At 32.8% G+C, this 72089-nt stretch overlaps 4 protein-coding genes and 1 pseudogene across 4 annotated transcripts; 2 read left to right on the forward strand and 3 right to left on the reverse strand.

Annotated features, from left to right (window-relative positions):
* Positions 1-1486: 1486 nt before the first annotated feature.
* Positions 1487-2440, forward strand: LOC133290691 (uncharacterized). Its single transcript, XM_061488819.1, has 4 exons — positions 1487-1565; positions 1657-1883; positions 1996-2221; positions 2322-2440. Exons 1-4 carry the CDS (start codon positions 1487-1489, stop codon positions 2438-2440), a joined length of 651 nt encoding a protein of 216 aa, XP_061344803.1.
* A 6650-nt stretch (positions 2441-9090) lies between these two features.
* Positions 9091-18835, reverse strand: LOC133290692 (serine/threonine-protein kinase PEPKR2-like; annotated as a pseudogene).
* A 5733-nt stretch (positions 18836-24568) lies between these two features.
* LOC133290711 (transcription factor MYB111-like) lies at positions 24569-29154 on the forward strand. The gene is made up of 3 exons (XM_061488846.1): positions 24569-24701; positions 24830-24959; positions 28383-29154. The coding sequence occupies exons 1-3, from the start codon at positions 24569-24571 to the stop codon at positions 29152-29154; spliced, it is 1035 nt and encodes a 344-aa protein (XP_061344830.1).
* A 920-nt stretch (positions 29155-30074) lies between these two features.
* LOC133290693 (uncharacterized) lies at positions 30075-33670 on the reverse strand. The gene is made up of 5 exons (XM_061488821.1): positions 33484-33670; positions 33290-33348; positions 31370-33196; positions 30833-30956; positions 30075-30739 (listed from the first exon to the last, which is right to left on the reverse strand). Exons 1-5 carry the CDS (start codon positions 33668-33670, stop codon positions 30075-30077), a joined length of 2862 nt encoding a protein of 953 aa, XP_061344805.1.
* A 15472-nt stretch (positions 33671-49142) lies between these two features.
* Positions 49143-49757, reverse strand: LOC133290694 (zinc finger protein 6-like). The gene has a single exon (XM_061488822.1). The coding sequence runs from the start codon at positions 49755-49757 to the stop codon at positions 49143-49145; it is 615 nt and encodes a 204-aa protein (XP_061344806.1).
* Positions 49758-72089: the final 22332 nt, after the last annotated feature.

Genomic DNA, 72089 nt, shown 5'->3' on the forward strand with positions numbered 1-72089 from the left:
CATTAAGACTCTCATAAGTTAATGTTAAATCTTTAGGATTACACTTAAAAAAATTCAAATAAAACTATAAAATGCAGAACATGAATAGAGTAAGATACTTTAAGAGCGTGTATGATTTCTCCATAATAGCAAGTGATTGCCGCATCGTCGTACATCCTTATCATGTGTGAGAAATAAGTATTCCTTTACTAAATTAGGAAAAAATTGGGACTCATGTAACATTAATTATAAAGGAGTGAGTAAAATAAATATAATCAGTTTGTACCAAACAGATAAATATAATTAATGATTTTTTTTCAACTTTAGCAAGTTATGAATGACTGAGTCTACAATTTATATTAACTAAAAGTAGGTAAAATAGGGCTTTTTTTTTTTTTGGTGGATAGGTAAAATAGAGATTTAACTATAAAGGAATTGACAAAATAAATATAATTAGTGGATTTTTTTTTTCCAACTCTAACAAGTGATGTACTGCGTCTTCAGCATTTCGGATACTTAAATATTTGTCAAGTATTAGATGCCAAGTCAATAAGACTTAGCAGACCTCAGAGTATTAGCATTTAAGAACTTAATTATAGAATTTCAAAACTATATGAATTTGGTTAAATGCTTTTAAATTATAAAGACAAAACTCAAAATTTAAACTATACTGATGAACCTAGTAATTTAACCATTTTTTATACATTTAGACGGAGAGACAAGAAAATGAATTAAATATTTGATTCCTATGAACACATTATTAACTGTGTGTTATTTACTTGCATTCATTTGTTACGCCGGAAACTTTGAGGAACTACTCTGTATAGTTAGTGCATTATATATTTTTTTGATAATTTACAATTCGCTAATTCAATATATTCAAAAGTTTTGCAATATGTTGAAACCGCAAATGAAAAACGTGTGGTTAATAAATGAATAAATGCATGTGTTTTTCCACTTCAACAAATGTTAACCTAGCTAGCTTGTAAAGAAAGTATTGCAAAGCAAGTGAAACTAATTTAGGTTTGATTTATTGGACTGAAAAGAGAGAGAAGTTGGTGGCTTGCACTTCAACTGCTACCTGTCCTTATTTTCTAGCTCATTAAATTTTAACCGAGACTTGCGTCAAATCCTTTGACAGGTTTCCCTTTCTAATTAAATTCACCCAACTTATACACCCATTATTGGGTGCCACCTTCAAAACTCATTTATTTCAATTAATTATTTTGAACCTTTTAGCTTGTGGGGGGTTAAGCTTGATTAGAAAAACATGCAAGGATCAGGAATATTCATAAGCATGCTCACTTTGTTAACTTGATTAAGAAAACTGATTAGTAGTTGTGGGTAATGTTGGTCGCTTGAATTGGAAATTTAGCATGGAATTTAGCAACTAACTACTTCTAGTAGTGTAGTGCAAACGTGGGTAACATTAATTGCATTGCTATATAATGTGTTACATTTCAACTCTTTTTTAATATGTAGTTGAAATCATCCACAAGCTTCGATAATGGCATTCCGAGACAGTGTCAAACGTTGGATTTTAGCCTTTGCTTTCCTTTACGTTTGTCTATTCTGGAAAAACTTTGGTATGTAAATAACCAGAATATAGATTAGTTCAATTTTTTGTGTGTACAAATTGCATGTTTTTGCTCATCCCATTAAGCATTAATTTGTCAGGAAATGCTGATGGTGATGTGCCAGAGACACAGACAGGTGCAGGGTTTGGTGGTGCTGGTGCTGGTGCTGGGGCTGGGGCTGGGGCTGGATTTGGTGGTGGTAATAGGGCTGGTGGTGGTGGTGGTGGTGGTAATGGGGCTGGAGGTGGTGGAGGTGCTGGTGGTGCTGTGTTTGGTGACCCTGCTCAAATTGTCTCCAAAGCCTTGCTTTGTTTCAATGATAAATATGTGAGTACCATATCCACAAACTGATTTTTCTTTTTTCCTTTCAAGGTGAGGCTTGAAGTGTTTTCAAGTGGGAATGTTCTTTATGGTGTTTATTATTTTGGCCAAGTCTCAGATTTATAGCAGCTGTGAAGAGTCGTGTAGATTGAACCAGAATGGAAACCTGAACGTGCCTGCACAGAAAACTGATGAATTCTGTGAAGGACCTTGTCTGTCAGAGACAAATTTGGTCCTCAGCTGCATTGATAACATTTTCAGCAACTTCATATTTTATAACAAGGCAACCATACAGGATATCAAAGAAACAATTCAAGCTGGATGTGGTTATGGCCCTGAAAGAGGTAATATGGCTTAATTTTAATTGCACATAGTGATTGGGGATTAATGCATGTTTTATTGATTCCTTTTTTCTTTTGATAAATGGGGATTGCATTCATGCAGGGAATTTCAATGTGGCTGAGCACCTCCAGGCTGAAGAAAGCAAAGCAGCTATGAAGGCTACCAGTAATGTTCCAATGGGGCTTGCTTTGATCTTAATGGGGGGCGCTCTATTGTTCTAATTATTACACAATATTACATTGATAAGAATAATTTGTGCTTATTAGTTTGATGTGTACTAAAATTGCTGATATGATTGTTTATATAAGTGAACAGATTTTAAGTTATGGAGTTGTAGTGTGTCTCTGGATCACATTTATGATATATAACTTTCTAGTATGCTAACGCCTAATGGCATAATAAACTGAGAGAGAACTGCGTCAATTTTTGTTTAATTACACCAAGTTGTTTACATTTTGCAAGCTGCCCCATTTTGATCTCTTGGTTTCAATTGCTTCAATGTCACAGTTATAGTTTTTAAAGTATTACAATTCAAATCCATACATCAGGTCAAAATCATGCATTTAGAAATATAGGAGACTAAAATTGTAAATAAACTATGAAATTTTTTGTGTTAGCCAAATGATCTCAGAGGGCGTTTGGTATGCAGATTTTGCGTGGATTTTCCCGAAAATTAGGAGTGGGGAAAAAAATTGCCAATGTTTGGTATGCAAATTCTTTAAATATTTTCAGCTATTTTTTTCTCATCATTTATTTTAACACCAACACTTTACCAAAGAAAAATACCATCTGACTCATGATATATATTTTTTTTCCACCCATTGGGAAATGATAAAGCAAATTGTTGGACGAAATTGTCATGCCTTGGGAAAAGATTAAACAGATGATATATTCAAACAAATGGGTATTTTTGTAATTTCATTCAACATTCCCAGCAATATTTTATAATCAACTAAACATAGCATCAGAAAAATAACTCAATATTCTCGAAAAAATTTGGCCATACCAAACAACCTTTTGATAAAATTTCCGAAAAAAAAAAAATTCTCTCATATTCCTGTAAATCTTTTTTTTCCTGTAAAAAAAATATTTTCTCTATGAAACACTCCCTTATAATCTAATGATATAATGCTTTCTTAAATAAGCATATAGTTTAATTCCATTTAATCTTAGAGAAATTATACTCTTATGTCACATGAGATTCATCTCTCATGTTACACTCACATAATAAGATGTGCTTTTTTTTTTTAAATTGATGGGCCTCATTTCATTTATCTCTCATACTATATGAGAGAAGTAAAGCCCTTAATCTTAACGGTCATACACAGCACAACCTTTACTCGAGAGCAACTCAATTGACAAAAAATGAAATATTATTGTGGTTGAGGTCTGAGGGATTATTCAAGTTCGATATTAAAAGTAAAATTAGTGCATAGAGGTGAAAAATACTGCAACGGATTCCATGAAATCTAGTTCAAATTTTCAGTGGAATCCAAATAAATAAGAACGGGCTATGATACTTGATCAAAAATGAAACGGGGACAGGGCAACAATCATAAAATCAAAGAGCCGAAACTATACAAAACTTTTGGCTACGAATACACGTTTGTTTCATCACTTTGTGCCAGTCAAATTAGAAACAACATTCACAATCAGAGTTGTTACTTCAAGTGGTTTGGGTCTACTATTTTTTGTTAGGCTAATGGGTAAATGAACTGAGCCAGTTTGCAGAAAAATGATAAGTGTACTTGGACAAAACCTTCAAGACGCCTAGAGATATATTTGCTTTCTTCCGTGAACATGGAAAATTTCATTAAAAGGGGCATTTCGAGACCTCTCGCACCCAAAGCGAGAATCATACCACTAGACCAAATGCCCACTTGTTACATATGTTAATTGCACTGAAGATTACTTTTGTAGCACAAATTAATGTTGTTTTGCATAAGTTTTTGTATTTGAATTTGAAGTACTTCTCAATAAAAATAAAAAAAACTACAATGGATAGTAATTCAATTCACTGTTTTCAAATTACCAAATGATATAAGCAAAATCAAACACCGAGTGCGATCAGTAGAATATTTCCTTCTTGGAGCATAAATTACTTTTAAGAAGGTAGTTAAGTCTATCACAGAAAGAAGCGACCGATACACCATCATAAGCACTGAGACATGGGTTATTCAGGTCTTAATTTTTTAATTCACCTGATTTTTTTTTTTAATAAAACCCCAACATGTTGTGTAGTTCCCTTTTATGCAATACTAGCCCATAGATGCATCTCGATTTCGGTTCATGTAAATTAGATTTGTATAACTTGATGTATCCTTGTAAATTGCCATGTCATTTCTTAACAGTTGCAGCATATTATCAAAATTTTATTCAACTAATGCATGATCCTTTGTTCATTGCAAGAAAAATGAGACGTATTTAGTATTCACAAAAAGAAGAAGAAGAAATTGTTGACACCACCAACCTTGAATGAATAAGAAAACCATCCCACGTTAATAAGACTAACGTCTCATAAAATTGGTAGGACAAGTATGAAATGGAAGATTAAGAATTCTAAAATTTTTAATTAAAAACGACTTATATGCCCAATTCGTTGGATTAATAAAATAAAAAATAATTGTATAGATTTGTAAAATTCGAATCCCTTTTTCCAATGCACCAAGTCAAGTGGTTGTAGTCCCCTAAACATGACAAGTTTTTTCGAGTTTATCTAAACAACCATTGAATTTGTTTTGAAAAGGTAGCATTTTCCTTTGGATACACGACCACTATAATCACATCTAACGTTTTGAATCTTTTGATTAACCTTTCACTCTCAGACTCTTTTATTACTATTATTATTATGTTAGGTGAAAGACATTGTACATGGAAGGTAGCAGTGTGATTGACTATATCATGCTTAGGCATTTGTTGATTTCGTGAACACCTGAGCAACAGTGTTGGTCACCAGCAATAGATAACACGAACCTTCATGATATAATTCGATTGGGAGCTCTCAGAAACTTCAAACAAGTTCTTCTTTCTGAATATTATTTTCTAGCTGACATGATGAAGTCCTCAAAATGGTAATATCAATTAATTGATTTTCTCCTCAACGCAATTCTCCTTGATAATTATGTTCATCAATGAACTTCAGATTTTTCATTTTTCCTATCAAAAAAAAAAAGAGGGCATTTCAAATTTCATCTGTTTTCTAAGAAATGCTATCTTTTTTCACTCTCCCCATAAACTAATTTTTGAAAAGCATGAGAAGGTTGCAGATTTGTATCATTGTATATCACACTTCTTAAATATTCAAGGTGAGGAAAGGAAAAGCTCTGCAGCTAAGTACCAGTGATATAATGTTTCCTTAAAACTGCCATAAACTTTTGTCCCTAACAACTCTAGATTGTGGGGTGAGATTATATCGTATAATAAAGATTACAAAGCCGACCCTTATGAACAAGAATTTATATATCCACCCCCTATTAATTTGATTAATGTAGTCAACTTTTAGTTATATTGTATGATTTTTTGGTATATGTTGTATGATGCATTGATTGCTTCTTTTTTTCCTTACTATAGAAGATGATGTTATCAATAGGCCAGCTTTTTTCATTAGATTCCCCAATGAAATGTAGAGGAATCGTTTTAAGAAGAGCCTATGAAGACGTATTAGCGTTTTTTAAGTTGAAGAGAAAGGACCAAGTGCAAACTGTCTTCAATGATTTTGATCCTCAGCATACTGAGCACAATGGTTATTTTGATCATATGAGTCTCCTTCCACTGGTTCCTTTTGAGGATCCCTCTGCTCCTCCAATTCCAGATTCTCCAGTAGCAGATTCTGCTACTATTGGAATTAAAGCTAATATGTTAGTTAATTTTGAAGTTAATGGAGAACAAGTGGATTACAAAGAGATGGGATTAGTAGATATGGTGTATGTTCCTTGGCTAGAAGAAGTTTTCCATATTCATCCTACATTAATAGAGTACCAAAGGAACAAGACCCCCATGTATGCAGGTTGGGCTTTTACAGCACTTGGCAGGGTTTTGCACTTCCTTGAGATCACAAAGGTGGCAGAAATGAATAAGGAGGCATGTGAATGCCTTCAACAATTGTGGGATGAAGTTGAGGTCTTTGGGTTTGACTTGTCTTGGCTTGCACCCCAGGTTGAGTTTGCACTGAACATGAAAGGCTATGTGGAGAAAATGAACAAAGTTAACAAGCTTGAGGAGGAAAAGAGGAGCCTAGAGCTGAGTGTTCAAGAATTAAGCATCAAATTGGTTGAGACAGAGAAAGAGATTGAAAGCTCCAAAGGTGATTTGGCAAAATTGTGTGTGGACTTGGGTGTGCAGGTACACTCAGAAAGGGTGTTAGGATATCAACATCATCAAGCACCTGCTGTAGTGTTATTGTCTGGAAATCTGTGACTATGTTTAATTATGGAAGTCTAGATTGTTTTACTATAATGAAAGAAATGGACTCTTTCATTTTCTTGAGAAATTGGTACTTCGATTTTCTTCCTCATGTTTGTTTGGTTCAAGTTTAAATAGTCATCACTGCTGCTAATTATTGAAGATTTTGACATTAATAGTTAAGAATTTGTATCTAGATTATCACAAAGACAAGTTTTTTTATTAGTATGAAAAAATTAATTTTATATAGAATGGAAACAAAATAAACTCTTAATTGTGAACAATTATGGCCCCATTTTGTGCACGACTGCACGTAACGGTAGAGATATGATAGGATAAATTATTATATCCTTTTCTTATTCAATATTCGGTGAGTCAATATGATATGACAAGCTTGTCTTCTTGGCTTATTTCATCTACGGATTGTAGCTTAAGTAATTTATTTAGTGGTTAGAACTTAGAAATAGTTATTAACCATGTTAAATGCGAGAGGATATTTAGAGCTCGCGGTCGAATGTACTGGGAGGAGAAAAGAATGTGAGGAAAGAGGGGAGAGAAGAGAAGAGAGAGGGCGAAATAGAGAGTGAACTACTGAATATTTTTCCATCAATCACATGGGGTACAATATTTAGATGAAATTAGATATTGTTTCTTGATAAAAGTCAATAAAATTTTATTTTCAAACGTGCAAATCACCATGACACAGATACCATCCAAAGAGGCCCTAATAATTTTTTAATGACATGGAAGAAAATGAGAGAAAAGATTAAAAAAAAAAGATGACGCTAATTTTTTTAATTTTTATTTCTATTATTTTAGTTCCTTTATTTTTTTTTCTCTTCAGTCAATTGATAAAAGATTTGAAACTTTAAAAACTTTCTTCCCTTTTCTCCCCTCAATCCAAAGATAAGGTTAAATTATAGAGAATCATCCCATTCTTCTAATAAAAACAAAAAGAGAATTATCTCGTATTTTAATTAAAATATATCATTTGTCCTCTCTTTATTGACAAAACTATTTATGTCTAAAAGGACATAATTTACGTCCTTTAAAAGGACACACTAAATCCCTCTCTCTTTTCCTGATTTGATCGGAATACTTTGAGCCATGAGAGTAAAAATGAGGGCAAAAATTCATGAATCAATTTTATTAGTAAATTATGTTTAAGATATATCCATGAAATTTTTATTCTTATTTTACCATAATACATAGTTGACTCAAAGCGAAAGGAGGGTAAACACTTATACCTCGATACCGGAGTTGTTAAATTGAGTCATGACTTATCAATTAATCTGATTTAAGTTACCAAAATTCAATCCATATTAATTTACTTATCTCTTAACTTCTAATGAGCTAACCAGAAACTTTGGGTTTAAACTTTTTTAAATTCACAATTTTCATGAATTACTAATTGTTTTGATTATATTTATAAAAATTATGAATTCAGTTTGGTGATTGGTTATGTTTTGATGATCTTTACTACAATCTAGAATTAATTTATTATGATTACATATTTTTCTATTCTTTTAACTAATAATAAACAAATTTGTTTAACATTAATATCAATCTAGCATTTTATGAGCCAATCCTAATCATCATAACTCATGAGAGATCTAAATAATAAATTACCCTCTTCGTTAAAAAAATATTCCAAAGCATATGCACCTTTTCTTTCTTTTTCCGAGCATATGATTCACTAGGGGTGTTCGCGGTATGGATTGGATCGATTTTGGAAGCAAAATTCATGCGATCCAATCCCTTCGGTTTGATCATATAATCATCCATTCGGTTTTGATTTGTTTTCAAATCCGATCCGATCCAATCCAATTTTTTTCGGTTTGGATTGAATTATTATTATCTAGATTACCCCTTAACCTCACCTTAACAGATAAAGAATCTCAAATTTTATAGCCTTTCAAAATCTATCCCCCGGTAGTTAAGATTCGCCTCTTCTAAACACAAGTAGCTGTACTTTTTTTTCCTTTTTTTTTTTCCAGTGAAAATAAGCAAGCAGCTGTCAACTCCATTTTCAAAGTAAACGCCATTGCTATATATAATTGACTCAAGGTCAAACTCCTCGCTACCATCTGTACAAAAAAGTATGTCTTGAAATACAAATTGCCAACACTAAATAAGTACACATGCAGCGTTATGGGAGGGATAACATACGCTTATGCACTCATGGTTTCGGATTAAAATCTTCCAAAAAAACATATGAGTAGGTCAAGTTTTCACTGAAGTGAAATCATAGCATTCTATTTATCATGCTCCAGCAAGAGCAAAAACATGCAGTGACACACTAATATCATATTCACAGGTTCTGTACAACTAGCTGAGTTTTCTCAGTAATCATTATTTAGAGGAAAAAAATGTAATCCACTTTTGCCAACTGTAGAATGTGTTGGGCAAAGTATACTATAAAACCCCAGCTAAAGCAGCAGAGATGGTGGGGTGTCAACCTGTCAGTAGGTCAAAATGCTTTACAGAGGTTAGCCCTCATGTTAGATAAACCTTGCTGATGAATTGGAACTGCCCACAACTTGCTCCTCTTTGGTTCAGATATCCTTACATGTGAAATTGCATTGGCAAGTGCATCAATCCACACACAAACATCATGATATTATGAATTGCAACTTTCAGATGATGAAGAAAGGCTTGAAACCTCATTAAGGAACCCATCATCCATCCTGTTTCTTCCTAACCTAGGTTCAGGTGCAGCAACAAAGTTGTGGCAAGCAGCTCCATTTTGGTGCTTCAACTTTGATTCAACGGGCAGGATCTTCAATGTACGTTATGTGTAGAAAGATATCCATGGATGTCCTGAAATTGAACCACATAATATTAATTTAACATGCAAACAATCGAACAGTTCTTAAAACTTAAAAGTACTGTCATTTTATTTCCTGTTTAAAAACATTAGGGAGAAAAAGAGAGCCTCAACCACATAGAAGAACACATAATAAAAACTAACAAAAGTAAGTGAGAATTAACAGATTCCCACTGTTATCCCAACCAAAACAAGGCAATCCTTCTAATTATTAAGAATTCATGTGAAAGGCAAAGATACTTTTCAACAAAACTTGGAAATTTCTAATTTTAATTATTTCAAGATTAAAAAACAAAAAATCAGACCAAATACAACTAGTCTTTGGTGTATTCATCATTGAGGAAGAGAGATAAAGCACGCTACAAAACATTAATAATCTATCATAAACTTACTAAGTACTTCATCAGCTGTTATCCTTGCTGAAATATCCCTTGTCAGCATTCTCCCAACAAGATCTCGTGCAGGTTTAGATATTGATTCCCACATCCCGGTTTGGAAATCTAGCTTGGAATTCTTAATAGCCTCAAAAACTGCTTCTTGTGAATCCCCTTTAAATGGAAGAACACCAACCAACAGAGCATGCAGGAGCACTCCAGCACTCCATATATCCGCCTTTTCTGAGTATCTACCCAACAACACTTCTGGTGCAACATATGCAGGGCTCCCAGCCAAACCCGTCAAGTTCTGACCTGCAATGCAAATTTCTAGACAATGAGGCTATGCATAAACAACATAAATGACTCATGTATGTATGTATGTATGTATCTTTTACTTATGTGTGTGTATTTATATATATGTCAATTGAATTACTGATATTTTTAAATGCTTAAAAATTAAACAAAGTGACCTTAGAGTAGGAATGGTTAGCTTCAAACTATTATAAGCATTTTCTCTAGGACCTCTTATTCTTAGACCGCTAGCAAATTTAATTGAATACTGAACATAGTAATTACTCCTATGTACAGGGTAACATTAGTAAAGTACAATTCAGTTGAAAGCTCATCATGATGAACTTCTTCAAACTTGCCTAGACATTTTTTATTAACAGAATGAATTTTACACAACAGGTTGTGTAAGGATTCTATTCATAGAAGTTAGCACATATATATACCATAGGATAACAAAAAAAGAAGATCATCCAAACAGGTTTAACATATTACCCTTAGAAATTCTCATGGCCAGGCCAAAATCAGCAAGCTTTATTTCCCCCGAAGCAGTAAGCAGAATATTCTCAGGCTTGATATCTCTGTGCACAACTCCCATATCATGACAATACTTGATGACCAACATCACTTCCTTAAGTATATTAGCAGCCCGCTATTCAGAACAAGGGCCCTCCCTAAACATCTGGTCGACAAGTCTTCCCCCAGAGCACAATTCCATCACCAGATCAGAGCAATCAGCTTCCTCATACACTGCCAGCAGAGTCACAACCCCAGGATGCCCAGACAAGTGCTGCATTATCTCCACCTCCCTGTAAACAGTCTCATCCCCCTTCTTCAGAGTCTTACACGCATACTCCGCGCCGCCAACAAGAGACCTACACAACGAAACAGATCCATACTTTCCTTGCCCGATCCTCACCCCAGTAACATAATCATCTTCAATCCATCTGGGTAGCCACGTCAATGCAACCTATCTTCCTCTTTAGGCCTCTTCCCGCGGTCATCAGAGACAATGTCCCACAAGGAGGAGCAGTGGCAAAACCCGCCACCCTACTCTTGTAGGAACCAGCTGAGTCTATCTTAGTATTTTCTCTACACCTCTTCTTCAACCTCGAACAATCTTCCATCGAATAATGGGTCTCAAAATTGGACGACGGAGACCCATGATTGGATCTCAAAATGTCAGTCAATTTCGAGGACTCGTCACACTCACTTCCTTTCCTTTTCATCCTTATAGCATCTATCAGTAAAGTACCAACGCAACACCAATCTTTGTGTTGATCACGTACCCAGTGTGCAAAATTCGATTTTTGCCGCAAGACACAATTCTGCAGTCAAAATAGAGAAAGATCAGTCAACGAATTCTAGTCAGATTGATCATGAATGAACGCAAAACCACAAGGAAAGCATCCAAACACAAATATTAAACTTCAAGAAAGTAAATCGAACCCCGAAGCTTTCTCGCAACGTAATGGCGCCAAAAAGCGCCATCACATCACGAGACCCCTGCAAGACAAGACAAGAAGATGCCAGAACATAGAAAGAAAAAGAAACAAACCTTCGCAATCCCAACCAATGATCCTGTAATGCGTTGCGGAGAGTATAAGCAATGAGAAAAAAGTCGCAAATTGGGAAACTATTACGACGTAATTTCTCAATCAGGGACTGAAACCCTAAAAATCTGCTATCAAAGTTTTAGGGGAATGCGCGAACGACAAGCATAGAAAAAAGAAAGAAAGAAGACGGGTACTCTCTGAGAGTCACACTCTTTTTGCTTAGCTAACGTTGTTTCCTTTAATATAGGATGTTCCAGTTCATTGTTTTATGTTCTCGTGCGTGCGTCACTATTTCAAGGGGTGTATTTGATTACGATTTTAAAAAATTTCCTCAATCAGTGGAATAAAAAAATCAACAGGGTCAAATTAGGTAAGAAAAATAATGAACTAGTAAGAAAAAAAAAATGAATATCGTCAAATTATATAAGAAAAAGCATTGAACGTGTATAAAGTAGGAACTGTTTTAAAAAACTAATGAATAACTTTAATTTGGATTTTGAAATGGTAATCCAAATATTGAATTCTGGAAATTATTGGTATTTATTCCCTTCTTTATATTGTTCAATACCAGATTAATTACCATTTAATAGTCATCATATTAACGAAATTGGACTTTTTTCCTTACACACGTTTCTCATTTTCATCATATTAATTACCATTCAATAGTCAACAAATTTCACATAAATGTTTGACTTTTTTGCAATTTATGCTTTTTTTTTAAATAGAAATCGCAACTAACGTATAGTGAAAAATATTTTTTTCCTTAAAAATGCAGTTTTTGAAAAAAAAAATTCAAACAAGTCCTTAATTTTCACCTCTGCTATTTTTTAAATTGTTGAAAAGTTAAAAAAAAAAAAAAAAAAAAGATAAAAAGCTTTTTTTGTAATATTGCTCTTAACTTTGATCCAATCTGATACGCCAATCCCATGGGAATAACAAAATTGGATTTTTTCCTTACACACATTTCTCATTTTCATCATATTAATTACCGTTCAATATTGTCATCATATTAACATTGAACATGCATAAAATAGGAGTTGTTATAAAATACTAATGAATAACTTTAACTTGGATTTTGAAATGGTAATTCAAATTTGAATTCTGAAAATCATTGGTATTTATTCTCCCTTTATGATTGGTCAATACCAGGTTAATTACCATTCAATATTGTCATCATATTAACGAAACTGGACTTTTTTCCTTACATAATTTTCTGATATTCTTCTTGACTTTCTCCCTAATTTGTTCCTTAATTTCTATTTAATTTCTATCTTAGGAATTTCCTTCATCCAATACCTCACTTTGTTTTTCTTGAATTTCCTTTATTTGATTTATCTTAATTCATATCAGGAATTTTTTTAAAATAAAATAATATATACTTGATAATGGGTGTTTCCATTCCTTCACAAGATTTTTAAAAAATATTTAATTTTTGAAAAAATATTTGACTTATGTTATTTTTAGAAGTTAAAATTTTCAGTTTAAAAAAATAAATAGATTTTTGACTTTTTTTATGACTTTGTCCTTTTTTAAAAAGCAGGCGTCCAAACATATTTTTTCATACATGCTTTTTTTTTTCTGAAGAAAGACAACTTTTTGAGAGAGAAAAATCCATCCAAACGGCCCTAATAAATTTTTAATGACATGGAAGAAAATGAGAGAAAAGATTAAGAAAGAGATGACGCTAATTTTTTTAATTTTTGATTTCTATTATTTTAGTTGCTTTATTTTTCTTCTCTTCACTCAATTGAGAAAAGATTTGAAACTTTAAAAACTTTTTTCCATTTTCTCCTCTCAATCCAAAGATGAGGTTAAGGCATGACAACTATATATTAGCATATGATATTAAAAAATAAAATGGTCAAGGGAATGAGAAAAAAAAATGTGAATTTTGAAGACGATTGAAAAATAATAGTTAAAACTATATATTAGCAATTGTCGTAAAAAAAACTATATAATAAAATATTATAAATTTTTATATAATTTTTTAAATATAAAATTTGGTATTTCGGTTAAAATCTATTGTCATTTGCAATTTTATACAGTTGATGAAATCTATAAACAAAAGTAAAGAAATAGATTTTTATTGTGTTATCAAACGTAATTTTGATTATCGGAATAAAAAAAAATGTGTTATCAAACGTAATTCTGATTCTCGGAATAAAAATAAAATATGTTAACAAACGTAATTCTGATTCTCAGAATTGTTCCAAGGCACAGAAATAGAAAAGAATCATTCCTTTTCAGAAACAGTGCCAGGAATCAGAATGATTGTCATGCGCAGCCTAATTGTCGTTGATTATATATCAAAGCAAACATATAAAAATGCACTAACTTTTTCGATAAACATTTCAAACATAAAATTTCACTTTCCTCCCACAACATAATAAGTAATGAACCAAACATTATTCTAATTGATCTCAGAATATGTTTTTAAATGAATAATATAAATCATCATATATTATATTATTAAAAAATAAAAGGTATGTGTAATTATGATAAATGTTTGACATGTCAAATTTTTTGCCCCAACTAAAGTTAAATTCTGGCTCCGCCATTGTGTGGAGCCATTCTTTTGGACGTTAGATGATTTTTTTTTTTTGCTTTCTTGCCCATCAGTGGCGGAGCCACATTATGCTTAGATAGGGTCGGAGCCCCAGTTACATTTCAGTAAATTTTATTTATTATATATAATTATATAAGTAACTGTAATTTTTGTTTTTTTTTAAATAGAAATCTAAAATAACTTATAGTGAAAAATATATCTTTTTACTTATAAAATGCAATTTTTGAAAAAAAAAATTCATTCAAACGGGTCGTTAATCTTCACCTCTGCTATTTTTAAAAATTTTGAAAAGTTAAAAAATAAAGAAAGAAAGATAAAAAGTTTTTTTTTAATATTGCTCTTAACTTTGATCAATCTGATACCGCCAATCCCATGGGAATAACAAATTACATGTTATGGAATAAAAAAATCAACAGGGTCAAATTAGGTAAGAAAAATAATGAACTAGTAAGAAAAAAAAATGAATATCGTCAAATTATATAAGAAAAAGCATTGAACGTGTATAAAGTAGGAACTGTTTTAAAAAACTAATGAATAACTTTAATTTGGATTTTGAAATGGTAATCCAAATATTGAATTCTGGAAATTATTGGTATTTATTCCCTTCTTTATATTGTTCAATACCAGATTAATTACCATTTAATAGTCATCATATTAACGAAATTGGACTTTTTTCCTTACACACGTTTCTGATATTCTTCTTGACTTTCTCCCTAATTTGTTCCCTAATTTCTATTTAATTTCTATCTTAGGAATTTCCTTCATCCAATACCTGACTTTGTTTTTTCTTGAATTTCCTTTATTTGATTTCTCTTAATTCATATCAGGAATTTTTAAAAAATAAAATAATATATACTTGATAAATGGGTGTTCCCATTCCTTGATTCCAATTTAAATTCACAATAATAATAAAAGTACTCTGTTTCACTTCTATGAGAATAAGTGATTGTTTGGATGAGTTTTCAAAAAAAATATTTTTATATTTTATTTATTTTAGAAGTACTTTTTATAAAAGTTAAAGTTATTTAAATTTTTAAAAAATATTTGTGTTTTAACTTATGTTATTTTTAGAAGCTAAAATTTTCATTTAAAAAAAAAGATTTTTAACTTTTTTTATGACTTTTACTCTTTTTAAAAGTAGACGTCCAAACATATTTCTCCCATACATGCTTTTTTTTTCCTGAAGTAAAACAACTTTTGAAGAGAGAAAAACCCATCCAAAGAGGCCCTAATAATTTTTTAATGACATGGAAGAAAATGAGAGAAAAGATTAAAAAAAAGATGACGCTAATTTTTTTAATTTTTTATTTCTATTATTTTAGTTCCTTTATTTTTTTTTCTTTTCAGTCAATTGATAAAAGATTTGAAACTTTAAAAACTTTCTTCCCTTTTCTCCCCTCAATCCAAAGATAAGGTTAAATTATAGAGAATCATCACATTCTTCTAATAAAAACAAAAAGAGAATTATCTCTTATTTTAATTAACAGTTATCATTTTTCAAATCAAACTCATTAATTAATTATTAATTTGCAATAAATGATAATCGTTGATTGGCGGAAATCAACGGTTAAGATGTGGTCGTAACATTGTGCGTAACATTATTTGTGTGTCACAATATCCTATCCCAGGATATTGTGACACACAAATAATGTTACGCACAATGTTACGACCACATCTTAACCGTTGATTTCCGCCAATCAACGGTTATCATTTTTCAAATCAAACTCATTAATTAATTATTAATTCGCAATAAATGATAATCTGAATCCACCTAACCACCTTAAATTGTAAACCAGCAAGCTTCCGTTAAAAGCTCTACTCAAATAGCGGGTTTTGTGGGCCTCTCCATGAGTCCTAACTGATCACGTAATATAATTATCTAATGTTTCCTTTTTCAGCTATACCCTCTTCCTAAATATGTTCCTACCTATTATCTAGATTACCCCTTAACCTCACCTTAACAGATAAAGAATCTCAAATTTTATAGCCTTTCAAAATCTATCCCCCGGTAGTTAAGATTCGCCTCTTCTAAACACAAGTAGCTGTACTTTTTTTTCCTTTTTTTTTTCAGTGAAAATAAGCAAGCAGCTGTCAACTCCATTTTCAAAGTAAACGCCATTGCTATATATAATTGACTCAAGGTCAAACTCCTCGCTACCATCTGTACAAAAAAGTATGTCTTGAAATACAAATTGCCAACACTAAATAAGTACACATGCAGCGTTATGGGAGGGATAACATACGCTTATGCACTCATGGTTACGGATTAAAATCTTCCAAAAAAACATATGAGTAGGTCAAGTTTTCACTGAAGTGAAATCATAGCATTCTATTTATCATGCTCCAGCAAGAGCAAAAACATGCAGTGACACACTAATATCATATTCACAGGTTCTGTACAACTAGCTGAGTTTTCTCAGTAATCATTATTTAGAGGAAAAAAATGTAATCCACTTTTGCCAACTGTAGAATGTGTTGGGCAAAGTATACTATAAAACCCCAGCTAAAGCAGCAGAGATAGTGGGGTGTCAACCTGTCAGTAGGTCAAAATGCTTTACAGAGGTTAGCCCTCATGTTAGATAAACCTTGCTGATGAATTGGAACTGCCCACAACTTGCTCCTCTTTGGTTCAGATATCCTTACATGTGAAATTGCATTGGCAAGTGCATCAATCCACACACAAACATCATGATATTATGAATTGCAACTTTCAGATGATGAAGAAAGGCTTGAAACCTCATTAAGGAACCCATCATCCATCCTGTTTCTTCCTAACCTAGGTTCAGGTGCAGCAACAAAGTTGTGGCAAGCAGCTCCATTTTGGTGCTTCAACTTTGATTCAACGGGCAGGATCTTCAATGTACGTTATGTGTAGAAAGATATCCATGGATGTCCTGAAATTGAACCACATAATATTAATTTAACATGCAAACAATCGAACAGTTCTTAAAACTTAAAAGTACTGTCATTTTATTTCCTGTTTAAAAACATTAGGGAGAAAAAGAGAGCCTCAACCACATAGAAGAACACATAATAAAAACTAACAAAAGTAAGTGAGAATTAACAGATTCCCACTGTTATCCCAACCAAAACAAGGCAATCCTTCTAATTATTAAGAATTCATGTGAAAGGCAAAGATACTTTTCAACAAAACTTGGAAATTTCTAATTTTAATTATTTCAAGATTAAAAAACAAAAAATCAGACCAAATACAACTAGTCTTTGGTGTATTCATCATTGAGGAAGAGAGATAAAGCACGCTACAAAACATTAATAATCTATCATAAACTTACTAAGTACTTCATCAGCTGTTATCCTTGCTGAAATATCCCTTGTCAGCATTCTCCCAACAAGATCTCGTGCAGGTTTAGATATTGATTCCCACATCCCGGTTTGGAAATCTAGCTTGGAATTCTTAATAGCCTCAAAAACTGCTTCTTGTGAATCCCCTTTAAATGGAAGAACACCAACCAACAGAGCATGCAGGAGCACTCCATATATCCGGTTTAGTATCTACCCAACAACACTTCTGGTGCAACATATGCAGGGCTCCCACAAATCAAGTTCTGACCGGTTTGGAAATCTAGTTTTCCTTTTTAATTCCAAATTCTAATTTCTTAATAGCAATGAGAACATTTTACAACTGCTTGAATCATGATGAATCCCCTTATAAATGGAAGAACACCTGAAAACCAACAGAGCATGCAGGAGCACTCACAGTTATGCAAAAATTATTCATATATATATTTTCTGAGAACTTAAAATCAAAATCTCCCCAACAACACTTCTGGTGCAAAAATAAAAGATCACCCAATCATCGTGAATCCCAGAGAAATTCATATTAACAAACCCGTCAAGTTCTGACCTGCAATGCAAATTTCTAGACAATGAGGCTATGCATAAACAACATAAATGACTCATGTATGTATCTTTTACTTATGTGTGTGTATTTATATATATGTCAATTGAATTACTGATATTTTTAAATGCTTAAAAATTAAACAAAGTGACCTTAGAGTAGGAATGGTTAGCTTCAAACTATTATAAGCATTTTCTCTAGGACCTCTTATTCTTAGACCGCTAGCAAATTTAATTGAATACTGAACATAGTAAACTTAAGGGAGATGACCATCTGAACTCTCCAATTTTTTACTCCTATGTACAGGGTAACATTAGTAAAGTACAATTCAGTTGAAAGCTCATCATGATGAACTTCTTCAAACTTGCCTAGACATTTTTTATTAACAGAATGACTAGGATGGAATTTTACACAAGGCAGGTTGTGTAAGGATTCTATTCATAGAAGTTAGCACATATATATACCATAGGATAACAAAAAAAGAAGATCATCCAAACAGGTTTAACATATTACCCTTAGAAATTCTCATGGCCAGGCCAAAATCAGCAAGCTTTATTTCCCCCGAAGCAGTAAGCAGAATATTCTCAGGCTTGATATCTCTGTGCACAACTCCCATATCATGACAATACTTGATGACCAACATCACTTCCTTAAGTATATTAGCAGCCCGCTGTTCAGAACAAGGGCCCTCCCTAAACATCTGGTCGACAAGTTGAAAGAAAAGTTTATTGTCATATCCCATTAAAACCCAACCCAAGCTTATTTTTTGTTGAAGGTGATTGTGATTTTTTGTGTATGTCAATGTTATTCAAATTATTTTTGTCATGTTATATACATAAATATTGGCTAATTTCAATTTAAAATTTGTTTTGAAAATCAAATTGGCAAAGTAAGAAAGCAATTTTGGTAGACAGTTTTGAAAAAAAAATTGAGGTGTTGTATTTGCATAGCATTTGATATTTGGTCATAGATAGCAAGCAAAAGTTACTTTTTGTAATGACAACTTGCAGGTGGTGTTTTGTGGTTAGCCGGCTAAATGGCAAAAGGGCAACCCACTAGCAGACCTAAATATCCTCATCTAAAGCGCCAAGGTTTCACTTTCTTTATAGGGTTATATTTGTAATTTTATACCATTTACTAATCAATATTTTATTCTCAACCAAATATAGGTTTCAAGAACTTTAATCATTTTGCCTGGTAATATTTGGCCCAACCAAACAACTTTTTTTAACTTTCAATAATTATATTTCTTCTTATGAATTAAAATTTTTACTTGAACCAAATAGCACCATAGGTCCAGTTGCTGATTTTTGTTTTTTGGAAATCCTTGCTTTGGTCACGTAGTTGTTTTGAATACTGTCTCTGATTTACAAGCTCAAAAGCAAAAAAAAATCACTAAAAGGCTGAACCCCCAAACGTGGTTGATGAACACACAGATTACTTTGCATTGGTGGGTTGAGTTGAGATCTATAACTCAACCCATTAAATTGGGCAATTTAGGTGGGCTGACCCGATGTGTCTGACTCACTTTGGAAAAATGATCTTTGGAAAAAGGGAGGATTCAAAAGTTGATTATAAGTAAGGAATGTTTAAGTAGCTATACCTTCTATTTTAAAAATGGTTACCTTAAATTAGTTATATGAATTAGTTAATAAATTTTTGAAATACTTATGTCACCTTAAAGAATTAAATTAAATTAAATTAATTATTTACCAAGAACATTTAAAATGTGAAAATTTAATTTTGACTTTGATGGAAAAAAGCAACTCCGACATATTTCTAGGTGAAATTGAAAGCTACGTTATTCTTAAAAAAAATATGTGCTCGTTAATTTTAATTTTGAAAACACTTTGAAAGAATGTTGGTTTTTAAAATTTCATTTTTTAATTTAAAAATTTTATATTATTGGGCTATCGCAACCGAAATGACTTAAGTAAATTCAAGATTAACAAAATGTCACACCTCAACTAATCCTTTAAAACAAAATTAGTTTTTCAATATTATTTAAATAATGAAAGACAATGATCAATTTTTAAAGAAAAGTTTGAATCGCAGAGCTAAAATGATCCTAAATAAAAATTATGAGTTTAACAAGTTGTTACGATTCATTTAACCACCAAAATTAAAATATTTTAAAATTAATAAAAAATGCCAAATTAAATACGTTTGGCCATCAAACTATATCGCAGTTAAAATAACCCTAAATAAAAACTATGAGATTAACAAGTCACCATGGCTAAACTAATCCCTAATATTAAAAATAATTTTAAAATTAATATAAAATGATAAATTTAAAATTAATATAAAATGATAAATTTAAATAAGTTAGGTCATCAAGTTGTTACTACTAAAATTAACCTAAAAATTATGTTAACAAGTCATCATGACTAACTTAATCTCTTTTAAATTTCTGTTTTATTAACTTAATTTTTATACCTTCTCCCAATTCCTTTACTGCCTCTTGCGATATTATCAACATCTCCTGCTAGCATTGGATGTCATATTGTTACTCACTAAACAAGTTATTCGAGAAAAGAATTTATGACTTGTCGCACATTTCCAATTCAAGCCACACAAACCAAATTGATCTGAAGGGATCAAATCGAAAGGAGACTCCCATGAATCCAATAGCGCGCTTCTCATAGGTAAATTGCTGGCTATATATCTCTGGCTCCACGTGCGTGGATGTTTCTCCTTAATCAAAATCATTCACTCTCACCTTTTGCTTTGCACAAAGAAAACGTTTGGGGCAGCAATTACTTTGACAGATTGGTACTAACACTATGGTCACTGAAAAATGTGTTGGCACCCAGAAGCAAACTTCTCATTAAATTCTTTTATCTAACACATAGAATGCACTCTCTCACTCTAGTAAATCCAAAGTCAGTACTCAGTAGCACAGCCATATCTTTCACCTTAGGCATAGGTTTGAATTCGTCAACTTGACATATGAACCTATTAAATATATTACCAATTTAAGGGTCATATTGATGTTGACAAATCCACTAACAAACTAGATGACTCGCTACACGAGTCAAATCAAAATTACATTCCTTTATGAGTAGACTGTGGAGTTACCCAAAACAAGACTTTCCATATCCAAAAACCTTTAACATGAGGTTATTTCAAGATAGCTCAAAAAAAAAAAAAAAAAATTCGCTTTTTTAAAATCATAATTTTAGATTTGGATAATTCACAAATGAGTACTTTAAATTTTCCCTTTCATATATGGTTCTCTTATTATATGTGATTAATATTTTTCTTGTCACATTATATCTTCTGTGATCTCAAAATGATATCAATTTTAGAAATTGAAGAGAAACTTTTATTATATAAATACTAATATAATCTTAAAATAAACTAAAGTTATAAAAAATATCTTTTTCGCAATTTCAAAATAATGTCATTTTGGGATTGTAGAAGAAACATTAAATCTTATAATAGGCTTTTATTAGAAGCTATAAATAGTGTAGAGTCATACATGACAGATAAATATATGTTGTGGATCTAATAGAGGTTTACATGAATATTAGGCTAAAAAATTAGAAACTAAAACTAAAAATCGCTACATTAGAGAGAATAAATATATAGTTAATTTGAAATTTATTTGTCATCAACATGCTAATTAAAAACTCTACCATTGTACATAAAGTTCTTTAGCTTCAACCCAGATACTCCACCTCTAAACATGGTCCCATTTTGATTTACTTTTATACTTTTATCAAAGCCTTTTTTGGTGGTCAAATTATATGTTAATGTCTCAGGAGTTAAATTAAGAAGTGATTTAAAATTTTTGATTTGTAAAAGTAATAGTGATATATATTGAAAATAAAATATGTTATGTACAATAAGATATTTCAAAAAAAAAATTATATATATATATAAAATATTTAAATTAACCAATAAAAAGTAAATTATAAACCCGTGGGTTTCACGGCTAACTATACTAGTTCAGTACAACTACAAATTATAAAGGGAAATAAAGGACGAAGGGTTTGTGCCCCACCGGGTTGGTATGTATCTTTTAATATCAAGAAAGTTAGATGATAGAACGTAAACTGTAACATGTAATAAATAAGTAAAAAAATGCGGAAATAATATTGCGATAAATGTGTCCTTTAATTACTTTATACTTTTTGCAGCATTTGTCAGTGGGATATACTCCTTCATGTCAATTGTTCTTTACTGACAGATCTTGTAAGTCACATGAATCAATTGCAGTGAATGTTGCCCAAAAAAATAAGAAAGACAAAAATTAAGAAGCTCCCAGGAGAAAGAAAAAGTTGAAATATTTTTTTTTTTCACTAGCTTTCTTTTATATAAATTTCTCCACCAATTCATTAATCGATTAATTTGGTTCAATCAGACAGGATTAAAAGAGCGATGAAATTTTTCTTACCAAAATTTTAAAATAATTACATATTCAGAACTCTAACTTAAAATTATTGATTAAGCCGTCGAAGAACCCTTACTAATTTATGCATATGCCCACTAGTAGCGTGAAAGTGGGTCGGGTCGTCTCACAAGGATCTACACCTTAGTCAACGTCTGAGCAGACCTGACCTAATATATTTTGTAAAATAGGTCAAGTTCAAATCTTGAAAAATCTTGTTTAATAAATAGGTCGTAGGCCCATTTAACAAGGCTTTTGGCCCATAAACTTATTACAGACTGGTCTATATTGTACCATTTATTTTAAATTAAATAAATAAGTATGGCTTGAAAAAAATTAAAAGGTATAAATTTAATCAATTAAAATTCTTTTATAATTTAATTATATTCGATTAAATTTTAATAGAAATCTGACTTTATTTCTTACGTAGGAGGAATCAACATCTCAGCATGTTAGATGGTGTATATGTAAATATATTAAAAGATTTTTGGTAGAGGATATACTTACTATTTTTTCTTACTATCTTTTACTATCAAATCTTAACCGCTGATTTCCGTCAATTTAACGGTTATAATTTATTGGATCACACTTATTAATTAATTATTAATTCTCAATAAATTATAACTTATATTTACGAAAATCAACAGTTATAATTTTGTAGTAAGAAAAAAAATATAGTAAATATAATCTCCCCCAAGATTTTTTGTTTCTAAATCTTATTTTTTTCTTTCTATTTTTTAATCTTGTTTTTTGTTTTCTACATTTACAAATTGTTTGCCAACTTACGTAACATTGGAATTGTAAACACAGATTTTGATCAGTTGTTGTTGTGATTTATGATTCTGTTTGAACGTTGAAATTGTAATTTTTGTTTTAACATCATAATTTGAGTTTTTTGTGAAGTTAATTCTTGGAAGTTAAAATTAACATGTTAACAGGTCTGACCAAGTTAATAGTTAGACTCGTACTATACTATTAGGCTAAATCAAATTGAAATTTTTTATTATGAGCGGGACAAAGCTCGGCTCACCCTAACTCAGCTTCACCCCTTGCCCACTAATTTTCTGACTTTTGAATTGGACCCTTTTCTCACCCGTCCCCCGATTTTTCCTTTTCCCTTCAATATTTTTTTTTCTCATTTTTTTTTTGTTTGGCTAGGAATTTCAGCCTTGTCTATATCAAGCATGCATACGTAGCAATTCCCCTTTACCTACATTCTGGGTTATATATATGCCCATTTAATGAATTTTCAACTCAAATGTCATTCTGGAATGAATACGCAAGTAGAATCTTGGTCACCTTGCTCAGCAGCATTACCCTCTTTCCCTTCATCACATGCTGTAAAATATCAATACGAACAGGACTCATTTAATTATGCATACCTACACCCTATAGTTAAGATATTCTTCTCTAGAATGGAAACAAAACAAGCCTCACTTTTTAGTTGCCAAAATGAGTCAGTTCTGACACCCAATTGTTTTACTTACATGACAGATATATCATCTATCCTAAAAATATATATGTTCTGTCACATGAGTAATAATAATAATCACCCGCACTCAAAGGGGCATGTAGGGGATAAAGAAGAACCAAAGTTTATGATAGTAGGTTTAACGTCTGACAAGAGAACAAATCCCCATTTATTACTCTGACATAGAGTAGGTCCAATGAGAAAGTAATGTATATATCCTATCCAATAACCGCAACAAATAGTCTTTTTAAGTTTATCTTGTGGTGGGAATATGGCAATGCCGGTCCTAGTAACAAGTAATAAGTGTAATAATGTTGATTTTTGTTAAAAAAGAAAAAAGAAAAAAGGTAACGTACTTTAACTAGCTATAAGTGCAACTTTTCACTGAAAATTCAACCCTATGTTGGCTCCACCAAGTAAAAACCAGCAGTGCTTCACGTTTTACATGTCCACTTCGTTGCTCCCACTCCCCTTATATATTCGCTACAGTGATACAGTCCCATGCAAGAACTTTCAGTCATTAGTAATACCAAAACTACTTACTGACAGTACTGTGCGTGTAGTACTGTTCCAAAAGGTTCAAAGTAATTACTAAGAAGAGAAAAGTATCAATGGGGAGAGCTCCTTGTTGTGAGAAAGTGGGGTTGAAGAAAGGAAGATGGACCGCTGAAGAGGATAAGATCTTGACCGATTACATCCATGAAAATGGTGAAGGATCATGGAGGTCCTTGCCCAAGAATGCGGGTATACATGTTTATATATACATATATAAAGCATATTGTGTTTTTGTGTATGTATGGTGCATGTGTATAATGATTTCATGATATGTGTTTGTATTAATTTCGTTTGAATTGTACATATTGTATATGAAGGTTTGTTAAGGTGTGGGAAGAGTTGCAGACTAAGATGGATCAATTATTTGAGAGCAGACGTGAAGAGAGGAAACATCACTCCTGAAGAGGAAGAGATTATTGTTAAGTTGCATCATGTTCTTGGTAATAGGTGCGGCTCTGCCCCTCTCAAATTCATTCGTCTTATTAATTTGTTTATATTATATAATTTAATAATGTTCAATTATTCGAAACCTCTTTTAAATTAACAATTTTGAAACTTTTTTTTAATGGTTTGAATAAGTCCTTGGAAGTGGGGAATGACATCCTTTTGTATACTCATTCTTGCATTGTCTGTTGAAATACCATCTCTCCCTACACCTCTTTGCCCGAAACATGTTTAATTATGGTATGTAACTCATCATTAAGTTTAGGTTCATATCTTTATTTCATAAGAACATCGTTACAATATTGACATATATACTCTATCCCATATATGAAAACAAACTTATTTCTAGTACACCAATCCGTTAGAATCGAACCCACGAGGAATTGGCTGAAAGAACAGCAAAGATTCTAGGGACCATTCTCGTTTCCAAGACAAATAAAGACATAGAAAGAGAAGATATTTTTTCCAACGTTAAAATATGCTAGGGTAGTTGGCTTCTACAACCCTTCTTCAATTCCTCACTAACCATAAGAAAAAGACGCTGCTTAATAAACACTGCACCGTTTGTGCCGTCGAATTTTTTACCTCATTCAGAATCCATTCAAGAAAACCATTTCAAGAAATAAATATATATTTTTTTTATATATTTTTTTTTTATCTCCAAGAAATAAATATTTTGAAAACATGAGGAAAACAGGACTAGCCTTTTTACACAAATAATAGTTACCATATCCATTCTTATGCTCGCTCATGTACCACTCTTTTGCTTAGCGTTGTCTTTTTGTATGATAATTAGTTTTTCAATTAGTATTTCATAAAATTTTGAAGGATAAAACATAATCTAGAGAAAATTTTATACCCTGATTTGATTTCTTATTTTCAGTTGCAATTAAATAACTTCAGTAATAATTATTGTAAGTTACCTAAATGTTCAAATATTTTTCTTTTGGTACTTTATTGATGTTTATTAGTTTGGGATTTTATATACTTTATAGTATATACATGCATATATAATAATAATAATAATAATAATAATAACCAATTCAAGAAAACCATTTCACACGTCTGAATTAAGAATAAACAATATCACCCCAATGAAAATTCAACTTGTCTAAAAAGGTAAATGGTATCTACAAAAAGTAGGATGTTAAAAAAAAAAGGATGACGTAGCTATTCAGGAAAAATATCCAATGTTAACTTTTAGCGAAAAGTTTTTCTCACGTTTCGACGAGATAATTTGTCTCATGCAACACATAGAAAAGTGGGTAAGACCCATTAAGAAGAGGAGAGAGAAAGAAAAAAATGGATCTCATTCACTTTTGTGTGTTGCATGAGACAAATTATCTCATGCAACATGAGAAAAACATTTCCCTAACTTTTAACATTAGTAATGTTTTATTTTAAACAAGGTTTTAATGTTTCTAAGGTGAATGTAGATAAGTTATATACATTCGCTCTTAAAATGACTTCGTTTTGGATTGAAAAATTAAAAGATTATTATGATCCTGAAAAATACCTTTAAACAATATCTTAATTTCTGCCTCAAAACAATATCATTTTAAACTCACTGTAAATAAGCTATCTACGTTGAGTATTGAGTGTAGAAAAAATGAACCTTTAAACAAACCGAAAAGGAGCCACCGGAAACACGAATTTCAGTGAAATGCTATATAAGACAAAGGTACTCTTAATAATAATAATTATCCAAAACGAGTACTTATCTTAAACTTTCATAATATCAATCCATGTCAATGTCATGATCATACAAAATCAACTTGGTACATCCAAATAACTTCCTGTTCTTTTGGAAATTACTAGTTGCAATTGATTACTTAAGATTTGTCTATCCGGGGTCACAAAACATATAACTTGTCCTAGAGTACCATTTAGATTTTAGAGTCAGGAACGCCGTAAATGTTCTTCTTGAATAGACGCCCCTACAATATCCGACCGAGGTGGACCTATTCCCTGTTTTTTGGTACTTCAACTACTCTACCAAATTCTTTGGGATGGGGTATGTATTAATTGACTCCAGTTTTTTTTTTTTTTTCTGCATTATATATCAAGAAGTTTCGTTTTTTTAAATAGAAAAAGTAACTTTTATCAATTTTTTATTTTAAAAGTATTTTTTATAAAAGTTAAAGCTATTTATATTTTTATAAAAATATGTAGATTTGAAAAAAATATTTTATTTTTGACTTCTGCATTTCTTAGAAGTTAAAATTTTTAGCTTCTGAAAAAAGTAAGTTTTTGACTTTTTTTGTGACTTCTCCTTTTTTAAAAGCAGATATACAAACAAACTAAAAACGAGAAGTGCTTTTTTCTTGAAAAAAAGAAACTTTTGAAGAAAAAGAGCTCATCAAAACGGGCCCTAATTCGAGTCGAATTTGATTGATTCATTTAAAGAAGTAAAAATCTCGTAACACATATTTTTTTCTATTCATAAAATTTGAAAACAAGACCTTGAGAACTATTTTACTTGCCACTTGAACTAATGACCCTAGTCTAAATGCTCTATCAATTTCAAAATAATTATTATGTTAAATTATTTATCATTTTAAAAATTAAAGAAGAAATAATCAATTTTGTTATTTTTTCTTGATATCTGTTATAAATAAAATAAGAAATAATATTAATAAAATGAAAAAATTAGTAACAAGTATTTTAAAATAATATAGATGAATTGAATATGGATATTTTAAAATAAAATAAAATATTATCTCTAATATTTTTTAAAATTTTTATGCAAAACTTTTAATAACAATTATCTTAAAATGAATAGAGCAAGACCAATATTTTCATAATATCATTTTTTTGGGGGTAAAAACATAATATCCACTTTTGCAAAGAGGATGGTTGTTGTTACAATTGCTGCAAAATTTATTGCGCAACCATTCCCCAACTGAAAGTCAACGATGTAGATTGACTTAACTCCAAATTTAATTTAGTGGTCCAACAATACTGTACGCAACTACGTGTAATTGTATTACCTATTGCACCGTTACTTTCGTGGGGCAGATTATATTTACAAACTGTTTTGATTAAAAACTCTTACAAACTACACTATGTTCTTCCGAGAAAACACTTGTTACACTATGTTCTACCGGGAGAATATAGTGTAATTTGTAAAAAATTTCAAAAAAAAACTTATAAAAGGATCCGTCCCCTACTTTTATATAGATGATTGTTGAATGAAATAAAATAGTAAGGATCAGTAGCCTATTTAAAAGGAGGGAGATTATATTTATAAATTTTTTGTTTATAAATTTTTACAAATTATACTATGTCTTATCGGTAAGACAATTTTGAGTAAAGTCTTACCAGTATAGTTTGTAAATATAACTCTCCTCGTTTAAAAATTGATAAATATATTGCATTATTTTGATATTTTTTTCTATGTGAACTTACACATTGTTTTGGTTGTAGGTGGTCTGTAATAGCAGGTCATTTACCGGGACGAACTGATAATGAGATAAAGAATTATTGGAACTCTCATTTGAGGAGAAAGATTTACTGCTTCATGAAATCTCTAAATGAGTCTCTGCCACCTATTGACATGGTTGCTGTGAACGAAGCTGCTACATCCAAGAGAAGAGGTCGAGGAACAAGAAATAACACGGCCATGGAAGAGGACAAGAACATGGCATTGAGACAAAACTCCCTTGAATCAATGCCTAAAAGCAAAGCAGCAACTTCACAAAGTTGTAATATAGGAGATGCTGAAGAAATTTCGATGATGGATGCTTATTATGAAATGGAGGGTAATGCAAATACTACATTTGCATCATACCCCAATATGAATGGAGATGTTGAGGGCTTAGGACTATATCAATGGCCAGATGATGAAATTATGAAACTTAGTCACATGTTTGAAAGTGGGGTACTTGTAAATCCAAGTAGGAATGTAACCCTTAAGGAAGAGCCTAATGGACATGACTGTGGGCAAATGCATATGGATATAATGGGAACAAGTGATCAAGAGAGAAAGAGTGGAGTTTGGAGCTCTTCAAATGCAGAGTGTGGAGAGTGGTACACTAGTTGTTCATCAATGAATTCTGCCATTGATCATCAGTGGCCTGATTGGGATTTGGCAGATAATGTTCAATCACATAATGAATGGGACCTTTGTGAAGAAGACCAAATGGTGGATTGCTTGTGGGGTACTGGCATTGGTGAAGTAAATGGTTTTCATCAGTAATCAGTTGTTCAGAACTGCTGGATATTAAGTTGTTCACATATAGTCTGTTATTTTGTGTCCTTGCTTGGTGAGATTAGGTCTGTTGCAATTTAAATATACAGCTAAAAGTGAGCTAGTGGTTAGTGATTTAGGTAATTGGCAAGATGTCATAGATTGTTGTACTCAAAAATAAAAAAATAAATAAAAGTGTATCAGTCTTAGATTGTTCTACAACCATTTTTGTTATTATTAGATCAAAATCAAATCAACAGTTATAAAATGGTATCAAATGAGAGCTGATTATTTGATTTTGATCCAACAATAACAAAGTAGTTGTAAGGAAAAAAATATTTCAGGTATATCCTACCTCTAGTTTCTAATATGGTAATGTGAGTATAAAAATTATTTATGTTCCTTAAATATTGTGAGAATTGTTTATTTTTGTAAAGCCATTCACGTTTTGAATTCATGAACAATTTTAGAGCTTGATTATTCTCACAATCTGTAACCCAAAGTAAAGCTCAGTAATTATTCAAAGTAGTAATGGAGATTAGGATATTTCTCTCAAAGGTGCTTTTAGTTTTTCACTGCATGAATGTTGTCAACATTCAAGTGATTATGGTCGTTGAAGTTCACACTCTCCTTGCTACATGCTAAGTAAATATAAGTTCTACCTCACCACATTGAAATGCAGGTTCCATCAACTGAACTACTGCCCATTGTGCCTAATGTCAAAGTGGTACTCTGCTGTATAAAGCTACTGCGAGAGATAATATCTAACATGATTACTTGTTCAAGTCATCTCTGTAGAAGCCATATGGAAAGCATTAATTTCAATAACCAAAAAACTATTTAAAAAGACTAAATAATCATGAATAAATCAATAAGAGGACAATGTTTTCAATAATCAAACAGCCCCAAAATAAAATCATTTAAAGTGTTTACAATTGCAAGATTTCAGTGACAACATCATCAACCAAAGAATCAAATATTTGGTCCACAACCTCTGCTCCAAGTTCAAAAGCATCAACCTCAAAATCTAGCCATTTTCCATATTGGCTGCTCATGTCCTTGTCCACAAGCTCATCTACCATTGAATCCCCCATCCCTCTCCAACCTAAAATCTCCTTGTACACATCTTCTGCCAACCATTCATTTCTTTTCACCATTACAACCCCTTTGGTCCACATTTTGTATCCTCCCCCTACATAACGCCTACATCTTAAGTCCAAACATTCACTCACACAATCAAATGTAATTCTCCTTCTTATCCTAAACTCAGCATCACACTTCAACCCTCCATTTCGGCTTTCCAACTGGTTGAAGAGATGGGAGTTTACAATCTCACTAGCTCGTCCAAGGGAAAAGTTCATATACATCAACTCAACATTGCACAATATATCTTTCACATAGTCTAACTCCCATGTACTTGATCTTCCAAACTTCATGACAGAAAATGTACTTGTGTGCTTCTTCACCATGGTCCCATCTGATGTTGAAGAAGCTGAATCAGATAACTCTGCATCAGATTCTGTAGGATAGAACTTCCTCGAAAAATTCAAGCCATGAACTTCCTGAGTTTGAACAGATGAACACAACTTGCTTCCTGAAAGTAGATATAGGAAAGATTAGCACTCCTGAGTCATAAAATAACTGATATCAAATCGGTAATTAATTTTCCATATTTAAGCATAACTACCTTCTGTACTAGTAACATCTGTGCTCATTGAAGAATCACAGCTTTCAATTGAAACAGAAGGATCAAGAACAGAGATTGGACTTGGGTGTCGGCAATTGAATAACTGTGGTTCCATCTCATCAACCTGTAAACAACTTGAGTTAATGACCCACTCGATGAGAGAAAAGAATAACTGTGGTTCCATCTCATCTCAGAAATGTCCATGTGTTGCTAGGAAATAATTATAAAAAATTAACAAGCAGCATCAAAGAATAAAAGTAGTTTTTTGAGTAGTAAACAGATAGAAATTAACAAAAAGCAGGATATGTTTACCTGTAATTACTACCTATGAAAACTAATTTTCTTGGGAACAGGGAATGAATCTATCTCTTCTGTTTTTCATTCATAAGGCTGATTTTCAACATTAAGTCAGCAAGCCTAACTTTTTGTTGTTGTTTAGCCATTTAACTAGTGACCATGTAATGTTCATATTGGCATGCTTGAATGATAAATACTACAAAATAAAATAGGCAATAAGAATTAAAAGATTGTACATACCCATGAGTTATGTTTCAATGGTAATTCAGGAAGACCAGTGGAGAAGTCAGAATCATGGCTACTGCTTAACTTGCCTGTAAATAACATGTCCCCATCTTTCTTCGGTTGCAAATTCGGGTTGAGGTTACCTAAATTAAGGTTGGTCACTTGATCATTTGACATTGGTAGAGTAATGGAAGGCTGCCTCACTTTAGAAATGTCATCAGAAGAGGTTTCAATTCCACGTGTTAATTCTCTCAACTTCTGTTCCAAAAGGATACCTAAGGCATCACCACCAATCACGTTGTATCCTATTGGAGACCTTGTATTGTCTGTGTCAAGCAATACTCTTTTGATGCGTTGATCCAAGGAAAAACCATTAGAATTCTGGTCAGCTTGTCTAGATGTATCAAAACCAGGGTTGCTCCTTGTTAATGGTGTGGTAAATGTGAAGGAAACTACATCCATGTCTTTTGTTTTAACTTCTTCAGCCCAACTATATTGTTTATTACTTACTAGATTAGACTTAACAGGCTTTTGAGTTCTGTCAATGAACAAATTATCCACTACCCTATCATTCCAATCTTTGTCTGTAGACCTTTTCTTCCTAGGATAGTTGTTTGTGCTGGTATATAAAACTTCCTTTTCACCATCTGTTACCTCCATGGCTGACTTTTTGGATCCAACTTTAGTTTTTGCAATGGATTTGCTACTAGAGCTTCTATGACGTCCACAAGAGGAATCCCCAGTCAGAGCTTTTCTACTCTGTGAATTGGAAACCAATGGTTTTGATGGTAATTTCTCTTTTTCAACTGAATAATTCTGCTTCAGATTGTTCTGTCTTAGAACACTAGAAGATTTCTTATGAAAATTTTTCTGAACATTTGGCTTCGATGGCTGGTTGGGTTTAATATCAAGATGCTCTTTCTGGCCCCCCAAACTTCTGCCACCAGTCAAACTCAAACCTTCCCTTCTTTGAACATTCACTTTTGCTTGGATTGCAAGCGAAATAGACTTCCCCTTATTCTTCAAAGAAGTATCTTCTTCTGCATGTGTAGGAGATTTGACAGATGTATCTACAGATCCATTCCAGCTTCTGTTCAAAGATTGTCCCTTTAAATACTTGGTAGCATTCAACTCGACTGAACTTTGAGAAGGTTCTGAAAGCCTGTTTGTTCTATGAGAAATTTCTCTTTTTTCTTTTAGATCTCGAGCTCTAGGGGTCATGGAAGATGACCCAATTAGAGGTCCCTTCTGTGAAGCCTCAACCTTATCTTTAAGATCTCTAACCCTCAATGATACTGCGGATGATGCTATCAGAGGTGTTTTAGACTTTGTACCAGCTTGGGGTCCTGGTTCAATGATTCTTGCAGCAGCCTCCATTATATAAGCAGCATTATTGGTTGGAACAAAGCCAGGATTCTTAATAGGGGACAAAAGTTTATGGTGTGTAACCGGAATTGATTTAGCAGATTTTGGAGGCAATACTTCTGTTTGGAACTTTTCAATTGGCCTAGTAATGGTCTTTTGAGGTTTTGGCTCCATGAAGTTCCTAGAAGGGTCCTCAACCTTTTCAACCAGCTTTCCAGAATATAGGGTCTGATGGTCATGCTGATGACTGAGGTTTTTCCTGAAGTACTGAGCATCTTGAAGGGATCGGGTATCAAAATATGGGGTAGAATACGGATCAGAAAAACTGGAAGGGGGCAAGGAATCTAATCCCATAAGCCTGGCAACTACACCAGGGGCCCTTGTTCCACATGCTTCATCATCTGTAACAGATGAAGCATAACTATGATCACAACTTCCTCTAACACTTGCCCCTACTCCATTTTCATCTTCATTCGCCTGCAAGAATTAAATAAGTAACTATCGAATTTCATAGCAACATATATATATATATATATATATAAATAGTTGAGACTGCAAATGATAGTGCACCAGATAGGGTTGTGTCATTGCCACATTGTAATCGACTTTTCTTCCCCGTTTCAAAGGCTCTGCAAACGATGAATAAAAATTTTACCAACAGCAAAACACAACATGAATAGACCAATAAAATTTTTATTTTAGTAATACAATTGACAAGAAATATAAAAACACTATTGCATATTATATGCAAGCAGTACATATACCTTGTAAATCTGACTTGGTTGCAAACAATTTCTTACGGGATTTGGAGGTCCAGTCAAACAACTGGAAAAAACCACCAACATATCCTCCTCCAGTTTTTGTCCCTTCTTTTTCAACTCCCATTTTCAAAGCAGAATTCAATAAACCTTCAAGATGCATCAGGCAAGCATTGGCAAGAGAAATTAACATTGTTAGTCAAGCAACCAGACAACATAGAGTCAAATCATATTACTAGAGTTCAAATCTACCAGTACAGTATAGTATAACATTTCTCCTGATGTTACTCAACTTAAAACAACAATATGCTTTCCAAATCAAAAGCAAATCCACATAGCCAGATTCAACTAATCAAGTAGAAAAATCTAAAGATCCATAGTATAAATTTGAGCTGAAATTAGTAATCCTAATTAAAAGGGGAAGGAGGCAGGGGGGGAAAGCAAAGGTTTTGTGGCTCTTAAGTATCTTAGAAAAGTTTCAAGTCTTATACAGTCTATTCGTTGATTCAAATAGAAATACGGACATGTACAAACTATGATTATACACAGGTATTACTTCTCATCCAAATGAATCTGATCAAAACTTCAATCAAATGATGATCATCAGCCAAAGAACGAATGGAAAACGCAAAACGCCAAATTCAGGCCATTCAAAGCATAAGAACTTCAACTGAATCCAAACACTAAAAATAACACAGATGTTGGCAATGGATGAAAAAAAAACAAAAAAAAAAAAAACAAGGGCAAAGTTCAAACGCAAATCTGAAAAGGAAGAAGCCAAACAGCAAGAACCCATTAAAGGAAAAGAAGAAAAAATGCAAACTTTGGCATCGGAGCGAGAACTTACGTTGAAACAATGAGATGGGTCAGCTAAGCACTTAAGTGAAATGAAAGAGAAGCAGCAAGCACCCACCACAAGGGCATTTTTTTTGTTTCACTGTGAAAGACAAAAGCGTAGTTGAAGCAATTGAATTGACATTCGCAGAGAGAAGTGTTGAAGCAAAATGGGAAATTGATTTGGTAGAGAAGGGAGTGAAAAATTGAAGGAGCAGAGAGAGAACAAAAAAAAAACAAAAAAAAAAAAACCATAGTTTGAAGCATTAATGAATGGACTATTGAGTCATAAAAGAGAATTTTCTTTGAATAAAATAATTAAGAATTTTGTATTGATTTGAAATATGTTTGCATTATAAAAATGGGGAGAGTTTATAACGTCTCTCTCGAGAGGGATGTGATTTCAAATTCCAAACGGGGAAAAAAGGTGGTCCCAGGGGCTTGACAACGTATATCATTGTCCTTTTTGCTTTCGTCTTTCAAAAAACCTCATGGTAATTAAAAAAAAAAAAAAAAAAACACACAAATAAATGCACATGTCCAATGAATTAGGATAACTCATTAACTTAAAACAATCTTGTTATATAAAAAAAATCTTGTTATAAGAGGGAAACGGAAAAAAATAAGATTATTAAATTTTACATAACGAGTCATATTATAATTTTTTTTATTTTGATTAGAATAGAAGTGACTCGTATACACAAATTATGGGTAAAAATATACATCACGACTGTAAATTACACTATAACTACTTTATGTAAAATAAGTAATTTTTGAATATACAATTTATTAATTATCAATAAAATATAAAATAATGATTTACTAATAATAAGTAATTGTTCAACATCAAAACTCTTTTTTCACTATTTTTCAAAATTAAGGTAAAATAGTCAATAACACTGTAACACATAATTTGACTTTGGATCTCACGAAACTATCCTTAGGGGGGGGGGGGGAAGAATAGATTTAAATCTCAGGGGACGTATAAGGCATAATAGTATAAGCTTATACTATATGTTATGACATTTTCAGTTGTTTGGTGTGACCATCGTATAGTATAAACTTATACAGCATAATCCCTTAATACATCAAAACGATGTATAACTTAATCCAGCCTAAGGGTGAGGAATAAGGTCTGATAAGATATTGATGTATTAACATCGTTGACTAATATAATTCTAAAAATTAATATATTATTTTAATATTAATCTATTAAAATAAAAATTAATTTTTCAATATATTAATTTTTAAAATATTGAATATTTTTATTTTTATAAAAATTAATTTATATTTTGGACAATGATCAATAAAATTTTATAAAAATTAATATCATATGATATTTTTTGAATAATTATATAAATTCTTTATTAAAGGATATTTTTATTAAAAATATTTATTTTTATCATATATAGTATTATACAGTGCATTACCAAATACTAGATGATTTTATCTTATATAATATATTATTTTATATAATACTGTGTCAAACGCTGAATAGTATTAAAATTCAATCAGGTCTTATACAATCAGGCCTTATATTATCAGGTCTTATATTATCATGCCTTATCTTATACTATGCATCAAACATGCCCTTAAAAGGACCCACTACAATCATGACGATTATTCATTGTATATAATATAAATTATGTCTTTTTTTTTCTAATACATTCTTTTAATTATGTGTCTCCAACTTCTCATGTTATAAGAGAGGAAACTTCTCCCACAACCAATTAATACATAGTATTTTTAGTAGTACATAGTTATCATATTAAAGTTGATTTTTCTCTCTCTTTCACGTCAGTCAACCGCCTCTGAGGAGAGAAAAAAAAATATAGCTTTTAAAATTATAATTATGCACTGTCCATAGTTCATAGTATTAATTCGTTGCAGGAGAAGAAAATTTATCGAATAACATGATAGCTATATTTTTCTTTAATTATTTAACAATAGAAGAGAATTCAAATTTGTTAAGAACCTTAAGGTGACCACTCCAAAAGCTAGCTCAAGGGGAGGGAGTGTCCAAGGCCTTATAAAGGCCATATTAGTTGCCCATCCAATCAATGTGGGACTATATATCTCAACACGGCCCCTCACGCAAGAGCCCTTTAGACTAGAAGCATGGAAATTGCACAGGCCCATTTTTGGTTTACCTTTTTGTGCTTTTTTTTATTTTAATTCCACTTTTTAAAGGGGGGACGGTGAGGCTCTGATACCAAGTTAAAGAACCTTGAGGATACACTACCCCAAAAGCTAGCTCAAAGGGTGAGAGTGCTCAAGGACTTATAAAGGCCATATTAATTGCCCATCCAATCAATGTGGGATTATATATCTCAACACGCCCCCTCACGCAAGAGCCCTTTGGGCTAGAAGCGTGGAAATTGCACAGGCCCATTTTTGGTTACCTTTTTGTGCTTTTTTTATATTTTAATTTTAATTCCACTTTTTTAAAGCGGAGGACGGTGAGGCTCTGATACCATGTTAAGAATCTTGAGGTCACCACCCCAAAAGCTAGCTCAATGGGTGGGAGTGCTCAAGGCCTTATTAAGGCCATATTAGTTACTCTTCAACCAATATGAGACTATATATCTCAACAAAATTTAAATAGTTTTTCATTTTAGCTAAACACTTGATGCGAGGTTGTAATTTTCATAAGTTGTTTACCTTTTTAAATTTTGTAGTCGAATCTGTTTTTTGTTAGTAACCTTTGTAATTAAAAGGAAACTAAAAATATTAGTTTTTGCAACACCCAAAATAAGTTCCCTACCGTTAACTTACATATATTTGCATAGTTGGTATTGGTATCATTGCAAAATCATATCAAGGAAGATCTTTAAAAAGAAAAAATTATATAAAGGTATATTATATTTCTGGTTAATTTAAATTTTATTTATTAGAGTGAGAGTTTTAATTAGCGTAGCCCCACAGGCTACTAAAATTATTATCTATATTCCTTCAAAAAAAGAGTAAATATCATTTTTGGTTCTCAGCAAATTTTACGATGTCCGTTTTAATCCCTAGCAAATAAAAAGGCCCATTGTGTTTCCTAAGAAATTCAAAATGGACCTATTTAGTTGAAATAGTGATCCCTTACAAATTCAAAAAAAACTCATATTAGTCCCTAAAAGGACTAAAATGAGTCTATTTTAAATTTCTTAGGGACCACGATGTACTTTTTTATTTGTTAGGAACTAAAACGGACATCATAAAATTTACTGCCGATCAAAAAGAGTATTTACTTTCCAAAAAATTATCCACGGTTCCTTTGTGGTATTGGTACTTTCAGATTTCTTGGATACATTCTCCAATGCCATTCTCATTATAGTTCAACTAGAAGCATTAATACTATGTTAATTGCCTCTGCTGTATCCACTGATTAATCATTCAAGGCTTTTCCGTGACCAGTCAACAGGCTCAAAGTTTTTTTCTCCGTTTATAAATCAATCAGGATGGATGAAATTTGATTCGACCCCATGATATATTATATTTTTTTAATAAGAAATAGTAATTCAATTCGCTGACGTACACTTGTGATTTCTTTATTCGACGGTGAAGTTCTGCTGGTTGCACATTAGGATTTAATTATGGGATTTGTATTTGTCATTTAACATGACACAATAAACTTTTCTATATACATAATATTTTGTGAGGTCCACTATTTTTAAAGAAAAAAGAAAAATTATGGCACGCAAAACGAATCTCTATAATATTACACAATCACTTTTTCTACAACATAACTCTTATAAAACCCTTTAATTATTTAGTTGGTTCTTTTAAGTTTTGACGCTTCAATTAATTATTCGATCCTTCCAAACTCTCTCTCTCTCTCTTTGGTATGAGAAAGAAATTGAAACGTTAAAAAAAGGATTAGGCTTGGAGAAAATCTTGGCCCGCACGCGCTTGCTCCAACTAAAAACCTTGTATAAATTGATTTGGGCCGCTTTATCCATTTTCTTTTGTCAGTTTGGTCCACTAAAATATGAGATATTAATATTCAGATCCGATCCATAAAAATATTGATAAACTAATTTGGCTGGCACACAAATTAACATAATCACACCTCTCTTCTTAGATCGATTATAATGACTTTTTTTTTTACTCTAATAGCGAACTTTATTTTCTAAATTAGTTAAATAACGTAAAGTTCTATTTAAAAATTTTTGTAAGTTGTACGTAAGAATAACGATTTGTATTAGTAAATTGTAAATCCTAACTTAATTTAAAAAAAAATAGATAATACGTATTTTCATTGGTCAGATTATAAGTCAACTCAGATAATTATTCTGCAAATTCCATTTCTAATTCCATAACTATTAGAAAGTTTGGGATTGTACAATTTTTTTTAAATTAAAGATGATTAATAACAAAGATGAAATAACCTAAGTTGTATTGGTAAGTTTACTCACACAGTCACACCTATTTCACTTGTTTTTTTTTTTTTCCCATCATAGCTTATCTTATATTTATCTTTTTCTCAAAATTTACATATTATTTTGACTAGACCTTTGCGCCCTATTTGTGCCTGAGCGCTCACTTCTTGCTATAAGACAAAAGATTATTAGTATAAAATATGTTGGAGATTGTTAGGATATCAATATTTGTTAGGATATTATACTGTTAGATATATTATACGGTTAAATTGTTATATTGCAGATTCTTTAGTTTGTTACTAGATAGTTAGATAATTTAGATAGTTGTTTTTATCTCTTATCATTTCTCTGTAACAAAGCTCTGTAACAAATCGTGTATCTGTTTTGCCAATTGCCTATTAAAAGGCTGCACACTTGAATAATATCAACAGGTTGCATTACCAAGTTTATCTTGGTATCAGAGCGCACCAAAATTAAACAACGCTTCCGCAGTGTGAGGAAAAGTGCGAAAGCTTGCCTTACGGAAGATGGCCAGCAGCAAGATGAAACCCTCGGATCCTGGATCGCCATTTCATCTGGCAGGTTCGGATAATCTGGGAATTTTGCTTACAACTGTAATGCTGCGTGGAGAAGCCAACTATGAGAATTGGGCAAAGCTCATGAAAAACGCACTAAGAGCGAAAAATAAGTTAGGTTTCGTTACTGGAACCGTAAAGAAACCAGAGGAAGATGACGGGGAAGAATGGCGAGCGTGGGAGATGTGCAATTCGATGATCAATGGTTGGATACATAATACCATTGATGCGAAATTGCAGCCATTCATCAAATGTTTTGATGAAGTAAAAGATTTGTGGGATGATTTGAAGGAGAGATATGCCGTGGAAAATTCTCCACGTCAATATCAACTCAAGACCAGTTTAGCTAATATAAAACAACTTGGAAATAGTGTGGGTGAATATTATACCAAGTTAAGAGCTGTGTGGGACGAACTTGAAGGGAGTAAAACCCGCAAGACGTGTGACTGTGAAGACAAGTGTGCTTACGCAAAGGAGATCGAAGAAGAGAAAGAACATGACCGTGTTTATCAATTTCTCATGGGACTTGATGAGGTTGTCTTTGGCAATTTACGTTCACAGATTTTGAACACCTCACCTTTGCCAAATGTCAACAAAGTGTATGCAATTGTTACGCAAGAAGAAACTCATCGTAACATTGCCCGCCATCAGGAAGAACGAGAAAATGTGGTAGGATATGTAGCTCAGGTTGGATTGAAAGACAAGATGGAAAGTCATGATCAGCACACAATCTCTGGCAAACAAGCCGAGAGAGTGCCGTGTCCTCATTGCGGGAAAACCAACCATGATCCCTCACGTTGTTGGAACGTCATTGGATTTCCAGCAAACAGATTTGGTGGACGGGGACGTGGAAGGGGACGATCAGGAGGAAGACATCAACAAGCTCATGCCATGCAGACTTGGGAAAGCTCTCAACCAGCCGTAGCATCCTATCAAGGTGATTCACTTCAACAAGCTGCAGCAGCAGCTTCTTACCAGAATAATGTGCCTCCGCAAGTCACAGCGAATTCAATGTTGACACCTGAAATTATGAACAAGCTCATTGCCTTGGTTGAACAGCCATCCAATGATAAATTGTCTGAAAAAGAAGGAACAATGATGTTTAATGCACAATTCAAACTATCCAATGTGTTATATGTTCCCCAATTGAGATGCAATCTGATTTCTGTTTCACAGCTATTACGAAATAATAGCAGGATGGTAACCTTTACTGATAAAAATTGCCTTTTGCAGGACCAAATACTGAAGAGGGAGATTGGTTTGGGTGAGCTCAAGGAAGGAGTGTATGTGTTTCAGCCCAAGCATGCTTCGGCTTCAGCAGTTCGAGCAGAAGAATCTATGGAGCTGTGGCATAGTAGACTAGGTCATGCATCTTATGATATGTTGTCTTTGATTCCAGGAATTAATATTTCGTTGAATAAAAATGTTACTGGTGCGGCATGTGATGTTTGCCAATGTGCCAAACAAACTCGATCTGTGTTTCCTTTGAGTACTTCACGCAGTAAAGAAAGTTTTTATTTGGTTCATTGTGATACTTGGGGACCCTACAAGTCTCCTTCCTCTTCGGGTGCTTACTATTTCTTAACTATTGTCGATGATTTTAGTAGAAGTGTGTGGGTATATATGATGGCCGAGAAAAGTGAAACTTATGATCGAATGTGTAAATTTATGGCTATGGTGCAGAATCAGTTTGGGAAAAATGTCAAAATAATTCGTTCTGATAATGGAACTGAATTTAAGTCTAATAAAATGATGCAACTCTTGAGTGAAAAAGGAATTTTACAACAAACAACGTGTGTACATACTCCCGAACAAAATGGACGCGTAGAGAGGAGACATAGACACATTCTTAATGTCTCGCGTGCTTTATTATTTCATGCAGGTATGACAGCTGAGTTCTGGGAAGAAAGCATTCTAACAGCTGTACATCTGATCAATAGAACACCTACAGAGGTTCTTGGAGGAAAGTCACCACATGAGATATTGCATGGAACCCCACCAGAATACACTTACTTGAGAACATTTGGATGTTTGTGCTTCGCTAACTTCAGACCCAAACCCAATGACAAATTCGCTCCACGCTCTCGACGATGTATTTTAATTGGATATCCAACAGGACAAAAGGGTTGGAGATTGTTAGATATCGAGACTGGACAGCGTTTTGTGTCAAGAGATGTCAAGTTTCGAGAACAAGAATTTCCATTCCGAGTAAAGAAGAATGAACCTATTGTCCCTCAGTTGCCTACATCATTCCCTGATGAAACTGAAAACGTTGTAGTTGCAGAAAACGCTGAAGAGCAGTCATGTGAAACTGCCACAATAGTGCAACCCACTACGGACGATAGGGGGAGCTCCGATGCTATTTCAATGCCATATTCCTCTCAAGATGTTGTGCCTACAAGACACCAGAGAGCACGAAAACTTCCCACTTATTTGCAAGATTATGCTTGTCACATGGCTGAAACACACTCGCCTCCTCTCATCCGAACCAATGTCACCTCAGGTATTAAGTATCCTATATGCAATTATGTCAGTTTAACTAATTTTTCTAAAGAACATCGAGCCTTTGTTGCAGCAATTGACGCCAATCAAGAGCCTCGAAATTTTCGAGAAGCCATGCGAGATACACGGTGGGTGGCTGCCATGAGGAACGAAATCCAAGCTTTGGAAGATAATAAAACTTGGTACATTACAGATTTGCCTCCACACAAACATGCTCTCCCAAGCAAATGGGTGTTTAAAATCAAATACCGTTCTGACGGTACGGTGGAACGCTATAAGGCAAGGTTGGTGATAGCTGGAAATCATCAAATTGCTGGGGAGGATTACAGTGAGACATATGCACCAGTGGCCAAAATGGTGAGTGTTCGTACACTACTTGCTGTAGCAGCTGCCAAAAATTGGGAATTACATCAACTCGACGTCCACAATGCATTCTTGAACGGTGACCTAAGTGAAGAAGTTTACATGCGGTTTCCTCCCGGATTCAGTGACGGATCCAATCACAAAGTATGTCGTCTTACCAAATCCTTGTATGGACTGAGGCAATCACCACGAAACTGGTTCTCCAAACTCAGCTCTTCCTTGACACATTATGGTTTTATACAATCAAGGGCAGATTATACGCTCTTTACTCTCCAAAGAGGGGACGCTTTCCTAGCAGTCCTAGTCTAGGTTGATGATATAATAGTGGCAGGGAATGATCCTAATGCATGTAAAGCAGTCAAGGAGTATCTGAACAAATGTTTCAAAATCAAAGACTTAGGTCCGCTGAAGTATTTCCTGGGTATTGAAATTGCTCGTAGCTAGCAAGGCATTTTCCTTTGTCAACGTAAGTACACTTTGGACCTTCTGTCCGAATCAGGCTTGAGTGGGAGTAAGCCTGTGAACTCTCCCATCGAACAGAATCATCGCCTCGCCTTGGATGATGGCCCTATGTTTGACAATCCTGAACGATATCGAAGACTTATAGGTAAACTCATTTACCTCACCATCACTCGACCTGATTTGAGTTATGCCATTCATATTTTATCACAGTTCATGCAACAACCCAAGCAAGCTCACTTTGAAGCTGTCGTTCGTGTCCTTCGGTATCTCAAAAGGAATCCTGGCCAAGGCTTACTTCTTAAGTCCGATTGTGACTTACAGTTTCATGCTTACTGCGACTCGGATTGGGCATCTTGTCCTCTCACTCGCAAATCCATTACTGGTTTTTTTATTATGCTAGGATCATCCCCAATCTCTTGGAAGACTAAGAAACAAGTCACGGTCTCCCGTTCTTCGGCAGAAGCAGAATACAGATCCATGGCAGCAGCTACCTCGGAGTTAGTTTGGCTCAAATCGTTTCTTACTTCCCTTGGTGTTCCACATTCAGGTCCTATGGAGTTATTTTGTGACAACCAAGCCGCCTTACACATAGCTGCCAACCCCGTCTTCCATGAACGAACAAAACACATCGAAATAGATTGTCATTTCGTGCGAGAACAGATTCTTGCCAACAACATTGTCACTGCTCACGTCCGTTCAAGATCCCAACTTGCGGACCTGTTTACTAAAGCATTGGGACAACGTCCGTTCTTCGAATTCCTTCCCAAGTTGGGCATTTCATCCTTGCATGCTCCAACTTGAGGGGGAGTGTTGGAGATTGTTAGGATATCAATATTTGTTAGGATATTATACTGTTAGATATATTATACGGTTAGATTGTTATATTGCAGATTCTTTAGTTTGTTACTAGATAGTTAGATAATTTAGATAGTTGTTTTTATCTCTTATCATTTCTCTGTAACAAAGCTCTGTAACAAATCGTGTATCTGTTTTGCCAATTGCCTATTAAAAGGCTGCACACTTGAATAATATCAACAGGTTGCATTACCAAGTTTATCTAAATATTTCCCCAATTATGTCAAATAATCACATGCATGACACTTCATCATATCTATGCACACACCTCTCGTCTCACACATATAGGGCAACCACCTTCAAGTGAGTCACTTTAGAATATTTCACGACATTTATGCACACACCTTATGTCTGCGAGACACACTGGAGAATATTTCAACATACCCTGTATAAGGAGCGTATCTTTGGTACGATTAGCTAGAATATGTATTTCTTTACTAAAAATAAGAAAAAAAATGGGACTTGAGTGTCAATAACCATAAAAGGATGGGTAAAATGGAAAAAGTTGGTACTCTTTTATAATTATTCGTATACGCCATATAATATTTAAGTAAAAGGAAAATTAAAAAAATATTATCGGTTTGAAACTTATAATTTACATATATGAGATGTTATTTTCATGTCCAACTTACACTATTTTAATTGTTTTAAAGATTACCCATTTTGGAATAAATTGCACTATTTAAGTAAAAGAAATTGATAAAAATATTAGATTTTGAAACTGAAAATGGAGGTTTGGTAGGAGAATTATTTTGAGATACCCAAGAAAGTAAGGGTGAATTTAAAAAAAAAAAAAAAACATGTTTAGTAGCACATTTGATAAATTTTTTTCCAGAAAAGTTATTTTCATTGGAGGACTGTTTGGTATGGAGATTTTTTTAGAAATCCTGATAAAGTAGAGTGAGGCAAAAAAAATTTCCAACGTTTGGTACGAGGAAAATGAAAATATTCCTCAAGAAATTTTTTTTCTCATTATTTCAATTTTAACTACAGAATCCCAAATGAAAATAAAATATTATGTGATACATGATATTTCTATTTTTCAATAGTATCAGTATAATTAACCCAAAATTTTTGAAAAAATTTTGAACCTACCAAATATCTTTTGATAACTTACCCTAAAAAAAATATTTCATATCATATTCCCAAAAATCTTTTTTTATCGAAAAAAGGAATATCTCCTCTGCAAAACACCAATTCCTTTTTGTGCGTATATATGTGATTAGAATACCATAGAAAAATATCACCTAGAGAAGGCTCCGCAACCATTCCGCTTCGTGCAATGCCGTCCCCGACAGTCAGAAGTCAGAACCAAGGAATACTCGTGATTTTCAATTTGGACATGGAGGTGTCCACTGAGAATTTTCGACGAGTGTTTTAAGCTTTTTGCATTTTCAATTTATCAATTGTTTTGCCTTTTTCTTTTGTTTTCATGAAGTGAGATTTGAGGTAGAGTGTTTTAAAATTTTAAGTTTTTTATTTGACGGTTTGGGTGATGCTGATGAGATTAGATGTCTCCATCTCAGTCTTTTGTGTCTCCATTTTCACTCATGGAAAAAGAATCAAAGATTCGTGGAGTTTTTTGACATAAGAGACGCAGCAAAGGCATTGAAAGAGATGAAAGACACGGAAATTAATGGGAAACATGTCGTTATTGAGTTTAGTAGACCAGGTGGTCACACCAGAAAGTTCTTCCATTCTTCAAACTCTACCATCTCAAAAAAGCTCCTCAATATCGTTCTTGAAGAAACCCAGTTCTGTAACATTTATTTTGTTGTCGTGGTTGAAAAGTCAGAAAGTGGGTTGTTCTTGTTTCATTGAGTATGGTTTCGTAAAATCACTTCACATTCTCAACAATATTTCACGGTCATTCAGTAATGTTTTTTTCGCCTAACAAATAATTTTTTGTTAATATTCCGAGAAAATTAGTTTTTCCAATATATTTCTAGAAATTATGATTCCCAAAAATAAAAAAATATCTCTTCTATCAAATATTCTTAAGAAAATTTATATTATTTAATGAAAAATATGTTGGATTTATTTTCTTTTACTTAAGTCCAATGCCAAGGATTCTAAATTTGGTAGTTTAAGATTGCAATGTTTGGTACACAAAAAAAGAAAATTATCTTGGGAAACAAATTTTTCAGGATTTCCATTCATAGTGCAAAAGTGGACCAAAATTCCAAATACCAAAAATAAGTTGGAATTCTTCTTTTCCAAAAAAAATGGAACAAGAAGTGCAAAGCAATAGACCAAAATAACCCTATTGATGCATTGTGTCATATCCTTCTGAACATACAAAGGGTAAAGGTGGAGTTATTTTCGTAAAATAACCTTACATTTCCACTAATACTTCACAATCAACCAAAAATTCGCTCAGTAAATTTAAGCATAAAATCTCGGGAAAATTTGATCTTACCAAACATATTTTTAGTAAAATTTCTGAAAAATTTATTTCTCGTTATATTCCAGTAATAATTTTTTCTCAGATAAATAAAAATTTCTCTTCTACTAAACGCCATTTTAATCTATGAAAAGAGCCCCAAATAACTAAGGCCCAAATAGCTTAGAACTAAAATTTGTTGATATCATATATACACTATACCACTTAAGCAATCAATCAATTGAAAGAGATAAGTTGGGATATGAAGCCAACACACCATCATTTAAGCCACGCCTCCAATTGCGCTTACAAAATATTTGTCACATAATAACATTTTTTATCCTGGCAATATATTAAAATTAAATTCATAATAATAATATTATTTTAGTCCAAACTTCACAAATTTGTGTACGGATTTCAAAAGCATGCATTGGATGTGTGGATCCGATATAACGGACGAAATGTATTTTATTCATTTCTTTAGAAATTAAAAATTAAAATAGTAAAAAAAAATCTCACTGCCCTCTATTCGGCCACCTCTTCGGATTGTGATAAAATAATTATATTTTACAGTTAATATGATGTTATGTAATTTTTTTAATCTATAAAATCCTGTGCCCTTTTATAATTTTTAATAATTCTTTGGCATGTTCTACATGTCACCTACATCAGAGATTAATTCCCATGATTTTGACGAACAAATGTAAAATATGAAGTTTTTTAGTTTAGAAAAAGCTTAAGCGACATCAATCAAGAATTTTAATTCAAATTGCCCAAGTTCTTTTGAATCTTGTTTTATGTGAAATTTGAAAGCCAATTAAGCCACCACCCCCTCCCTCACTCCACAAATATTCTAAGTGCCACCAGCAACAAGACCAATGAATGAAACATGACCAATGAATGAAACATATATGCTTCTAAACCTTAAAATAACTCCCAAGATAGAAAGGCTCCAAATCCAACTACTCCATTGAAAGAGACTTTCCTGAGTCAACAACCTCCATATATATGATATAACCTACTTTATCGCCAACTATGATAATCAATAGGGCAATAGCTCCGCATAAAGTTATTGATCACTACTTCCCAGACCACACCAACATCACCCGCCATTTACTTTTTAATATACATATAATCGATGTTCACAATTAATTTAGAAAATTGTGCTAATTTGGTTTTTTTAGTTAATAACAACCTATTTAACTCAAACTCTAATTGTATATAAGGATCTCGGATCGTATAGTATTAATTTTTTTTTTTTCATATCAGAAAACCAAGTACTCTCTCGAAGTGTAAGTATCCATGCATCTAAAGTCTAAACTTGCCTGACGTTATTTTTTTGAAGAGAAAAAGCTGATAAGTCACTAATAAATCTATCTTGTTCAACTCTTATACATATAGAACGTGACACGCATTTAAAAAAAGTAACATATAACATATACTTGTTATGCAATCATTTATGTATTGATAAATAGCGTATGCACTCTACTTAGGATCCCCGGGCACTCACATTGATCAAAATGTAAATCAAACTTTAAATCAGGATTATATATTTCACGCTAAACCATCGTTATGCATACTTATGATTTCCCTTCATGTACGTAATTTTGAATACTAATCATCTATAAATCAAAATGAGATTCAAATAAGTCTTTTGCTATACCCAAAACTTTTACTGTAAAATAAAAGAACGTTTATTTGAATAAAATAATTTTACTTTCAGACAGTTAATTAAGAGGTTTCATAATAGATCCGATACAATGCAAATCGTAAAAGCATAAATGAAAAACTGAAAATCACATAAATGAAAAATCCAAAAAATTGAAGAAAAAAAAGAATAAAATCAAAATAAATTTTTTTAAATAAATTGTATTAGTTTTCGGTTCTTATTTTTAAAATTAATCTAACCCAAACCAAAACTATAGACATATCATATATATACACGCACATATAATAAGTTATTATACCTGATAACTTAATTACCACCATAATTGTACAAACAATAACTTCACACTATTATTTTAAAATCCACAAGACATCCAATGTGTTTGAGAAATCTATTTAACCTGAATTAATGCATGACATATAATATTGAAATTCCTAAAAATTGCAATCACTTAATCCAATGTTATTAAACTCGAACCGTTCATCGACTTAGTCGAGTACTGGATCGGTAGGTCGCTGGTTGAACTGCTTATTGAGTTTATGTAAAGATATATATTAAAGGGAAAAGATCCGTTTACAAATTTTTTTTACAAATTACGCTAAGTATGACCGGTCATACTATACACTCTTGATTGAAGTATGACCGATCATACTTAATGTAGTTTGTAAGAATTTGTACAAAAAGTTTGTAAATATAATTTTCTCCTATATTAAGTATATAAATAAAAATAATATAACAATCAAAGTGATTTGACTTTATTGTTAGCATTTTACTTCTTTTTCCTGAAGTGTCAAGGGATTCATCGATTCTTGATCGGTTTACATGCATAATTAGTTAATTTTAAAATCAAATTAAACCACTTTAAAATTAGATCAAATTAAATTTTAAAATCAAACCAATTGTATCGGATGAATTTCTTTCTCGATGTAAAGAATCTTAGAATACACCACTCTAAAAGCTAGCTCAAGGGGTGAGAGTACCCAAGACCTTATAAACTCCACATTAGTTGCACATACAACCAATGTGAGACTATATATCTCAACACTCGACAAAATCCAATATGGCGAAAACTACTTGGATGGAAAGAACTTTACGACAATTCCTAAACTGAAAATAATATAATATACTATATCCTTCCAACAGGAGCATAACACATAGCTAATATGTTTTCTTGAAGATAGAAAAAAAATTAATTTTAATATTATAATTATTTATTTTGAAATACACAATTGTAATTTCATTTTGAACAAGAGTTCCAAGTACTCAGTGTCACGATAATACCAAAATATTTTCCTAAACTGGTAGGCACTTATTTATCTAGTAGTAATGAGGGGGACTCACATGTCTTTAATCATATATCTTAGATAGAATAAATTGTATTGGGTGGGTTATTATTTTCCCAAACGCGAAAGGTGTGTGTACCGGTGTCCGTACGCCAATTATAGAGATAACATAATCTCTTTCAATTATGATGAGCTTTATACCTGTAGCTAGAAAATCGTGTAAGTACGATTTCTTTCTTGAAGAACCAAATCCATCCCTATCTTCCTAACTAATGAAATGGATAAGCACAAGAAAATAAAATAAAATGAAAGGGATAAGCACAAGAGAAACAAAAGTAGACTCAAAAGGACATGGGTTTTGGTCTAAATTCAAGTTCACCTCTTGTCCCTGGAATTGGAGGGTATGCTAGCTAAACACAAGTTAAGATCAACATCAACATCACCATCAAGATTATGTACTTCTATGAAAGCCTCTTTTCTGGCCCTGCTTTCACCATTTGGTCTCACAAAAGAAACCTGATCATTAGGCTCCACATCGGAGGTCAAAGGTTGTGATGCGTCCCATGCCCTTGGAAACCAAGGATTATGATGATCTGCACCACCAGCTGGTGACCCATGTGGATGAATGAACGGTCCTGATGATCTTGTTGGTCCACGTGTAGCCATGGTAGGAATAGGGGAAGCTGCTATGAACCGTTGATGATGGGGAAGGAGGGGAACAAAGTGTTGGAAATGTGCTAGAGTGGCTTTTTGGCGTTCTCTCTTGTGCGCATTTTGATGGCCACCAAGTGCTTGAGAATTGACAAATTCTCGGCGACAGAAATGGCATTTGAATCTCTTCTTCTTGTTGCCACAAGGAATGGCCTTCGCTGACATGTCTTCTTCGGAGCTAGCTGGTATTAATGGGAAACCGAATAGCTTCAACGTTGTTGAGTTGGAAGAGGAAGCTTTCCTCTCATTTTTATGAATAGGGTTTTTTGATTCACTCATGCTTTTGTGCTGGTTGAGTGGAATTCGCCGATATCAATCTCTGATTATATGCGCCCATATATATATATATATATATATATATATAGCAATAATAACGTTGTCGTTTATGCATACTTTTTTATAATAAAAACAGGGATATAATATTATGCTTATTTTTTTATGTCTATTTTATTTATTTTTTTAAATATGAGTAAAGTTTATTTTGAGTTCTTAATAAAAAAAACACGATCTCCACTTTATTTTCTTACAAAAAAAATTAGTCCCGAGGTCCTTAAGAAATTCAAAGTGGATTCATTTAGTTGAAATCGTGGTCCCTCACAAATTCAAAAAAAACTCACATTAGTTTCTTAAAAGAATTAAAATGGGTCCACTTTGAATTTTATAGGACCTCGAAACTATTTTTTTTTTTAAGGAACTAAAGTAAGTATCGTGTTTTTTGTTAGGGACGCACAATAGACTTTACTTTTTAAACAATATTAGATTATAATCTCAACAGGAAAGAGAAAATGTGAACATATGTTAAGATTATAGTCTAAGGTAGTGTTTGGTTGAAGGTTTATTTTGGGATTGATGAGAAAGTATAAGTGGATATTGGAAAATACCACGTTTGGTTCAGGTTTTTTTCAAAAATACTAGGCAAATAGGATAGATGGGAAAATGACTTTTGTGTTGATTTTTGGATGAAATTTACTGTTACAGAATACCACTTGAGATGTGGTATTTTAAGATGACTGGAGAAGTGAAAAAACAGATGCAAAGTTTCTCTCAAACATAGATTTTGCATATTTAAATAAATTTCCCTGGTAATATTTCGGTCAACCAAACAACTTTTTTTATATTTTTCTACCAAACTCATTTTCCAACAATTTTCCTATCAATTACATTTCCCTAGTAAAAAAAAAATTCTCCCGAACCAAACACTACCTAATCTAATAGTAGTAAGGTAAGGGCATAATAAAAAATATAATATCATATCTCATAAAAATAATATAATTATGTGATACATTTTAACGCATACTTAATTTAAAAAAAAATCTAAACAAGGTATAAATAATGATACAAGAAAATAATATGCAAGAATCCTTTCTTTATAGCAAATTATAAATTTATAATTGACGTTTATTAATCTTTGTACCAAATCATTTTTCCTAATTTTTTTAATCAGGTGACAGAAAAAAGTAAAAAAATTACTTATTAATTATATACAGGTAGTTTTCATGTTGTACTTATTTAAGACTTCGTAAATCGATGTTAGTTAAATGTTGGGATCGATCCATGGATGCACCAAACTACACTCTCACTAAGCTTTAAAAAAAATCAACGTTGTTGGATATAATTATATAAATTAACGAAAATCCTATATATAAAAAAACAAAATTTGAAATAGAAACTAGAATGTAAAATTATTGTATTGTATATGCACGTCTGTGCGTAAAGGTTTTGATGTGACACAGCTACAGCGAAAACCTAATTGTGCATAAACAGTGTAAACTTTTGTATGTGTAAATTGTTATTCATATAAAATTGTGTATAAATCGACTACCAAAAAAAATTGTGTACTTAATAACACTTTTAATTGATTTGATTCTTCACACAACATAAAATAAATATTAAAAAATACATATGTATTGTATATGAATTATGTAATTGATAATTCAGTACAGCATATTGTTTCACACTCGGAAAAATCTAACGATACGAATTCAGGGGAGTACATGTCTTTTACAGATTCTATATATATGTATACAATATCATTTAAAACATAAAAAAATTGAAAAGAAGTAAAAAAAATAAAACAAAATCCTAACGAATTGACATAACATTTGAAATAAAATATAATGGTACAATTACAATGCCAAAAACAGTGTGAAACGTAAATAAAATGAAACCACTCAAAAGATGTGCAACTAAACTTTTAATAATACAAAAATATAATTCTTACACATTATTTTTTATATTAATGTTTTACATCTTCTTCGTATAAGAAAAATAAGTATTCTTTCGTGGCTACATTTCTACATTTGCTTGCCGGTAACAGGGCCGGGGCCTTTTCCCTTATCCCAATCAAAGCGAAGTGGATTGTCTTCTTTGGTACTTTCTGTAAAGAAAAGGCCAACAAAAATTTAGGTATGGGATTTGCAATCTGAAAGAATCATGAGAAATCTACCTATATTCAAACTTCATTTCCCATCAAACTGGAGAACAACATAATAGACAAACGGACTCCTTGATCATTAGGGAGTTTATGATACATATAGAATGATTAATTATGATGCCAGTGCATGGTGCGGGATTTCATATATATTGATGACATCATCCTATGGTCAAGCCCACTCATACCACTAGATATTGGTATTGACTCTTATATGACTCTCACCTAAAGTAATTATAGAATGATTTTGATAAACTCTAATTAAATTTTGTAAATATTGTATTTTTTTATGGGTTTAGTGTGTGTACTCTAAAAGGACATAAGTTGTGCCTTTTTTAATTTTTAACACTATGTATTACATGTAATATATAGTTATAATATAAAAAATCATTTTTTCACTTTCCACGTAGCTGAAGTGACTGGAAAGAGAGAAAAGAAGCAATTTTTTACATTATAACTATGTGCTAACCATAGTACATAATGTTAAAAATTAAAAGAATATAACTTATGTGCTTTTAAAGGACAAACCTTTTTCTTTTTTTATTCTGCAGCATTAATCTTAAAAAGTTATACTCTCTCTTGTTGCAATATAATATATATATATATATATATATATATATATAAGGTTAAATATTTTTACAGTCACTTTAGATAAAATTTTCTACATCTATCCTTTTTAACTAAGCATGAGCAATAAGACATAAAAATTGCATTTTCTCTCTCCCGTCATATCAGCCGACAATGTCTGAGGAGAGAGAAAAAAAAGAACATTTTTATTATTATAACAATGTCTTACTAGTCAGACTTAACTAAAAATGGGTAGCTGTAGATAATGTTATTTAAAGTGGTTGTATAAATATTTTTTCATATATATGAGAAATGATATTCTTACTACCAAAATTTTCTACTACTAACTTACTACCTATCTAATCACCATTGAATCAAAGAGAGAGAATGCTAAAAAGTTTTTGAAAAAAGAGAAAATGTTGATCCAATGGTGATTAGATAGGTAGTGAGTTGGTAGTAGAAGAATTTAGTAGTAAGAATATCCCTATATATATATATATATATATATATATATATATATATACATTTTCAATGGTTCTTAAATATATTGGACATTATTCCTTTACATTCCTAGCGTACTTTGCGAATAGAAAGAACATCACAAATATCCATTGTAATCATATACATAAATCCATTAATTTTGAGCCCTTTATTATAAAATCATCATTCTCACTAGGGTTGGCAAAACGAGCCAACCCGGCTCGTCCTGACCCAACCCGAGTTCAACCCGAAAAAAAGAGCCGGGTTAGGGTTGGCTCGAAAAAAAAAATGAGCCAGAAAACCCAACACAGCTCGACCTGAGCCGGGTTAGGGTTGGCTCGCGGGTTGGACCGAAAATAAGCTCGCGGGTTGGCTCAGAAAAAAGCTCACGGATTGGCCCAAAAAAAGTTTGCGGGTTAGCTCAAAATATTGCCAATGGGTTGGCTCGCAGGTTCGCTCGGGGGTTACAAGACCCAAGAAGAAAAAAAGGAAATTATACAAATGGAAAAGTTGAGAATCATTAGACCTCTTTGTTTCATTCTTATCATTTTCGTTGTTGTCTTCATTTGATTCTCGGATTGAACGATTGTGTTGATCTTATGATACAGATAGATAGATTTGGTTGAAGAAGATGTATTGTATTGATTGTAAAAAGCGTTGAAGAGAATGTGTTCTGTGGTTTGGTTTTTGTGTTGAAAAGTATTAGTTTGCTTAATTTATAAATCATGAATGGCTGTGGATGCAGCTCCAGTGCTCGGAGGACGATGGGTAGTGGGTACGGATAGGGCAATTTTTGATATTATTAATTTTTAATTAAAAAAAATCAACCCACGAGCTGGCCTGTTTGACCCGCAAGCTGGCTCGTTTTTGTCCGGGTTGGCTCGGATTGACTCGGGTTGGCAGCTCGTTTAGGCCAACCCAACCCGGCTCATTTATGGCGGGTTACGAGCCAACCCGACGGGTTGGCTCGTTTTTGCCACCCCTAATTCTCACTAGTGCTTCAACTTGTAAATATTCACTTTGAGAGTAATCTTATTTCCTTCATTTTTGCTATTATATAACCTTGGGTAATGTTGAAAAGCGACAAGCACACAAATTGAGAAAACAGAAAAGAGAAAAGGAAATATAGATTGACACGATTATTTATCCTGGTTCATTCAATGTAAGCTATGTCCAGCTTGTCTGTACTATATTTACCTCACTGTCACTCATTACAAGTCACTCAGTTTACAAGGAGAATATAAATAGGATTAAAAAAATCCTAACAACAGCTATTAATAGGCCAAAGCCCAAACTACTAATAACAGTAAAATTACAATAAATCTGAGGACCATAACAGTACCTGGCCTCTACGGGCCCGGAGGCGCTGCCCCTCGGAGGGCCCGCTCACATGGGAGCGGGAACCCAGTTAGCTTTCTGCTGACCCCATCAACAAGAAGGGATGTCATCTGACTGCGAAGGATGAATCATACCCAACATTCTCCCATTTGGCGAATGCTTCGCATATTCCTTCAGTCCCAATGCAGTTGTACCCATTCAAACTTCTCTGAATTCACCGCCTTGGTCGGAAAATCAGCATCGTTGACCTTTGTGTCAACCTTCTCCAGCAATACAACATTGTCTTCAATTTTTTCTCTGATGAAGTGGCACAATATGCTGATGTGCTTGGTCCTTGTATGGAATCCTTGATTCTTAACCAAAAAAATACGCTTTGACTATCACACCCAATGATCACTTCTCCTTATGCAAAGCCAAGCTCTTTGCACAATCTCCACAACTAAATTGCCTCCTTGATAGCATGTGTCAAGACCATGTACTCAGCCTCTGTAGTAGATAAAGCAACTATGTTCTGCCTCTTACTAATCCAACTGATAGCTCTACCGAATGAGGAAATAACATATCCACTTGTAGACCTTCTATTATCAATGTAACCTCCTCAATCAGGATTCACAAAATATCTCATCCCTAATAATGCTTGGCCCCTTAAGCCCTTCATGCCTTCATAGCATAACTTAAGGTTAGGCGTACCACGAAGATAACGAAACACACGCTTCACGCCGTCCAGTGCTCTTTTCCTGACTTGGACATATACCTCCTCAATACTCCCACTGCTTAGGCAATATCTGGACGAGTACAAATCATTGCATACATCAGACTCCTAACTGTACTAGAATAAGGAACTGATGCCATCTTTTCTCTTTCTTCTTTAGTCTTGGGATACTGGTCAGCCGAAAACTTAGAACCAGTAGACATGGGAGTCAACACAAGTTTGCAGTCATCTATCTTGAATTTCTTCATAACATCCTTTACATACTTTTGCTGACTGAACCATAATATTTCTTTGTCACGCTCCCTCTTAATCTGCATACCCAAGATCACATTTGCATTGCCTACATCTTTCATTTCAAACTGCTTCAGCAGCAGTCCTTTCACAGTACTGATCATCTTTAAACTGTTTACAACAAGCAGCATGTCATCAACATACAAAGTTAGGATAACAAATTCACCTTCAAACCTTTTCGCATAGACATAATGATTAGCATCTTAGCGGTCAAAGCCAAACTTCTCAATATAAGTATCAAAATTTAGATACCATATCCTGGGGGATTGCTTCAGGCTATACAGAGATTTATTCAGCTTGCAGACTAGCTCATCTTTGCCTCTTGCAACAAACCCTTAGAGTTTCTTCATGTAAATAACTTTCTCTAAATAACCATGTAGAAACAGTTTTCACATCCAGCTGTTCCACTTCTAAGTCATATCTAGCTGCAACAGATAGAGCAAGTCTTATAGAATTGAACTTTGCAACAGGTGAAACCACCTCACCACAATCAACCCTTTATATTTGTGAATATCCGTTTGTAACCAACCGAGCCTTGTGACGCTCAATCTCTCCATTAGCACCAACCTTCTTCTTGAACACCCACTTGCAACCAAATACTTTTCGGACTGCAGGTAGATTTGGCAAACTCCAAGTTTGATTTTCCATCAGGGACTTTATCTCTTCTTTCATGGCTTCCTCCCACTGTTTGGCATCCTTTGAGCTCATGGCGTGTTTTATAGTGCTCGGATCATCACCTATAATACTAAATGCACAAACGTCATCACTAGCACACAAGATATATTTTTCAGGTGTATACCTCTCAGATGGTCTTATTTCCCTCGTGGACCTCCTTGGCATTGGTGCTTCAACTTCAGCCTTAGTTTTAAAAACTTCATCTTCTACCCAATTTTCTTCAGCAGTTTCGGAATTCAAATTTTTCAATCTAACATGCGAGTTTATTGTATCCTCTTTCAAACCCACATCCAACTCCACTGTCTATGACTTTTCTAGAGCCTTAGGAAAAATTGATTAAGCTTACATTCCCTGAATACAATATCTCTGCTGTAAGTTACATTTCTAGTATCTGGATTCCGCAACCTGTAACCTTTGACACCATCCTTGTACCCTGATATGCTTCTAGCATATAGAGTTTTCTAAGCTAAAAATAGGAAGGAATTAATCTAAGTTGAAGCGAAAAGACTCATATTTGTTAGAGACATTGATAATTCTTGCTCATACATTCTCTCACTGAATTCTTGTGTTTTGTAGGAGAAATTGCAAGAAAAAAAGGGTTAAATTACAAAAGTAAGACTAAAGAAATGAAGTGTCACGCGCCATCAGCGCGAGATTGGTGCGATTAATGCAAAATTATCTGCGACCATTACCTCACCGCGTTATCCGCGCGATATTGGAGTGATACGCACCAGCTTCATCAAAGGTCCGTGTGAGGTTGGCATGGACGTCATGTACAATACTAAAATAAGGAGAAAATTCACGTAAAAGATCATCCCTTGTGGAGATTCTATGGAGATTTGTTGCACAGTATAAATAGGAGACAGGAAACCCTATTCAAGGATCTTTTTGGCGGCAGAGAAAATTCAGAGAATTAGAGAGCAACAATTGAGAGAAATCTTGGAGACATTCCACTGGAGATCAGCAAGTGCATCGGTCGTTAAGTAATAAAGTGTACCAGAGTACGAGATCATTTCCACGAGAATTGGTTTTCAAGCACTAGTTTACTAATTGCGGTTTAGTTGGACAACCAAGATTGAGATGAAGAGAATTTAAATTAAAAACAATCAATAACATGCAAATTCAGAATTAAAAACAATTTAAAAGATGATTGGGTTAAAGATTAAAAACAAGCGTAGTTAGGGTTTCGACTTCTCCCAATATCCTCTCTATGTTATGAATTAAATAATCAAGAATCTGCTCTTAATATAATGCCAATCAATTCTTTCTAAGTTAATTAGGGTTCAATTTCTTGTTACCCTAAATCTATGTGATCTTGAAAGAACTCTAATTCCCCGATTATTTCCCAAGAAAATATGCATTAAGATCAAGAATTTAAAGATTGCACAATTGCCCTATGTTTATCCCTAGATCACAAGGATTGTGATGAATTTATCAAATCAGGTTTCATGCACCAATATCCCTATTATCATACAATTCCCCTAAATCAATCTATAAGGAGCAAACTCATAAAAAGCATTAAAGACATATAAATTCATTCAAATATAAAGAGAGAAGAATTCATAGGCAATTTAATTCATGAACATAAAAGATTCAATTGGATTCCATCTACCCCTAACTACATAAAAACTTAGCCTAGCATATTGAATTCAAAAACAATATGAAAGAAAATAATTCTCCAAGACTCCATTGGTGTGATGTTGTCTTGGTTCTTCAGTGCTTTCGTGCTCCGCAATAGGATTCCTCTCTTTGATTCTTTAAAAGCCTCTCTGTTGTTGAATGATTTTTTTTTTCTATTGATGCCAAGGGCCCTTTGTTTATAGGGAAGAAATATATCTTTTAATTTCCATTCAAATCTCCTTCAAATCTTAATTTGGATATTGATGATAATTAGGCATGAATTTTGACGCATCAGAGCGTTTTAGCGCTCAACGTATTCCTGTCTGTCGTAGAGTATTTTAACGCTCAAGAGAGCGCTAAAACATTCTCTTCAAATGGAAATTATGGCTGTCAGGGCATTTTAGCGCTCTGTTGGACGCTAAAATGCTATCCTCCTGTGAATTTTGACTATTTTACTTCTTTAGGGCATTTTAGCGCGCTGTTTGGCGCTAAAAGGCTCTCCATCAGTCTGCGAGTTGCTTGTAGCTTGCTGCTTTCTTTGGGCTTTCCTCGGTATTCAACCATCTCCTTGCATTCCTTTTGCTCCATTAGCATTCTTTTATGTCAAAATATCTTCAATATAAGCAAGATTCTCACATGTTAGACAAAAATCTAATCTTTGTGATTCTATATTGTAAAACCCTAAATTCCATGCAATTCAATATGCAATCCTTGTATAATTTAGCCTAAAAACATGATAAACCAAGAGTTTATCAGAAATCTTGGAGATTTTCCACTGGAGATCAAGCATTCAAGAAGATTGTAGACTGAAGACTTCTAACTTTCTTCTTTCTTTCTTCATGAATTCTAGTTTTTTCTATTTCATTATTTTGTTTGCACCATCTTTGTCTGGCTATGTCCTTTTGTAGTTAGGGTCACGAACCTATTGTGAACCCCTTTGAAATTTGAATTATTTTTATAATTATATTATTTCAATTGTTTTATTTTACCTTGATTAAAAGTTTATATCTTTATTAGAACTGATCACTCTTATAGGAATTTGAGGGTTAGAGATCTCAATAGACATATTGAGATTTTAATTCTAAACGAGTAAAATAATAACCTTTGCATGATCTAGACATAGGCTTGCTTTAGTTAGAGACTGCTTAATTCATTGAACTTAATGCTTAACTTAAGAGGAGTTACTGAGACATTAGAATTTTAATTGGGTTAAAGATTTCAAATCACTAAGAGGTCTTTATTTGAGTTGTAATGAGGTTTCGCTAAGGGAAGGATAAATAAGAGAGAATTAGCTAAAGCTTTGGAACATAGAAAGGTCATAGTAAAGTGTAAACACTCAAATTGATATTCTTTTTCTCTCCTTCTTTCTTCCTTTTTCTTTTTCATCACTTTTATTTTTTTTATATTTTTCTTTTTCAACCTCCAATACTTTTCTTTTTCATTTTCATTTTCTTTCAACACTTTTATTTGCATAGAAGCAATAATTGTTTTCTTTTTCTTTTTCACCATTTTCAACTTTTGCTTTTGCTCCATTCACCTAACCTTATTTTTCACCACTTTGAATTACATGATAAAGTATTCATGTTTAAACCCTTACCATGAAATTTCTATAATCCAATCTTATTTAAGGTAGATGTGTATGTGGAGTGGCTAATTAAACTATATGTTATTAAGAAAAGAAAAAGGCTTAGGCTCAAGGGGCTAGACAAAGGATATCATAATAGTTGGCTTTTTGGCTAACTAGCTAAAACAATAAAATGCCTCAATCATTTCAAACATGCATGTAAACAACCATTTTAAGGCGAAACAAAGTAAGTTCTGGTAATATTTTCAACAGTGAAATGCACACTGAAAAGAAAATTTTTGTTTAGGCTCAAACCTCATGGCTATATGTATGCAATTCAGTAAATTATGCTCTTCCTCAATCACTCATACTGTAATTTTATTAGTCTTAGTGACTCTTACACTAACTCAATCAATGCTTTTTCATAAGAATTAAAAAATATTATATTCTAAGTCATCACATAATAAATTAATTTTACTGACTAATTCTTACTTAACATGATTTAATAATTCAGACAAAGAGGAGAAAATAAAAAAATCAAAAATTAAGAGGAGAAGTTAAAAGAAAATTCCCTGTTTATCCAAAAAAAATTGAACCTCTACGCATCCTCACAGGAAAATATGACTACTGTTGTATATGGCAGTGCTCCCCATTCCCAGATTTATAATTTTGTTGTCCTTAGCAATAACTGCATATTTAAAAACAAGGAGCACGTAATAATATCAAAAATAATCAATAGCATCAAAAAAATTTCAAAATACATCACCATAAGGATCAGAAATTAAATCTAAAGAAAAAAATAAAATAAAAAGAACAAAAAGGAAACTAAAAATAAAAATGAAATTAAGAAAATCATTAGCTTGAGCGCTTATTTAACGTCATTAGCTTGACGTTGACAGATGATCAAGGTGGCTTGTCGCAAAGAACCAAAGCTGGCTTTGTTCCCTTAGACATAGTCGTCTTTTTTGTTTTCTTTATCTTAACATTGGGTTTGCTTTTAGTTCTTAATAGATGAGGATTTTTGAGTCTTAATCTTCCACATCCTTTGTCTTCAACAAATTGTGCATGTAAATCTAGGAGAAGGATGTAAGTGATGGAGAATTAATTATAAAAGCAGCAATGTTTATCTGGTCTCCATCCACCTCGCGAATCACTTCATCTTTCAGCTCAACTACCACTGCATTTGTAATGGCCATGAATGGTTCTTTCAGAAAGTGAGAAATAACGGGATCCTCGTCCATATCAATGACTGCAAAATTTTCTGTGTATTCAAAATTTCCCGCTTTGACTAGCACATTTTCAGCAATACAAATAGACGCATGTGCGATCATGAAATTGCAGAGTTATCTTCGCGGACCTTATATGCTTTATTCCCATTTTCTCTAATAAGGTCATTGGCCTTTGATTCACAGTGGTCTCAACATCATATAAAATTTGCTCAACATATATGTCAAACGAGCCATGGGCCTTTCAGGGGCCTTTGGCTCGACTCGTGAAGGCCTGAGCTTACATGTCTAAAATTGATTGTTGACACCAGGCTTGAACTTGTATAAAAGCTCGTTTAATAAAAAAGCCTCGGGCTCCAATTCAAAAGCTCGGCCTTAGAGCCTCTCAGGCTGACTTAGTATTTTATTTATATTTTTTATACTATTATTAATAGTCATCTCTTTCTCCTCAATCTATTTCATCTCATTTTATTTGTTAAACAGAGTTTTTGAATGATTTTGTTCTATATTATGCTGTTTGGATATACCTTGAATTTATGAATATTATGGAATTACTAGTGTTATTGATTATATATTCTGTTTGGATAAATTTTTATTGTCTTATTTTTTTAAAACAGGCTAACATGTTAAACCAGACTTTTACTTTTTGTAAATAAGACAGGCCATAGGCCAATAATTTTATTTATAACAGGTAACATGCTTGGTCAGGCTGACCCATTTAAATACAGACTTAGCCTTTTAAGAGCAAAGTTTGGCTCAGCTCGGCTCGTTAACACCCCTATCTGCCATAGAGGTGGGAATGTCAGTGTTTTTTTCATTGGATGCCTCAGTTGAAAACAAAAGATTAGTTTCCTCGCAATCTTGCTCATTTGAAGATTTCATTTCTAGAACCTCATAGTTGCATCCTCTTAAGTTCCATATTCCTCCATTTCTAGTGCTTTATCATGATACTACAAGAAGGTAATCTTCATTTGAGAGGGGGTTTCTTCTGCATAAATTTCATCCACTCGCTCTTCCCTCGCTTCAGAATATTCCTCAACTTTGGATTCTTCTTCTGCAGCAGATTCCTCCTCGGTTTCAGATTCTTCAATAGCTTTCTCCAAATATTGATCCTTCAAGTGCAAATTTCTTTCAGCATATTCAGTGAGTTACTTGGGATCTCTGACAGATGCCTCTTGGTTTTTGAACAAGGTTCTCATTTCTTGTTTAAACAATGTCTCCGCTTCAATCACACGTAAGAGTGACTTTTCCCAATGTAGAGGGTATTCTATTGTTCTATACACTCCTCTTGAGCTAGAATGAATGACTTCTCCTTGACTCCTTGCTCAACTACTGGCTGGGCCTTGAGTACCTGATATTCGTCGTAAACCGCTTTCTCGATCAGCTCTAGAGCTTCTTCAGGTTTCTTCAGATAAAGTGGCCATCCAGCTGCTAGATCTAAATTTATTCTTGAAAGTGGGTGTAGACGATTGTAGAAAGTGCGAGCCACTTGCCAATCTTCAGGAAAGTGATCTGGGCATTTTCTACATAATCCTTTAAGTCTAGCCCAAGTTTGATGTAAATATTCTCCTTCCTTTTGTGCGAAGGAATCAATCTTCTCTTTAGCTTTTTTGGATTTAGATGATGGGAAGTAATTGTTCAAAAATTTGAATTTTAGGTCCTCCCATGTGGAGATGCTTCCTCGAGGTTGAGACTTCAACCATGTCTTAACTCTACCTTTCAGAAAGAAGGGGAACAAATGGACCTTAATGGAGTCTTCAATGGCTCTTTCTATCCTTATGCCATTGCAGAATTTCGGAAACTGATATATTAGATTGTGAGGATCCATTGCATGTTTACCCCCAAAAAGTTTTTCATATTCTATGTTGGGCAATTCTTCGTCCAATTATAGTGGAATTTCAAACTGATCAACCATGATGTTGACAGTATCTCTTAAAGAACCAAATCTTTTTATTTTTTAATTTTTGTTCTTCCTAACTCTGATTTGTACTGTAAGGCACTGATGTTAACAGTGTCTTGTAGATGCATACACCAAAAAAAACTAAGGCTAAGTGGGTCCGACTAAAATAAACCACTAAAAAAAAAATAAGCAAAATAAAAATAAGAAAACAAAAATAAAATGAAATAAAAACAAAAAACAAAAACAAAAACAAAATATTAAACTAAAAACTAAACTAATAAAATAAAATTAAAACAAAACAAAATATAATATAATATTTAAAATAAAAAATAAATCAAAAACCAAAATTAAAATAAATAAACTAAAAACTAAAATAATATTTAAAATAAAAATTACAATTTAAAATAAGAAAAAATAAAATAAATAAATAAACAAAAGAGAAAAACAAAAACAAATTAAAATAATAAAACCAACTAATAAATTTTTTTAAAATAATGTAAAATATAATAAACTAAAAGGAAACTTAAATAAAACAAAACACAATTTTTATCAGAGAGAAATAAGAGTGAAAAATAATAATAATAATAAAAGATAAATAAAATGATCCAATCTATAATTTTAATAAATAAAATTAATGTTGATAAAATCAGTCCCCGGCAACGGCGCCAAAAACTTGTTGCGACTTCAGCACGTGCACTGATCGTACAAGTAATAAAGTGATAAGAATAAGTTGTCAATCCCACGAAGACTGATAACCAATCACTGATTTTTAAACTTCCCCAATGTTTTCTTAACGAGTCTGCCTATTTTTATAATTACATTCAAGATCAAGTTATTAACGGTGCTTTCTATATTTGATTAGACCTCAATCCCTTGGTAATCTGATCCTTTATTTCACTCAAATGCCTAATCCCTTATTACTTTTTCATAAAATAAGCATTATCGCAAGAACATTTAGTTATAGAATTCATAAGTCTATCCCTAGATAATACAAATTCCAGCAATCAACCAATCGGTATCGATACATCAACATCCCTATTGTCATGCACGACTCATATGCTTATCTACGAGTGATCAGTTCATAAATAAAGCTAATCAATAAGAAATAGATTGATTGCATAACTTTAAATCATGAATATAAATTATAAGAAAGGCAAACAACGTTCAAGAACCCATTGGTTCCGTCTCGCCCTAACTACTTAAAGAAAACTAGCCTAACATATTCAAGAAAATTAAAGAAAGAGATGAAAAAAAAACTATAATTCCTAAAAGAAACATAAAACTTGGTCTCCATAGTGAAGCTTTGACTGTTTCTCTTCTCCTCAGGTCCGGAACGGAGCTTTTACCTTTCTTAAGTCGCAACCATCATGAGCTATGCTGTCTTCCGTCTTCCGAATTTTTTAGAACAAGCCCTAAAGTGTCCTTTTAAAGAAATAAACTGGGCTTTTTAATATTTGGATCAGCTCGCTGAACAAGAATTAATATTGATTAATTCTTTATTTTTCTTGATCTTTATCCTTTGCAGCTGCCTTTATCCCTTAGAATTGATGATTTGTTACTTTAAACCTGAAACAATATGAAAAGGGATTAGAATCTTATCCAGTTGTTGGTATTTTAATATCTTTTAGATTTTATTAACTAACACTGTATTTTTAATCATATTAATTTTTATTTGAACTACATTTGACATTAAAAATATAATATCTTTGAAACATATCAAATACCCAATAAAGATACACTTCTCAGATTTATTGTTAAACTTGCTTCTTTTCTCCTTGGGTATGTGCATATATGCCTCATAACCAAACACTTTGACATGAGATACATTTGGCCTCTTTTCAAACAGTGCTTCATACGAAGTCTTCTCCTTCAAGGCCGACGTAAGAGATCTGTTCTTCAAATAACAACCAGTAGCCACTGCCTTTGCCCAAAACTCAGCTTCCAAGCCTGCACCGCTCAACATACTCCATGCTTTCTCCATGAGAGACCAATTCAATCTCTCTGCCACCCTATTCTATTGAGGTGATTTGGGCGTAGTCTTCTGCTTTGCAATCCCATCGCCCGGACAGAACTAATCGAACTTTGTTGAACAAAACTCTCCTCAATTATCATTTCTCAACACTTTGATTTTTCTGTCAAACTGAATTTCCATCTGAGCTTTGAACTCGCAAAATTTATCAAACACTTCATCCTTGCTACGCAAGAAATATAACCACACATATCTGAAAAAATTATCAGTAAAAGAAACATAATACCTTGACTTTCCATGTAATGGAACAAGTGTAGGGCCAAACACATAGCTGTGTATCAGGTCCATAATCCCCCCAGTTTTTCCTCGTATGGAATAAAAAAATACCCGATTTTGCTTTCCTTGTAGACAATGCTCGCAAAATCCAAACTCCATAGAGCAACTCAGAATTCCATCCACCATATTCTTTGATGCCAGAGTCTCCAAACCTTTTCATCCAATATGCCCTAGCCTCCTATGCCATAACATAGCAGTGTTCTCCTCCGCCTGTTCAGTTATATAGTTTTCACCACTGAATACTATGCTGCCTAGCAGTTTCCATAGTTTACCATGGCGCTCTCCTCTTACAATCACCAAAGCTCCCTGAGTCAACTTGCAAGAATACTTATCACTGCTGAAATTAATAGCAGCATCTGCCATACTTCCAATGGAGATCAAATTTCTGGTAAGCCCCGAAATATGCATTACGTTCGGTAGATTTCTGACTATTCCATCATTCATATTCAACTTTACCTTCCCACGCCCCATGATAGCATGGGTCGTGTCATCTTCCATTCTGATTGTACCGCCAAAATATAGTTCATAGGTGCAGAACCACTCCCTGTGAGGTGTCATATAGAACGATGCTTTAGTGTCAATGATCCAGTTTTTGCATTCGCTATGACTATCAAACACCATGTACAAGTCCCCTACACTTCTACCTTCATCTTTGTTTGTACCATAATTAGAAGGTGGTGAGTCATCACGCTTCTCAGGAGGACCTACACTTTTATTTCTGCAATTCCTCTTCATGTGTCCAACATGTTTGCACCTCCAACACCTTACTTTAGATTTATCATGGGACTTTGACCATCCCCTCGATCTTTCTCTCTGACCAGACTTCGATCTATCAATATTCTTCCCTCTAACGACCAGATCCTCTTGACTGGGACCTTCGGAACCTACCCTTCTCATCTCCTCAAAAAATAGGGCAATAACAACCATCTCACATGATAGTTTATTAATGCTAGTGCCGATTGAAACAATGATGTTCTCCCAATAGTTTGACAGTGAACACAACAAGGTGAAAGCTTTATCTTCCTCATCCAGATTTATATCTATAGATGAAAGTCGCGCACAAACAATGTTAAATTCATTTAAATGAGCAGAGAGAGAATCATCTCTGCTCATTCGCAAATTATACAGCTTTCTTCGCAGGAACAACTTGTTCACAAGTGACTTGCTTTGATAGAGGCTTCTCAGGTTTGTCCAGAGATCCTTCGCGGTCTTCTTAGAAGTTACGTTCATGAGAATGTTATCTACCAGGCATAACCAGTTCAGGCTTCACGCCTTCGATCGTCTCTGGTCCACGCCTTCAACTCGCCTTCCTCCGACGTTCTGTCACCGACAATTTTTGTTGGTACCGATGGCTTCTCATCTTCGATCACATACCGCATGTCCCTGTCAACGAGCAAAGCCTTCACCTTTAATTTTCATAACTCGAACCTCTTTCCTTCGAACTTTTCAACCTCAATCCGTGATTAGCCAGTCGACATCCTTTCTAGATCAATTTCATAGTTTTCTCTATAACAAGAAAAAAAAAATCCTTAATCGTGAAACCACAATCTACCACAAGAACCCCAGTCGCAAAATCGAAGCTCTGATACCAAATGTTGGAATCGATAATCACACAAATTGATGAAACAAAAAAGAGAAAAGAAAAGAGAGATTGACACAGTGATTTACCCTAGTTCATCCAATGTAGGCTACGACCAGTTTGTTTGTACTATATTCACCTCACCGCCACTTGTTACAAGTCACTGAATTTACAAGGAGAATATAAATAGGATTAAAAAAATCATAACAACAACTATTCATGGGCCCAAGCTCAAACTACTAATAAAAGTAAAATTACAATAAATTAGAGGCCCACAACAGTACCTGGCCTCTAAGGGCCCTAGGGCACTGCCTTCCGGAAGCCGCTTTCTCACCTGGAAGCGAGATCCCAGTTGACTTTCTGTTGATCCCGCCAATAAGAATGGTTGTCAGTTGACTGCGAAGGGTGGAGAAAGCCTCAAAGTGGTATTGAGAATCTTACTCAAGGGGTGAGGCATCTTAGAGAAGTTAATCTTAGTAATTATAGCAATTTTTTCAAGCAACTATCGAAGCTTTATTTATGGATAGTGGATAAAATATTGGGAGGAAGCCTAAGAACTAGGTGTAAGCCATAAGTGGTGGTGGCAAATCAAGATAAATAGGGTTGGCATTTCTCCTTCGCTTTCTTTTCAAATTACAACAATTTAATTTATCCATTAGTATCTAATATGTGTTAGTATACATTTTACAATCATGCTTATGAATTATGGTTTATTGGAACTTGCTCAGATATTTATTTCATATGTTAAAGTTTGCATGGAATTATAGTTTGTGCTCAGATGAGGTGGCATTTGCAAAACTTTTGGCATATTCAACTCACCCTACCTCTCAAGTAAGAAAGTCACGTTCCTAACAAGTGATATAAGAGTTAAGGTTCACATTTTAGCTATCATTATATTTTATTTTTTAAAATATTTTGAATATGATAAACCATTATTCTTTTACGGTGATGATTTTGTTTATTGAAAGTACTATAGAAGGGAAACATGTATAAAATCTATTGGTCTTTTTTAGGGGAATTTTGTACTTGGAGGTTTATTCTCTAAACCAAAATAATGCTTAAATGATTATGACAAGAAATGTTTTTTCTTAAATCTTAAAGCAATGCAAATTTTGAAAAGTAATTCAAATGATGATTCATATGCTAGAATTAAATATTGATCTAGTGCCAAAAAAAATTGGATGTTGTTATTGCTGTTTATCTTGTCAATAATAATCTTATGCATAAAGATGAATGTAGATATATAACAAGAAGAGAAAAGTTCTTTAAAGGAAAACAATATTGGTAAAAATATCGAAGAAGAGATTAAAAGTGGTCAAGGAAGGTCAAAATCTCTTTGTGATAATAATGACATTAAATTTGCGGTAAACAATATTAAACTTGATTATAATCCTCCACAAAATGAGTTACAATGTACATATGATAAGTTGAATGATGGCTAGTTAAAATCACAAAAGAAAATTTTGGCTTGTTTGGGAAATATATCTCTCATTGAAAATCAAATTGAATATTTGAAAACAGACACTAAAGTATTTGTTGTTTACTTGGATCAATATCTCACTAAGTGCGTGTACTTAGATACCAAAAATAGAGACTAAAGTATTTGTTGTGTATGTCCAAGAGAAAAATAGCATTCAAAATATTTGTATTTTCTAGTATCAAGTTATGCAAATTTGTAACTGCAATATTATTTTTCTTCTGTTTATAATTTTCAAATGCTATTATTTGTATCATAGGATGTTTGTATATCACACATTGTTTTATTCGTATGTAAATTAAAATGTCTAAAAAATATTTTTATGCGTATAACATTTTCTATACGATATATACTAGTTTCAGTATAATATATGTGTATTATTTATGTAGAAAGAAAAATAAGAGTTCATAAGTAATATATACCTTGATAGAATTTCGGGGATTATATAACTGTATATGATCAGTAGTGAGTTAAATGACTATGATTAATGATAAATAATTTGAATAGTTTTAGAAATGGTAAGTTTAAATCTTTTTTTTTTTACTCAACATGATCAAGATAATATTTATTCCCAATTAGTTGCAGTCAACGGTTGTTAAGTCCATATAAAACTAGAATAGATTAAGGAAAATCAAATAATAAATTAAAAACAACATACAGACTACATTAAAACTCTCTACCCTTCCAGAATGCTAATAATTTTTCTGCATTCCATTCTAAGACAAACCACATGCCTACACATTTTTCACTTCATTAAGTCTAATTTCAATGCTTTTCCCTAAATTTTGACTGACCTCTTCCTATGTTTATATCGTGCTCGGTTATTATCGAAGCATCTAAAGATCTTCGAAAAACATGCCAAAACAATCTTAATATCTATTTTCTTTAATCTTCTCTTTTATTGGTATTACTCAACTTCTTATTGAATATATTCATTTCTTACTTTATCTATCATTTTATCACCGTACTCTAACTTAACAATACTATTTTGCTACTTTCTCCTTACATTCATGTTAGGTTTTGCTCTGTATAATATTACATATTTTACTGTTGTTCTATATAATTATTCTTTTAACCTAATAGAAATTTTAAATCAGTCTCATATAAACAACTTAGGGTTCGCCAATTCTTCTATTATTGCAGATGAAATTTTTTGCAACAAATATGTTTACATTAGGATCCGTCGGCGGATCCTCATATTTTTTTTAAAAAAAGAATTCCAGGACCCGCCGACGGATTCTAATGTAAATAAGTGTTGCTGCAAAATTTCTCATCTACAGCAACATGAGAAGTATTAAAGCCAATAACTTATTTTTACAATCTACTCCTTACGTTAGACATAACTATTCTCTATAATTTGACTTTGGAGTACGGGTGTCAATTTTCAAAATGATCGATTGATACAACATTAACACAACAAAAATTTGTGTTTAGGTTGACCCGTTTTCAAATTTATGTCATGTTTGTATTGGCAAAAATTGACGAAAAAATTTGTGTTATGTCACGTTCCAATTTGCAAACACAAAATTAACCCACGTTAATCATTTTACAAAAATTTGTGTTATGTCATATTGTGTCGTATTACGTCAACTTACATAATTTTAGGTTAAAAAGTTATTAACATCAGGTTATGTCAATTTGCAAAATAAGCAGCTCATATCCGTGTCAAAATTTTTAACCCATTTTGAAATTCTTGTTATATTCATATTAAATATATTTGTATTCACATCATGTGGTCGTGTAATCGTGAATTGGAATTGGATTCTCTCATGTAAAAAAAAACATGACATGATCATGGTCATGTAAGAAGATCACAATCATACAAAGATAAATCAACTATTATGATTTAATAATTACTTATTTTAATATTTTTTTTCTCTCCTCTTTTATTGCTGTTGATCCACTTTTGTATATTTATAATTCTCTACATTATATAGTCATGTGATTTTTCATATAAAAAAACTAGATCCACGTAAATTATCTTCCCTGCTTCGGAGATGCTAGATAAACATTCATACGCTAAAAAACATAATTGTAATAATCAAAATGGAGGTTGATATGGTCAAATGGGTGAGAGAATTCGACTTTTTTTTATTATTGTTATCGAAACACCAAATTTGATTGAAAAATAATAAAGCCCTTCAATCAAACCGGAAAAATGATTGGGATTCCTTTCTGTCCGATCGATCAAGTCTTTCGATCTGTGGGAAAAGATTGTACATTTGACATTGGCAAAAGGGGCAATGTTTTTTTCATGTTATTGGAGAGCAAAAACTCTCTTACACACTCAAATTTATGGTGAGGCCCACACATAAAAAATAAAGAAAACAAAAAAAATTATTACACGCAAAATGAACTCTCACTAACATAAGAAGAGAGCTCTCCTACAACATAAGAATTCTTTTTCCCTTTCCGAAAAGATATTCGTTTTGGATTTCTATCCTATACATTGAGAGATGTGCTTTATTGTATAAAGTATAAGTACTCACTGAAAGTAAAACCAAAAACAAATTGAATATTTCATATCTATAATCTGTATCTAGGTGTTTATATTTTAAAGATATTACACTGTTAATGTTTTCATTAATTATTAAGAATAAAAACAGTTTCATTTTAGTCTCTTATAAGACAAAATTAGTCCCGAAGTCTCTAAAAAAATTTAAAGTAGATCTATTTAGTTAAAATCATAGTCTTTTACAATTTTAAAACAACTCATATTAGTCCCTCAAAAAAATTAAAATGAGTTCACTTTAAATTTCACATAAATGATATGACTTTTTTTTTTTCTTGTAAAAGATTAAAGTGAGAACCATAATTTTTTATTACGAACCCAAAAAAAACTTTACTCAATTATTAATCTGCCTTAACTCTTTCTAGTGGAGTTAACGCTTAGTTTTTAAGAGATATGATCATCCCTCAAAAGGTGTCATTGCTTTCAGAAGAATATTGCAATGTTTCCACTTGAGTTATTAATAACGACAAAAAGTATAGGATCGATCGTATCTCTCAAAAGTTGACATTGCTTTCAGAAGAATATTGCAATGTTTCCACTTCAGATATTAATAACCACAGAAGAGCCAGTGAGAGCTACGAGGATGTCCATAGCTCAGCAATTAGAAGCAATAAATGACCATGTGGGGGACGCCCTTCAAGGAAGCGCGTATATAATGAGACAAATGAGGACAATTATTCCATATTCAAATTCTTATTAGATCTTGTACCCAAAAAAATAAAAATTTCTTATTACATCTTTTTTATCTTCTTTTGGAAAAGAGTTTTCACTTCAAAATTATGTAAAATGAACAGGTTATATCGTTTAATTGAGATATTACAAAACATATCATTTTGTTTTTTTTTGCATAAATCTAAAAATAAATAATATAACCCAACTTTTGTTTCTCTTCAAAACTTTTTTATAAAACTCAGGACAAATTGACATATACAATTTGGGAGTCTAAATAGGTCAAGCAATTTATGACCTAGCTCTACATCAGTTAAGTCTTAGTATAGTATATTTAGTAAAATAAAATAGATTTATATATGCCTTAAAAATATATATAATAAATAAATTATAGGCTTATTTTTATAAGGTGTATCCTATATATTTATAAGTCGGCATATATCATATTATTTATTTTTAAATTAAAAAAATAAATATATTATTCAAATAATTTTAAATAAATAAATAATACTATTTTAATTATTTTTTTCTAATTCTTATTAAAAGTAGACCAAATCATACTTATAATTTAGTCCATATCAAGTTTATGGGTCATATAAGATTCAAAATATTGTAGATATAACCAGTGTTTTAAAACTCGGCTCGGACCGGCCGGGTCGACCCGGGACTCAGTGATCCGGTGGGTTCCCCGGTCCGAGCGGCTAGTTGGACCGGTTATGCAGTCAGCCCAGATTGGACCGGTTGACCCGGCCGAAACCCGGCGACCCGGTTGACTCGAATTAAACCGGTTTTTCCTTTTTTTTTTTGGTAAATTTTTTTTTTGTTGATAAGAACTCTTGAATTAAATCATATTCATATTTTATGATGAATATGATTAAAAGTAAGGTGAAAATAATAAGGTATTTTAGATTAGTGTAGTTCGTTTATGTAATTTAGTTGCATCTTATAATGATCTCATGAAGTTAAGTGGTGATAAACACTGATGGTCTCATGATCTCATCTCAACGGTGGACACTTTTTTCTTATAGTGTATATTTCATGCATACTATTTGTTATCATAATTTAATTTATCCGTATCATGTCAAGCACAAAAAGTGCATTTAACTTATATTGCATGGTTCAATCCAATATTAGGATACGGTCTAGAGCTAGAAGCATAGAAGTATATAATATTTGCTATCATTGAGAACCAATTTATTTCTTGAAGCTCATTGATAGTTTTCTTATATGAATTTTTATTAATATAAGTAATATTTTTATATTTT

The sequence above is a fragment of the Gastrolobium bilobum genome, unplaced genomic scaffold, assembly GCF_033153095.1.
Source record: "Gastrolobium bilobum isolate Gb01-03AN ecotype WA unplaced genomic scaffold, APGP_CSIRO_Gbil_v1 utg5903, whole genome shotgun sequence".
In the NCBI taxonomy this organism is placed as follows: domain Eukaryota; kingdom Viridiplantae; phylum Streptophyta; class Magnoliopsida; order Fabales; family Fabaceae; genus Gastrolobium; species Gastrolobium bilobum.

Bases quoted from the DNA above. Each gene is read 5' to 3' on its own strand.
- LOC133290691 (XM_061488819.1), top strand. From the start codon at position 1,487: ATGGCATTCCGAGACAGTGTCAAACGTTGGATTTTAGCCTTTGCTTTC. The intron at 1,566-1,656 runs GTATGTAAATAA...TTAATTTGTCAG, and splicing joins TCTATTCTGGAAAAACTTTG to GAAATGCTGATGGTGATGTG. The intron at 2,222-2,321 runs GTAATATGGCTT...GCATTCATGCAG, and splicing joins TGGTTATGGCCCTGAAAGAG to GGAATTTCAATGTGGCTGAG.
- LOC133290711 (XM_061488846.1), top strand. From the start codon at position 24,569: ATGGGGAGAGCTCCTTGTTGTGAGAAAGTGGGGTTGAAGAAAGGAAGA. The intron at 24,702-24,829 runs GTATACATGTTT...TTGTATATGAAG, and splicing joins GTCCTTGCCCAAGAATGCGG to GTTTGTTAAGGTGTGGGAAG. The intron at 24,960-28,382 runs GTGCGGCTCTGC...TTTTGGTTGTAG, and splicing joins CATCATGTTCTTGGTAATAG to GTGGTCTGTAATAGCAGGTC.
- LOC133290693 (XM_061488821.1), bottom strand. From the start codon at position 33,670: ATGTTAATTTCTCTTGCCAATGCTTGCCTGATGCATCTTGAAGGTTTA. The intron at 33,197-33,289 runs GTGCACTATCAT...TAATTCTTGCAG, and splicing joins CAATGACACAACCCTATCTG to GCGAATGAAGATGAAAATGG. The intron at 30,957-31,369 runs GTATGTACAATC...AGTTGTTTACAG, and splicing joins CATTGAAACATAACTCATGG to GTTGATGAGATGGAACCACA.
- LOC133290694 (XM_061488822.1), bottom strand. From the start codon at position 49,757: ATGAGTGAATCAAAAAACCCTATTCATAAAAATGAGAGGAAAGCTTCC.